Genomic DNA, 60,948 nt, shown 5'->3' on the forward strand with positions numbered 1-60,948 from the left:
AAGTATAAAGAAGTATAATTTAATGCTATTCAAGCTAGGGCTGCACAATTAATCAAATTTCTAATCGTGATTACAATTACGAATGCCACAATTACGTAATCGTTCAGGTAGGGCATAAGGCACGATTACAAAAAAAAGTCCACTTGCATTGTTCTGCATGCTTTAAGTTGTGTATCTTTTTCTTTCTACAGGTTATCTTGAGGACTTTTTCCATTGTTTTTATTTTATAGTTTTAGTATAACATTATAATACCATGCATATTTTCACTTTTTTTCTTTAAAGAAGAAACCAAACCAATGTATAGTTCATATTTGAAGCTTAATGCTATAGAAAAGCAATAAAAAAAATTTCAGGAAGAGTGTTTTCAGCTTGTTTATTTTCATATAAAAATATGGCATGCATGGTATAAAGCTATTCAAAACATCGTTCAATGTAAATCGTGACAATCGTAATTAATAATCGCAATTACAATTTCAAGGGAATAATCAACAATTATGATTTTTGTCACAATCGTGCAGCCCTAATTCAAGCTTTACTGATATCTGATGAATGCTCCACGCTTGGATTATCATGAATTATGTTAAAGGCAATGTGTGTAATTTTCATCTTAATATGCAGAAAGAATGTGTAAGTTGATTTCCTGAAAGAAATAAACATTGCAGCGCTATCAAAACATTGATCTGTTTAAGCGGCCCGACACAGAAATATTGGCTCAACCAACAGTGATGCTAGTCGCACAGAAATCACTCACTTCACCTTTAAGCGAGGAGCCTGCCAGCAAAAGTGTCGTCCCACACATATCTGTGAATTATGAAATATTGTTTACATAGTCGAGATTTAGAAACTCTCACACTGAAATGACTGCTCAGCTACATCCAATATCCTCAAAACTCAGTCATTTGTTTAAATGAAGCCATATAAAGGTAAATTTGAAATATTGATTCCAAACCAAGGTTTTTGTTATTTAGCTGCAATGCCTTCAAACAATATCCATTACACTCAACATACCCAAATTGGAAATAAAATAACTAAACTTCTCATGTTGCTATGGCAGCAACACAATAGACTTGTTGACTGGGTGGAATCTCATGACCCCATGTGCATGCGGATTAATTACTTGAATACAAATAATCAGTGCACACCCACTGTATGTATTTATATATGTATGTGTGTGTGCACTTCAGGATATAAAGTGGGATGTAAGCAGCCAACAAAAGCTGGACACAAAAACTCTGGGGTTGAATCTAAATTGCCATCTAATAAACAACACAGTGCTGTGCTTTGACCGAAATATCCCTGAGTGACCAGCAGCATTTGATCTTTTATAAATAGCAGTTGAATACGCAGTGCTGTGCCTTTTGAGCACATAGCATACTGCTCATGTTGATTAGGCTGTGATTGGTTTGCAGCAGCGTTTTGGCTCCTTTATTCACCATTGCCTCGCAATCATCAAAACTCACCACACAAGCTTTCATCTACACACTCAAAGGCGTCTAGGGGGGAGGACACCGACCAATCAAACGCAAACTCCCAGCCGGCACCAGTTCCTTCTCCACAGAAGGGTGAGTAAAGCACTGTGTTTTACATTAGAGCAGAAATTCAGACTAAATTATTGCCTGTTTTTGCTTGTATTGTTTGCTTGGTTTAAATTTGGAAACAAAATAGCTAATCAGATTCAGAAACTTGCCCAAAATGAAAATGATTTCATTATTTACATTACTTACCCTCATGTTATTCCAAACTAGTGTTGTTATTGTTAACCAAAACTTAAAATATAAAAAAAAAATCATTTAAAAAAAATTTATTAAATTAAATATTAGGTGGAAAAACTTAAACTTAAAACTAAAATACTTACTACTAAAAAATAAATTAAAGCTAAATAGAAATATTTAGCTTAAAAAACTAATAAAAATGACAAAAGCACATAAAATGACTAAAAGTTAAACAAATTAAAATTGAAAATGCAAATATACAAATTAAAGCTCATTCAAAATATTAATGAATCCTATATAAATAAATAGATACTTTCCAAACCCATATGGTGTTATTTTCTGCATGGAAAAGGAGATGTTTATGCAGCCCTTTTACATACAAAGACAGTTAAAAATCAACTTGACAATTTTTTTTTAAATGATCATATATTATATCAAAATTAGCTTTGATATTTTAAAATAAAATAAACTATGAAAATCCTAATTAAACCCTGAAACTGAAAAAAGCTTAAGAGCTGAAAAAGAAATTTTCATGAATTATATCATATCTTGAACAATGTATTTACAAAACAGCCTAATTGATTTAAAGGGCTATATGTACGAATTTTCATGTAGCCTGTTAATCGCTTTTATTTATTGTGTTAACAGCTTGTAATGAAACTTAAAAAAACACTTCCTAGATTGTCTATGAAAGACTGTAGACTGGTTTTTATGTGATGGACTCGGGACGTTTTTGCCGGGAAAATCAAAAGGATGTGACGGTTACGCGTGCTCACGAGAGCCGCTTTTCCGTTCAATGACACATGAAATAAATGCATACAATGTTCAGGAAAATGCCGAAAGAGCCGTTTTGTACTGCAATGTCTGTGTGTCATGCAAAGAAAATGAATTAATCAAACTATACTCTAACATAGTCACATCTATATAGCCTAGTCTCATACTTTATAGCGTAATAAAGTTTTCATAACAGTCTTATTTTAATTACCTCATCTGTCGACATGATGCCGGTGAAATGCAGAGCTTGTGCAAACATTCACGTTGCCACGATCAGATGCTTTCTTAACTGCTGTTTTCTCGCTGCTGTCAGTTTTATTATTTTGTCACTGAGAAGCCTGCAGCTCATATTTACATATTCATCTACGTCACTCGCAGCAGCGTGGACGGCGTCGGGATGTTGTTCAACAGTAGGCCTATATCACAAGGTATTTCCAACTTCTTTTTATTTCTGAGCGAAGAACGAAAAAGAACTTCGTCGTGAGTGAGGCTTTGAATCACCTTCAATCTCTTGTATGTTACATGTGCACGAGTTCGAGCACGAGCAGTAAGCTCCTGGCTGCAGTTCACTTAACGGCCAACCGGTGTTGCTAATAACAAGGGTTTCTGAATTCTACTTATGACCCCTTTTACTGAAAAAGGCTATTTTTATTAGCGCATATTTCAGCTCAAGAACATATTTTGATGGTTTATTTTACTGAATTCAAACGTTATAAAAAGTAGAGCACCCAAATGGATATGCCTGGATATGTCATCTGTTATTCATATATTATATGAAGACAGTTTCTAAAAATGCCCACATGTACACAGAGACACTCATGTGCACAAACCCACTCACATACACTCATGCAGATCTATTTACAGTAATGGCACCATGAGAGCTGTGGAGAAAAAAAATGAAGTCCATGAGGATGAAGGTTATAGATGTCAAGACTGCTCGACACAAACAGACACTTCTGGAAATTGATCGGCGTGGCCATAGACATTTAATGCTGCTGGAAACCAGTGGTTCTCAACTGGTGGTTCGCAGGTCTGTGCTGATGGTGACAGGGGAAAACAATACTGCAAGCAAATAATAAAATGCAATTAATTATATAATTGTACATAGCTAAAATGTGATCTCAAACTCTGTTATTTTAGTACAAAGCTAAACAAATCAGACATGCGACAGGTTGCGTGACACCTTCATCCTCAAAAACCATGAGCAAAACTGTCAGGGTAAAAGAAAATGTAACCTAGATTACATTAAATAAGCTTCACTTGCAGTGAGCTAATTTGTCAAAACGTGCAATTTACTCGACTTCACTATAATTATTTGCAGGAAACATTTTTACAGTCATGGTTTAAGTTCAGATATTTTATTAATGTATGAATGCATAAATCAATGAAAATAAAGTAAATAATAAAAGTTCTCTCTCAGCTTTGAAGGCTCCCGAATGAACTTCATTTTCAGTTTGCTTGTATTTTATTTCTTAAAATGTGTCTGCTTTGACATCAAACTGCAGTTACGCTTCTCTCAGAGCCATTTAATCTCCTTTAACACTCCTTTGCTTTGACTCTGAAAGCAACTGAGACCATGTTGGCTTAGCCAGTCAAGAATAACCATGGAATTGTTTACAGTTGTCGGGGAAAACCGGTGAAAGATCACAGCGCCTGGTTTATTACCATAACAAGCCTCAGAGGAAACATTTCCTAAACTTCTGTGAGTTAGTCTGAACTCTTACGACTCATGTGATCTGATGAAATATGGCCACTCTCAGAACATTCACCCTTTGCATCAGGAGACAATGGTTCTTTTGTTGCCATAGCAACATTTTCTACTTGGTGTTCTTGCATCTTACCAGTATAAAGTTGATACTATGTTTCCAACACAGCCTCATCGAGACTATAAAGAACCACAGGTAGAAGAAATGCATTTGCAAAATGCATTATAATTAGTGCTGTCCAGATTGATTAATCATGATTAATCACATCTAACATTAAAGCTTGTGTGTGTATGTGTGTGTATATATATTAGGGCTGGGAAGTGATTCAAATTTTTAATCTAATTAATTACATGATGTGGAGATTAATTAATCTAATTAATCGCAAATTTATCGTACATCAAATTTGGCTGAGAAATTATCCCCAAAAGATCATTTGAAGTCATTATTGTGTAAAGCATCAAACAGGCATTGGAAATATGAAATTGAAAGTAAATGTAGGGTCAACTGATGTTTTATGAATCATTTTCATAGAGAAGTTAATTTACTGAAGGCTACCAAGAAAGCTAAGTAACTATGACAGATGTATCACTTTTATTTCGTTTTTCCCTTTTTATTCAAAATATTCACAAACTTGTTAACTATCATCAACTACAGTTGCATGAAAAAGTATGGGAACCCCTTGCAGAATCTGTGAAATGTGAATAATTTTAACAAAATAAGAAAGATTATACAAAATGCATGTTATTTTTTATTTAGTACTGTCCTGAGTAAGATATTTTACATAAAAGATGTTTATATATAGTCCACAAGACAAAAAAATAGCTGAATTTATTAAAATAACCCTATTCAGAAGTTTGTGAACCATTGATTCTTAATACTGTGTGTGGTTACTTGAATGATCTATGACTGATTTTTTGTTTTGTTTTGTGATGGTTGTTCATGAGTCCATTGTTTGTCCTGAGCAGTTAACCTGCCCAATGTTTTCAGGAAAATCCTCCAGGTCCTGCAGATTCTTCAGTATTCAAGGATGTTTTGCATATTTGAACCATTTCCAGCAGTGACTGAATGATTGTGAGATCCGTCTTTTCACACTGAGGACAACTGAGGGACTCAAACACAACTATTAAAAAAGGTTCAAACATTCACTGATGCTTCAAGGAAACATGATGCATTAAGATCTGGGATGAAAACTTTTTGAATTTGAAGGTAAATTGTACTTAATCTGTCTTCCGGGAATCATGCAAGTATCTTCTGTAGCTTCTGAAGGGCAGTACTAAATGAAAATGATATTTCAACAAAATAAGAAGAATTTGGACATCTTCATCCTGTTCAAAAGTTTTCACCCCCCAGATCTTAATGCATCGTGTTTCCTTCTGGAGCATCAGTGAATGTTTGAACCTTTTTTAATAGTTGTGTTTGAGTCCCTCAGTTGTCCTCAGTGTGAAAAGATGGATCTCAAAATCCCTGCTGGAAAAGGTTCAAATATGCAAAAAAAAACCTTGGAGGATTTTTCTGAAGAACATTAGGCAGTTTAACTGCTCAGGACAAACAAGGGACTCAAGAACAACCATCACAAAACAAAACAAAAAATCATTCATAGATCATTCAGGTAACCACACACAGTATTAAGAATCAGTGGTTCCCAAACTGTTGAATGGGATTATTTTAATAAATTCAGCTATTTTTTTTTGTCTTGTGGACTATATATAAACATCTTTAATGTAAAATATCTTACTCAGGACAGAACTAAATAAAAAATAACATGCATTTTGTATGATCTCTCTTTTATTTTGTTAAAATTATTCACATTTTTACAGATTGGTTCTGTATATAGGCGCTGAGCACCCACGGAAAAATATGAGATATTCTCCATTCATTTTAACCAATAAAAAACGACTGCAGCTTTCAGATGCGACGTTCTTTTTATTTTTAAAGTTCACTTGAGGCAGTTACTATGGCATTTTTTAACATGTATGTATGTATGTCCAGTGCGCATCAATGTAATACATGAACGCGAGAGCGCATCAATGTAATTTAGAATTTTATGGACATTCTAACTGCATTATATCACGCAGTGAGTTGCTGCCCTGCATTATATACACCATCAGTCAACTGTATGAAATGTCAAATGACCAATGTAGGTCTGGGGGTGGGACAAGTGCGTTAAACGTGTAAAAAATTTTAGCACGTTATTTTTTTGCTTAATTAATTAATCTAATTAATGCGTTAAATTCACAGCCCTAATATATATTTATACTTGTTAGATGTGATTAATCGATTCGACAGCACTAATTATAATATTCATTATTATTTTAGATTATTTCTGCTACAGACATGAACAATACCTTAAATCTTGCAGTTTTTTGAATAAATTGTCTTTATAGTTTGGTAGTTTATAAAAAATAGCTAGAAAATCCCACCGACTTTTACTTAAGGAGGGACTCGAGGCATATCTAGAGACCAGAATATCAGAGACTTGAAGATGGGTCAGTAAGAAACCACCCTAAACCCCCTAGAACCCACCCAAAACACCCTAACAACCACCTAGAATATCCTAGCAACAAGTTTTTGCTTAAAACAAGAAAAAAAATCTGCTAATGGTGCCAGAAAAATAAACTTAATTCAAATGGAAAACAAGATTATTAAGTTTTTTTTACCCCATTGGCAGACATTTTGTGTTGTTTTAAGCAAAAACTCTATTTGTTAATTTTTCGGAAGACAATTAATGTTGCTTCTCAAGAAATGTATCTTTATTTAAGAATGTTGAGATATTAACAAGACAAAAAACACTTAGAAAATCATTTTTGCAGTGCATAAATATTTATAGATTAAACAGTTATTCAAGGAAACAGTGCTTTTAACCTTGATTTGTTTCATTATAGTCTGTCAGCTATAAAAAAAAAAACCTTCAATCTTTCCACCAACCTTTTGTGTAATAGCTGAGGAAATTATAACACTGACTTCAACTGAGAAGCTTTGGTAAAAAGTCAGACTTGCCTGTGTATTTAAGGTAAAAGTGTATGCTGGCAGAATTCAATTCAAAAAGTAAAGACCAAACTACAGAACAAAGTCTGTTTCAGGCAAAACTGGCCTGAATGCTGCAGTCAGCTTGTGATCTTTATCTGTCACTCCAGAAGCTTCTCTGAAAATGTTTTTCGAAAGCAGATGCACAGAACATACTGCTCGCGCAGATTCGACCAAACCGGACGGTAAATGTTCTGCATAGTTGCCATAGAAACCCTTTGGCCAAACCCACAATCCATAACACAATATGGCAGACTTTTTGCAGTTGGCTGTTATTCTGCAGAAAAGCCACTTGAAAGACTGACAAACGATTTCTTTCAGAATGAAGCACAATAATTCAGTCAGGCATGAAAGCTATAATTAGCATAAATATAAGTTATGTCTATGAGCATCCATAAGGCAAAATGATGCTGTTATGTCTTGAGGGTGCCTGTAATTTCAATGCATTGTTGAAATAAGTGCAACTAATTTTCTTTCTATGTAATATTTATCGCAATAAGTATTGATTTTTGACTTGTTGACTCTTGGTTAGAGGTTTCCACATCTGTCTGACCTGATCTGATCTGTGTGAAGCTTGTTGAATTGAATGGAAAAACAAATTATAGCTAACTTTTTAGCTATAATTTGCTAATAATCAGCTAACTTTTTCTGCAGCAGTTTGTTTCTGATATAAATAAGTGATATCGCCATCTAAGGGCATTGAAGGTACTATATCTTGTGCATTTTGCCTTTACTCACCCAAAACTTGTCAACAAGGATACTTTACGTGAATGTGAGTGCATTAGGAGGTAGTTGCTGATCACAGGTATTTGATTTATTAGATGAGGAAATGACTGCAGCTGGTGATGAGGCTCAAACCAGCACATACAGTAGACTTTGACTATTTAATTTTACTTAACATTGTTTTATTTATCCGCTATATTGATAAGACCGTTTTGAAGGATATTGGTTTACTTATGGCCTTTCTGTGCACTTGAGCTCAACTGAGACTTGAGAGTTTGTAGACGTTTAAAAGGTTGTTGTGTCGACCTTGATTTATTGCAACATTGAGGTGTTCAGTTTTATTTTGATTTTAAAAAATAAACTTGATTTCTCATCTTACAAATCAATTGTTTCTTATTTTCACTGGCATGTCTCTCAGGACTAGTGCATCTCTGAGCCTACATTCAGCATGAGTAAAATACTTAAGTACTGTTAAAATCAGATACTTTAAGACTTTTACTCAAGTCATACTGGAATTGGTTACTTTTAACTTGTAGTGGAGTCATTTTCGATGTAAGGTATCAGTACTTTTACTCAAGTATGGTGTAAACGGGGTCTAAAACGTTTTGAGCTTGTCCACTTTCGACCACTTCCAGAGGTAGTCGAAGACGCATTCGACTATATTGCTTTCGTAGTGTAGACGCTCATGTGGTCAAATGTGTTCGAACAGCCGCAAAAGACTGACTACTCTCCACCTACTGACCTAATGCATAGACATTAGGTGGGAATGCGCTAGCCAGATGGGATTTCAACTTTGTCAGCTGAAGACCTAAGTTAGTTTGAAGACGAAAAATGTACCAAACACAATGTTCTCTCACCATTCCTGATTTCTAACACACACTCACACCGTTTGGCCGGTCTTGCGGCTGTCAGAGCAGAAACGAAAGCTGCTGCTCTCCATGTTTTCCCATCATCTCCGGGCCTGTTCATATGTAAATTGCACAAGCTTATTTTGTTCATTAGATCGGAAAAAAAAACAACATACATTTACCCGCCCATAGGCCCTCCTCTCGAATAAATCAGGACAGAACTGGTTGAAAGTGGACAAAAGAAACAGATTCAAACACGGGTGTAAAAGGAAATGTGTCTCCCCCTTCTTGTGATCCGATTGACCAAAATGCATCTTAATACCAGGTGAAAACAGGGCCTACATTTCATCTAACTCTCATTAGAGTATTAGTAGACTGTATTAGACTGTTTGTATACTGTTAGGTTAGGGTTAGGTGTTAGGGTTTAGTAATATAAGTCATGTAGTTGCAAAGTTACCTATTGTCAGTAGAATGTCTGTTGAAGGGACCATCAAAATAAAAGGTCAGCAGATATTAAGCAGACAGTTTACTAATACTCTAATGAGAGTAAGTTGACATGTAGTTGCAAAGATACTTATAGTTAGTCTAATCTGTCTATCTGAACAGAATCTCCAACAGAAGAAAGTAAGTCGTATGGGTTTTAAATGACATGAGTGTGAATAAATTATGACAGAATGTTTATTTTTTGGGTGAACAATGCCTTTAACTAATTTAAATGTTTTCTTTTGTTCCCTTTCAAAGGCTGCTTACAGTTTTGTACACTTCTCTAGCAGCACATTTAAACACATCAAACTCACTTACTCTAGTAGAGAGAGCTCCGAAATCTAATCCAAAAACTCATTATGGCTTTATAACTGTCTTGAGTTTCATAACTGTCAAGGTTTCTGTATCCTAGTACTATTACTGCTAATAGCACATCATTCTTTGATTTTCTTTTCTGCAGCAACTGTAACTGACTAAACAGAACAATATAACCTGAGCACCATCTTATAAGTCACTTTGTTAAAAGAGTGACTGCCAATGAAACATGGCTAAATGCATGTCCAAAACATTAACCATCTAAAGAAACACAGAATCCTTACACAAATAATAATATAATAATAAAAAACTCTGCCAATCAATTTACATGTAGTGGCTACAGCATTATATATATATATCTGGAGATCCTCTTTCAAAAATGGCAGATATGAAATGTCACTTGTTACAAGCCCTGAGGTGAATCAAGATGAATTATAGTGGGAAAGTTCTTTTACTGCAATTTCACAAAAATAACTTGACCTTGCTAACCAGAGATATTTGCGCAAGAAGATAATACATCTTAATTCTTTGTTCAGCTTGCCAGAGACTCGCACTGGAAAAGGAAACACTTTTCATTTAGTGAAGCATAAAAAAAATTCTGTAGTAAATCAGAACTCAGAATTTACAATTGAACTTTACTTCTATATGTATAGTGACTCCAAAAAGTTTAACATGTAAAGGCATGCATTGAATCTTTTGTGTCTAATGCAATGACATTTAAATATTTTAAGTGGAGTTTTGTATGAACTATACACTGCCTGGTCAAAAAAAAAAGTTGGATTTTTGTTTGGATTTAAATAAGCAAATGCTTACGAGTCTATGTTTGGATCATTATTGCAGATTTATTATGTTTCTAGCATGTTATGTTTGGCAACAGTTCTTTTAACCCTAACTGATAGAGTGTGTAGCTTTTCATTTCTTAAACAACCACGTAGGAAGACACATCATGGCCATATTCCAGGATGACAAAACCAAAATTTATCAGGCTCAAATTGTGAAAGAATGGTTGGGAGGGAGCATGAAGAATCATTTTCACACATGAATTGGCACCTCTGAGTCCAGACCTTAAATTGAAAGTCTGGGATGTGCTGGAGGAGACTTTACAGAGTGCTCAATCTTGACCAAAGAATTACACTAATTGCACCACAAATGTTTAGTTTTATAACATGCTCAGAATCCAGTGAAACCTGCTTATTGGAGTCAGTATTGTGGCAGAAATTACACCATAAGGTAAAAGAATAGACAAAAGCAGAAAAGTAATTGAAAAACAAGAAACAGAAGATGGATACAAGACACAATGATGTACAATTAAACCAGAACCGTAACGGTTTAACGGTTTAACGCAACTGTAAATGTACCTAGAGCAGAATCCTCAAAAACTGATCATGCACGAAGTAATTGTGGTCACCAAAGACCAAAGATAACTGTGAAAGAGCCACAAGCTTCAGCAAGGTGACATTGGAGAGACAACAACTGCTGCCCGAGCGCTTCACCAGTCACAGGCAATAAGAAGCTACTGTCATAAAATGCCAAATGACATCAGTTTGCCAGAAAGCCTGTGGGAGAGTCTGAAGCAGCTGGAAGGCGGTTTTTCGGTCTAATGAGACCAAAAGGCTTTTTGCCATCAGACTAAACACCAGCTTTGGCGTCAGCATCATGCTGTGAAGATGCTTTAAAATATCCAAGCTTTTAATGATGCAATCTGGCCATGGGAACTTTACTAATGATCTTCATTACAATATTTAATGTAAAGTGCACCCTTGCAGCTTCATATAAATAATCGTTTAGGCTACTATTACAAAATGACGTCACTTACAAGGTTTCTTTGTGCAAAGTGCAAAAACTCTAATGAACTTTATTAAATATCCTTATTATGGATATTACTGATTATCTGTAGCCCTATTCAAGCTGTAACTTGGCACCACTTTTATTTGACTTTCATGCAGCAGTTTAAGAGGGTGGATATTCCTTTTTTTATGTGAAGAACACACTTTTGTCATTTCGCCATTAAACTGCATCTTCAGATGTTTCGACAGAACACCTGGAGAAACACAAACAACAAATCTGCCATTTGGACACAAGCCCAGGACACATAATGTGTCTCCAATTATGATTTCTCAGGCTCAGACAGAACGAACTGATGTTCTAAAATTTTCTTATTTCATTAGACTAGATCAGTTATCATCTGTGCCAACAGTTACCTCATTTCATGGTGATCTCAAGTATAAGCATTCGATTTTAACATATAAGCAGCATCTAAATCATAAACCTGTTTGCATTGTACAACTTCACACTATAAGAAAAAAAAAATTGTTGAAAACCACATAATGTACTGGTCGAAAATTTACAAACATTTCCTTTAACCCTAAACACAATGCAATGCATAATTCAAAATTCTGGTAAAACACCTATTTATGGACTTTTCTTAGAATGTAGAAATATTGCAAATCCATTAAAAACAGGTCAAAATTTCAGAAACCTTTGATGCAGGTGATTGAGTTGCCTTAGTGCAACTTTTGTTTATCAGATAAAGATGGACATTTTTAATGTAAATGAAAATCAGATGGGTCTTATAAAAGTAATGTCATTTGCATGCTTTTTGCTGAGCTTCCAAGACAATTAAAAGGGACCTGCCCCTTTCACAAGATGTAATATAAGTCTCTGGTGTCCCCAGAATGTGTCTGTGAAGTTTTTACCTCAAAAAAACCCACAGATCATTTATTATAGCTTGTCAAATTTGCCCCTATTTGGGTGTGAGCAAAAACACGCCATTTTTGTGTGTGTCCCTTTAAATGCAAATGAGCTTCTGCTCCCGGCCCCCTTTCCAGAAGAGGGTGGAGCTTTAACAGCTCACGCTTTGGTTGCTCAACAACAACAAAGCTGGAAAATCTCAGGCAGCCAAAATGAGGATTGTCAGTAACGGTGTTCAGCCTTACATTGTTCAAACCGGAGTCGACACTGAAGGAGAGACTCAGGAAGAAGTTACAACTTTTAGAATGAAACCGGACGTTTCTGAATGGTTAGTGGATAAATTTATGTAGTTGCTGTGGAGTTGATTCAACTCATCGACTAGCATGTGGCGTCATTTTAATTTTGTTCAAATCCAGCGTTGAATTGACCCTCGTTTGTGGAGCAATCCGGTGTAAAATGACGGCATGGTAACAACACTAACTCTTCCTCTTCTCTAAAGCAGCCCAACATGGCCTCACCCCCTTTGTTGTGTGTTCCCTGGGGCTGGGTTTATGTAAATTTTGGGATTTGTGATGTCACCAACCCAGGAAGAAGCTTGTTGTAGTCCCTACCAGTCATTTGTTGTAGTCCTTAAAAAGTGATTTCTGTGAAAGAAAATATCTCCCTTTGCATTGAACTTTGAGCGTTGTAACTTTGCCGATGTTGTTTATGCTCAAACAGCAACATTACACACTAACTAAAGTTAAACAAGTGAAATCATAATCAACCACCCATTTAAATTCAGCCACAAATGTGTAAAATCAATTAATAGAAATGCAATAAAACAACCCTACAAATTCAATATTTTATGAAGCTCAAAGGATTTGTATGTCTCTAAAGTCTTAGATGCTTCTATATGTTGATATTGTATGTTTTAGTGCCTATGCAAAGTAAACATACAAAAATCAATGTGCACACTTTGTGCATGAAGCTGCAAATACAAATAATATCATACATTTCCAGAAACATTCTGGACTCAAAACTAGGGGTTAAAGGACAGAAAGCAATCTTTGTACACCATCGACACAACTTTTATTGAGCAAGGTAAGAAAACAGACAAAGCAATAACATGGTCCAATAAAGTTATGGATAGAAAATCAGTCTGGAAAAGAGGAAGAGATACAGAGAGAGAATAAACCACTGGATAGGAGATGCAAAAACAAAATTAATGGCATGACAACAGTGCATCTAATAATAACCACATCCATCTTCAGAATAACAACAAGCCGAAACACCACATCTTTGAGATACACTATTTAGGAACGTTGATTTCCGGGTGTGAAATGGCACATCACAGGTGATGTGTGTTTATGTACACATGCATAGGAACGCTGCGGCTGGTGACGGGCGTAGGGAAGGAACGGGAATCAAGTACAGTGGATAGGCACTTCATTTTCCATGACTTATCCGAACACAAGTGCGAGACACTTTAATCTCACGTACAGGAATATGGTTAAGGAAATGAATGTGATTTAACACCCCCCATGTCGAATCTCTTCTGGAATCCATTCTCTTCTTCTAATTTGAAATCTCTGCCATTCAAAAAGACCTCAGTCACCGACAGGAATGAGACTTTCTGTTTTTTACGTGGCTCTGATGGGAAATCTAATACACCGGCGATTTGGCCGTTTTAAAAGAGTGCTAAAAATAGAAATGGAAATAATTTAATAAATGAATCATTGTACTCTGGAAGTATACAGTGGAGAATCCGCATGAAGCACATATGGAGTGATTCATATCCGGAGTGTAATTACAGGCCGTGTGCTCAATGCATTCAGGCTTTTTTCTTTAATATATAATAAATGTTTTCAGCTTGGCTTCAATAAAGGATGAAAGATGATGATTCAATAGAGCAGAAAACGCCCAAGTATGAATGAATGAAAGAATGAAGGAAAAACAGAACAGAAATGTGATTTAGAAAAGGACAAATACATCAATTAAATCATTACATTTAAAGGGAAAGATTGTTTAGCGTTAAAACTGATCATTTAAACTTATGCAGCATGCTATATCATGAAACTTAAAGTGAACACAAAAATATAAACACATTTTGATTGAGAGAGAAAGGTGTCAAAATGTAAAATATTAAATAAAGTCAAGATGAAATAAAAACTCTTTTCTTAATGTGGTCACATTTACCATTTTTGTTGCCAAAATCCAGTCATTTCAAATGAAATCCATGAGATTGGGAATTTTGCATAGGGACAAAATATTTCCCCATACAGATTTTGCAACGGGTTTAAGTTGGTTAAGTTGGCTGATTGGTTGCTTCATGCATCGCAATAGACAATAGACAGTTTTTTTGGCTGCAAAATTTTGCCAATGTGACTGCACCTTTATTGTGCATTAGGGATGTGCCCAATGCCTAAATTCAAATTTAGGCACGGAAAATGAATACGGACTCCCTAAAGTGTCATGGTTAGGCTTGCTGTGGTAGTCGGCAACAATGCAGTACATCAGATTTCACTTGTCATGTTACAATAGTAAGGAGAGATGACTGACAGGACGATGACGGAGGATTTGGTGTGCAACAAATCCTGAGCGTCATTGACAAATATCTTGTCTTGTAAAGGGGTGGTCGCACTACATTTTCATTCCATTGACTTCTATTCATATGAATGCGTATGCGTCAGACTGCAAACGCAAGTTCATGCGAAAAGTTTCGCATTTCACTGCATTCCGAAATTCAAGTTTGGTGAACTCTGAGCTGCAAATTCGCATCGCGTGAAGACGTGACCAGTAGAAGAACGATATTTTTGCAGTAAAGTTGAGTAGCTTGTATTTTATTTTATTTTTTTACATTTTGAGTGTATATGTTGAATTCTTGTTTATAAAAAAAGACGCTGCAGAGCTTGACGTCATATCACAATCGTTGTAGTGTCTAAAGAAATTTTGCATGTTCATAATATAGTGTGACCGCTATGGAAGCTTGTTTCCGCTTGTTTTCTCGCAATTGAGAGTTTACATCTCAACAATTCTGACTTTTTTCTCTGGCAAATGTGAGCTATAAAGTCAGAATTCTGAGATATAAAGTCGCAATTGCCTGACTTTTTTTCTTGCAATTGTGAGTTTATATCTCGCAATTCTGACATTATAACTCGCAATTGTGAGAAAAAAAGTCAGAATTGTGAGATAAAAAGTCTGAATTACCTTTTTTATTTCTTATTTAGTGGCAGAATCAAGCTTCCATAGACCATGGGTTAAAATGTGTGGTCAGTACCGCTGCTCCCTATACACAGAGTACACGTGATCACGAATTCAAAAGTGAAAGAAAAAAGCGAGCGTGCATTTAAAAGCGATTTCAAAACCCTGCATATTGATAGCGGCTCCCTGATGCCAATCTTATTTTACAATAGCCTATAATTACCCAACTGAGAACGCAAAAGCATTGAAATATATTTTTTCCTCCCTGCACCATGTCCCTTTAGGGGTTCCGTAGAATGCGTAATTTCCTTTCCAAACATAGTATTTAGTTTGGGCACATCCCTCTTGCACATGATTCATCGGTCCATGCTATTCCAAAGAAAAGAAAACAGTATGTTGAATCATTAATCAAAGCCACTGAAATGACTTTCCGTTTTGGTTGACATCACCAACCCCTCTTATTCTTCAACCGCCTAAGAAATTTTTCACCATTCAATCAACTCCCATGGATAGAATCAAGTCCCACCTGACATTTTCCTCACTGAAATCCTGTTTCATTTAGAAAAACGCCAGATTACCGAAGTTGCAAATGGCCTAGCAACTACTCAGAACAGCCATGGCAACCAACAACAACTCCATAGCAACTTTTGCCCAGGCAAACATCGCTCACATTTCAATGGAAAATGTGAAAACCTAGTTGCAATTCCATTTGGGGTTGCATGTGGCATATAAATTACACACTTCACCCTTAAGGATATGCAAATGATTCATCAAAAACACACAGATGTGTTTCCTTGAACTGAAGCCAGAACTGAGAGACAATCTGTCTCACTTCTAATAGCGGTGCAACTGTGTGAATCCACTCAAGAACCGAAGAGTGCAGTAACCTGATTGAAGAGCTCTCAGGAATATTACCGGACACTCTTTAGGTCACACAAAGAGCTTGCCATGTATGACGCATTACAGTGTCTTATACAACAGTAATTTTAAAGTCCAAATTCATCTAACTCTACTTAAATCAACAGTATTTGAGTGCAAAAGAAGGTTCTGGAGGTGAAAATCCTATTCATTTTCTCCATAGAGAATGATATAAGAATGATATAAACCTTTCAAGACTTTTCATTTCAACGTATTACTATTTAACACCTTTTTATTTCCTTGAAATCCCAATGGAGAAAAATATGGGTAAATTGGGCAGTCACTGTTGCATTCTGTCATAAATAATAGAGTACAGTAGGCTATACAAAATAATGCTAGTGATGTCGATCCAACACAGGGGAAGATGTTAAGAAAAGCTTATACCTTACATGTTCACTATCTGACTCAAGAACAATAGAAATGAAAACGTGAGGGCTTGAACACTTTGCCATGCAACTGCTCCCATTGGTAAACATCGACACACACATCTACTATAAACATGCCAAAACTCTGTGCGCATATTAAATAGAAGAATAATCATCTGAACACTTTATGAACATAAACAATGTATGAAAAAACTCAATTTTTCCTGGGGGATATCCCAAATCTTATCGGACAATTTTAAACTTTACTAAACGTTACCCACAACGCACCATAAACTGTTGCAAATCAACAACATACTCCATTAAAGTGCACATGTACGAAAAAGCAATATGTTCCCTAACCTGAGATTGAAGCTAAAATGGCACTAGTGGGCACGGTAAATGTCCTTTAGAAACGTAAACACATGCGTTATGTTTCTGAAGAAACTTCTTTGCAAGCGTTGCGTATTTTAGCATAGCCTTTATATAACACTTTACTCTTAGTATATCCCTTACCATGGTAAAGCAACACTTTGATATCCACAGTATCATGGCACTGAATGAATACCATATTCACATACCATGGTATTAACATGGCACCTCAAAGAATACCATAGTAAAATCAATATATATATTCAAAAACTTGGACTACATGGTATGGACTGCCATGTAAATATGGTACTTCAAAGATTGCCATGGTCCAAAAGCATGGTTTTACCATGGCACATATCCAAAAACTATGGTATTACCATGCTAAGTGATGGTATCAGATCGTAATACTATGATACTTTACACTACGGTTCTGAATGATTACTATATTCATATAAATTACCATTGTAAATGTGAAAACTATGGTATTAATACAGTACATGCCCAAAAGCCCATGCAGTTACTGCAAAAAAAAAAAGAGTCATGGCTCTATCACAGTAGCATGTCCAACTAACATGGTAATACCATGGTAATTTTTGGTATTTCTTTGTTTCCAATAGTATCTTGAACTCTTTCTCCAGACAGTGCATGATTTTGTCAACTTGATAGGGAATAGGGAGTGCATTTCAGGTGCAGCTAGAAGCAAATTTAGAACAGCCTTCTATTTACAGAAATCATCATGTCATGACATTCATGATGATGTCATATGTTCTGTCCAATCACGAGTCACGCCCCTCTCTAAAGTTCTGTGTCACTCAAAGTGTGCAGCTTTTCACTCAGTAAGGCTGAAGGGTGTTTTTAACTGCACAGACTCAATGTTCAAAAAGAAAAACAGCAAAAGTCCAGTAGATTTACAGTGAGAAATGTCACAGTCTCAAACCCTAGAGTGGAATTAAAGAGGCATAAGGCGAAACACTGTTATTAGAGCAATACGGGGGGAAAATATATATGTCATTCTCATCATTTTAAGGCTCAAACCGGCTGATGAAGCATGCATTTGTGTTCTGGCATTAAGTGACTGGCGTTAAATGAGCTGTTGCCGTCGAGATAGCCATGTGGATGGGGAGCTGTTTTTATCTATCGGTGTCTCCAACAGTGAAACCCAGCAGGGTCTGGAATCAAGAAGACGTTGGTCTCAACACAAACACATACCCTGGGAACTCACATGTACACAATCGGAGCATGCCTGTACACTCGTGGAGAAGATATATACAGAAGATCTCACACATACAGTACATACAAACACTCTCACTGCTGGTAAACAAATTAAGAAGGTGCAGCTGTTAGTAGGAGAGTTCTGCAACTCCAATCACTTTGAGTACTTGGAATCAAAGCTGGAATATTTCCTTGTCTGGTTCTGTTAGTTGAAAGACTGCATTGAGGTGTTTGTCTCATGCACAGGTGGTGGACGAACTGGACTTCTATATCCCAGAAAGCAGATCCTTCAAGGGTACCTCCCTCTCTCCCAGAAGGTTGTCTCTCTTCAGACTGGTGCCCTTGTTGACAACCTTCATCTTGATGGCAAGGTTTTTCACCTGCGCAACAGGAAGGGAGTCAAAGTAGAAGTCCTCGTTGAAGACAGGGTTGCGGCTGTTCTTGATAATGGTGCTCCGCTGTTTCTGGAGCTTTCCCGGGTTCAGGTACAGAGCCACGCAACAATTGATGCTCTTCACGTCAAACTGCTTATCGTAGAGGTCCTCGGCTGCCAGCACGCGGACGTGAAGCCTGGCGGCGTCAATGTCGTAGTCTGTGCAGAGGCGTAGAGTTCCTCCCTTGTGGAGGTTGACGGTGTGCTGCGTGAAGCGGTCCATGTTACCTCCGTATTTCCGTCCTCGGAAAGCAGGGGAAGGAGGGCAACGGAAGCGCCTCTGAATATTCGGGCTGGTCTCCACGGAGCTGCACTCATCCGTGGAGAGAGAACTGTGCCGGGCGAAGGAGCGCTTGGCCCGGGATACTTTGGCTTGGGTTTCGTGGGTGAACATCTTGAGGAGAGATGCGGAACGGGATAGTAGAGGGGAGTTGAATGGGGAGGACTCGGCCGAAGAGCAAGTGTCGCTTTCCCCTCCGCTGAAGTACCGGTAGGGGTTGGAGTGGGAGGTGTTACAGTCGCTGGGGTTTAAGTGGTTACCCTGCGACTTGCGTTGGGTGTTGGGTGAGGTGAGTGGACTTGTGGGGTCGCTGTGGAAGAGGGACTCTTTACGTCTCGTGTGAGGGCTTTCCATGAGCGTGGCAAAACCGTAGGAGGTTTGTGCTTTGGGTACGTAAGGCAGGGACATGGCCGTTTGGGACTGTGGGTCGGCGTTCGTGTTGAGGTCACCCACTTCCCCAACCACTAAGTCATCTGCGCTCTCAATCTGGATGATGTGGCGGTTTGCAGCTTTGAGCAAGTTCTTGGTGTCTCCAGCCAACTTGTTAATGAGGCGTGGGCTGCGCGGACTGCCCTGCGGGGTCTTGCAGCATATGGTCTGCTCTGATGTTGAAGAGTGGAGCCCGTTTTTTGGCTTCATCTCTGGCGTATCCTCCTCTGGTGGGCAGCACACCAATTTGGGTGGAATAAAGAAGTCAGGAATCTTGTCAGGGGTGAGGACGTTGCAGTAGGTGGGGGCTTTACTCTGTTTGTCCGCCGAGTCTCCCTGCCGGAGAACGTTTCCCTCCACTGAACCGCGGATCTTTTCCAGCAGCCACATCTCTCGGTGAGGTCTGGGAGAGATGTGCTATTGCACCCTGTGTGCACAGATAGTGAAACGAAGAATCATCAACCCACACTGACACCTGCGATTCATGAATGCAAATACAAACTGAATTCAGTCCACCTCCTCACTGCTTTGGGTACACTGTCACCCAGTGGATTCTTGGGAGATTCTGACACTATCTTAACACATTGTTAACTCTAAAAAGCAATTGTTAAAGACAGCTGACACCTGTCTCCCTCTCCATTATCAATTGTAGACTGTCACCTTGTGGAGATGCCGCTCAACATGCGCTCAGCATCATTCTTTCATTACATATTCAAGCCACAAAGCTTATTATTATTATGCAAAATGTATACAGATGCTTTCAAAAAGCCAATAAACACAATGCGTGCATAAATGAAAATGACTTTAAGGAGCTATTTCTCTCTGTTCTAATCTAAAATTGATTTTTGCTGGTTTAACCTCATGTAATTAAGCAATATTAAATTAAATTTCTGACTTTAGTAAAACTTGTTAAGTTATATATACCAAATAAGCAATAGTGTTACCCAGAAAATGTGGATTTCTTTTTTCTTTTTTTGAGGTCCCTATGCTGCTTTGTCTTGGTGCGAGTGGGTCTGTAAATGTTGAAACCCCCTGCTCTATTAGATAATGTCTGCATACACTTGATGCATAGAGCTTTCCCCTCTGAAAGAGTCCTCTGCACAACAGCTGCACTTCGGAGTTCAATGTGTGGAGACCGCAGCGCATTGTGATATGAAATATGGATTGCGCAGTATTTGCTCTGTGACTGCAGAAGCACAACACTGAGACGGAGCTGCAAAGAGGGTACTTTATCTGTTCAAAAGTAAATCATGTGCATAAAATCAGGCTCTGGCTTATTTTAACAAACATCTGCATTGTCTAAATTGATACACATGAAAGACTTTACATGCAGATGTGAAGTGATAATGATTAGGCTATTCCTTACAAAAACATACCATGGTAATAATAGTTCATAATAAAATACCATAGTTACTACAGTAAAACATTAATAAATTAATATGGGATGTCCTTTAAATTTTGTAGGAACCAAGGTATTTCCAAGAATACCATGGTAACACTATGGCACCTTTTTTTTTTTTTTTTTTTGTAACAATAACTGTAGAAAACTAACTTAAGTTACCATGCACTCTTAAAATAAAAGTTCAAAAAGGGGGTTTTCCACATCAATGCCATTGAAGAACCGTTTTGGGTTTCCCAAAGAACCTCTTCTTTCTTAGTGTGAAGAACATGTTAATTATTTAAAGAACCTTTTTTTCACTATAATGAACCTTTTGCAAGGTTCCATGGATGTAAAAGGTTCTTCATGGACATTATTGGCAATAAAGAACCTTTATTTTTAAGGGTGTGGTAAATTTTTAAGAGATTTTATTTATTTTATTTGACTATAGATAATCTTAAACGCATGTAACACGGTAAAACTGCTGTGTCTGCGATCTCCACATTCCACAACATTTCTAATGAGCAGTCATTTATATTGCATTTCTATGACTCAGATATTTAGTTTTAATTGCATATGTAAGTAAATACAGCAATATATAGTTACTGTATGTATGGATTTAAACTTTTCCAAAGCTGTTCCTGTATTAAAAACCTGTTGAATCTCATTTGAACTTACGTGAAGTGGTTTCCGGAGAGTACAGTAGTAAATGTCCTTGCTTCAATCCATATGCTCTTGTTCGTCTCTCCCTTGTTCGGGTCTCCGGTACTCCAGGACAGAACTGTCTGTTTGCACTGCGCGTCCACTCGCGGCTTTAATAGCGCTCCAACCCCCGTGCACGCGCATATCAGCCAATGGGAGTGCGCGTATGGTAACGCGCAGCACTCTGGAATTACTCGCAGTCCGTATAAATGTATGTGTTCGCAAAGAAATACTAGCGTGTACTGCTTATAACACTGTGTACTGCCTATACAACTTAAAAATAGAATGTTAAAGAATACAAATTGGCGATGTTAGGAATAGAATAGAGCACAATTGAATACTACGAGGGCCTATATATAGCCCATACAATTTAAAATATGCAAAAGGTAAATATTTGTTATGTTTGGAATGGAATAAGCACTGTACGTTACTTTAAAATTGTTTGTGTAAGAGTACATATTGGCAAAGTTAGGAAATGAATGCTAGCACACATTTTACTGCAAAAAAAAACAAGAAGAAAGCATGGACTATTCTAGATTACTACTTACAAAACATGCACTATATACTGCATTCTCCCCATTTTTTAAATAGTACGTGTTAACAAAAAGCATTATGCAGTGATCAGTATTTCAAATAGTAGTGTTTTATACGTTGTCATCACATGACCTCAGTGGTTTCCAGTTATCATGTCCGAAATTAAAGCAATTTAGAAATAATTCACTTTTGTGCACGTGTCAACATTTGTCAGACTGAAAAAAGTCGTGGTTATCATTTGTGCTCATTTATCAATACACTATATAGCGCACAGACAGGTACCTTATTTCAAACGTAGGCATAAAATTTACTTTACTGCACAGTATGCATACAAAAGTGATACTGCAGTATATGCCATTCTGAACATCAAATCAGCAAACACAGGCAGTGCGCCATTTCCCATGCAGGAAAACTGCTTTCCTCCGTCAGGAAAATCATGATGCATGGATAACTACGAGCGGGCTGCGAAGCAGGTTCAAAAGGCCTTATCAATTAAACCCTTTGTTTCTATTATTCACAACCGCTGGAATATTATTGCTGGCCATGCAGTGTGTGAGAGAGAGAGGCGTTTTGAATGAAATAATGCTCTAAGATGATGTATAATTGTGTTTGATTTGCTGTTCTCTGATCTGCCCGTCTGTTTCCCTGGAAACTTGGAGAGAGAGGGCTATGGAAACGCACACCCATATGCAGAAGCAGAAAACTTTTCCAAAAGTCACCTAATTGGAGCAGACGTGCAGCTTCACGCCTTTTCCCTGTGCATGGAGTGCAGATTAAATGTAGAGTTACTGATCTGAAGCCCACAGGTAACTAACATGTTAAGAAAGAAACGAAACATTATGAGATATTTAAAATTATTTTTAGGTCACAACTCAAATCTTTTCTCAAATGTTCAGATTTACAGCTTCCATCCACTGAATCACAAACGTAATTCATGTGCATTTTCAACTTTTACTAATAATTTATGCTGATATTTTTATTTGTAATAAAAAGTATACTAATGTATAATTGTATATAATAATGGCCTATATAATTATAAAAAGCTTTTTTTTGACAAATGGATCCCCACTGAATACATTTTAACCAAAATCTTGCCATTATACACTGTAAAAAATATTTTTCCAAGTTGTAAATAAAACAAAGACTATTGGAGGGTTTTTCAAGAGTATACTATTTCAGTCTTTCTGCATTTCTTTGTAATTATTTATGAAATTTACTAGTAACTTGGCAAAAAAATGACTAGCTCAGTATTTTTGTTTTGTTTTCTAGTACAAATACCTAAACATTCTTAAATCAAGATACATTTACTTGAGATGCAAAAAGCCTATTAAAGGTGCTGTATGTAAGTTTTTGACTGTACTAGAGCATAAAAATACCATAATAGCCTATGTTTGCAGACATTTAGGAAACATGCTGAGTTCACATACTCGTTTCTCTGAAAACCAATGCTACAACCAGTTATTTTACTTTAAAATGTGCGTTCTGTGTCGGAATGTCTGTTTTTGTTTTGGTCTGTGCAAGACCAAAACAAAAGTATTTCGCCACCCCGGGTTGCCAGTTAGCGGAAAACACATGCAGTGAATTGCAGCCATGGAAGCCAGCGAACAAACACGTGTCAGAGATCACAGCTTCTACCCGACCTAAAAAGCCTCAGCATCCATCTAAAAATCTCTATGAACGGGAGCATATTTAAACACAATATCAACTCATAAATCAACTCATCAACTTACAGTGTAAGTCTCCGCACCTTCCAATGTCAATTGAGCTCGCTCCTGTTGCGTGTCCTCAAAATGGCAACCCGTGTGAGCGTGGAGTCTGAGGAGGAGGGGGCGGGGCAAACAATATTTTGAATTTGGACTGCAGTACCCATTTCCACCACTAGCTGTTATTCTTACATATCGCACCTTTAAGTTTTGGTTTCTCAGAAAAAGTTCTGTTTTTCCTTTGAATTAAAGGGGCTATGTCAGAAACCCTTGTTATTAGCGACAACAGTGGCCGTTAGGTGAACTGCAGTCGGCAACTTACTGCTCGTGCTCGCACTTGTGCACACGTAACGCACATGAGACTGAACATGATCGTTCATTTTCGTTCTTCGCTTAGAAGTAAAGAGAAATTGGAAATACCTTTACAGCGATATACATTCAGACACCATCCACCCTGCTGAGAGCGACGTTTAAATGAATATGTAAATATGTGCTGTGCGCTTTCCTCTCAATAACAAAATAAACACATAACAAAAATGACAGCGGTGAGAAAACAGCAGTTAAGAAAGCATCTGATCGTAGTGATGTGGATATGTTTGCACCAGCGTCATGACGTGACAGATGAGGTCATTAAAATTACACTGTTATGATAGTTTGATTATAGGCTAATGTATATTTGAGACTATAGTTTAAATTAATCCTTTTTCTTTGCATGACACTGACATTACAGTACAGAATGGCTCTTTCGGCATAATCCTGAACATAAGCATTTATTTCATGTGTCACAGAACGGAAGATGCTCGCAGGAGTGCGTGTAATCGTCACATCCTTTTGATTTTCCCTGCAAAAACGTCCTTCACATTAAAATCAGTCTACATGTTTTCATAGACAACCTATAGGAAGTCTGGGAAGGTCTTGTTTTTTTTTTAAAGTTTCGCTACAAGCTTTTCACACATTGGCAATAAAAAAAAGTGATTAATACATGATCATTCTTACATATAACCCCTTAAAGATGAATTTTCTGACTCCATTGGCAGATATTTGCTCTTGTTTTAAGAACAAACTCAATTTTGATACATTTTTCATAAAGACTGAATATCTTAAGTCATTTTACTTCTCAGGTAGCCTAAATGTTTCTTGATTTAAGAATCTTTAGAAATTTGTACTGGAAAAAAAGACAAAAATACCAAGTAAGATCAGTCTTTTTTTTTACAGTGAATCCCTCCACAACTGACACAAATAGAGGCCTAAACAATTAACTATTCATCAAGATCACTATAGCACGACCAAGACTGCAGAAAATGACATGTGAGTAATTAATGCATGCATCTAAGTGATCTTGAGTAGAGAAATGTGTGTTTCTCCTCTTTAACACAAATTGTTTTCAACACCGCATCCCCAGGTACGCTGTTTTATTAGCCTCCCTCCATCTCTCTCTCTCTCTCTCTGTCTGTCGCTCATCTGCTGTTCGAGCTTAACATTAAAATGCAATTAACTAATTGCCTGGAGAGGTGAGGAGCATTATGAATATGAAAGTACCACAATGATCACATCCACTCTAATTTCCCAGGATGCATCATGGGCTGAGCTACTGTCACGCAAGTATGCTTTCATTTCTATTCCATCATCTAAAAAGTCTTCATCATGTGCATACAAATGCCCAGATGATCTTGCAAAATCAGATTGGTGGTTTTACCCACAGTGCCTTTCTATGAAACTAGAGAAAAATAGAGGGGTCCAGGTATTAATTATAGACTGTACTTTTATCTGCGGAAAGTATTATGCACATCTGAGATAATGTCATTTTAACTGTCGCATAACAAAAGCTGGTTTCCAACTGCGGCCCATTCAGCAGTGATGATAGTGTTTACAGATCTAAAGTCTATCATCACAGAGAGGGGTGACGGCTTCAGACCAATTCAAGATAACAATCAGAAACATCCAAATATGGACGTATCATTGTTTTTACACTTTGTGAATCAAGAGTTCATAACGTTTTTTCTTGCAGCCACTTTGCAATATGAGCGCTGAAGCAACAGAACTTCATTTACAGAGATAGTTCACCCAAAAATTTAATTTCTGCCATCATTTACTCACCCTCATATTGCTCCAAACCTGTATGATGGTCTTTCCGAACAACATTGAACCCTATTGGCCTTCTTTAAATGGTCTCATCTGTTAGCATTTGTTAATGCATTAGCTAACACAAATTAACAACGAGAAATATTTATAATTACGGGGCTGTTGAGTGTTTGATTCTGGTTGACGAACGTCCTAAGTTGTGCAATTATCTTCCAGAAATGCACAGTTAAAGGTGCAGAAAACGCTGTTGAAAGTGGATCGGGCTGAGCAGCACAACACACTTGTAGCCAATCAGCAGTAGGGGGTGTGTCCACCCATGATGGGGAGGAGAGAGAGTGAGCCAATCAGCAGTAGGGGGCGTGTCCACTCATGATGGGGAGGAGAGTGAGCCAATCAGCAGTAGGGGGCGTGTCGACTCATGATGTGGGAGGAGACAGAGTGAGCAAGAAGGAGATTTGAAGAAAGACTGTAAAAAGTGAGATGGCTGAAAGACATTACAAAAGAGAAAAGCTCAAAGGAATATCACTGGAAAAAGAAGAGTTATGATCAGACAACAGCTTTAATATTAGAAATGCTTTCCAGCACTGAAAAAACCAGAGTGGAAAGGCCTGAAAACGGACACAGAGGTTGAGTTGTTTCTGCTCCATACGTAACACTGGTTTTACTATGTTTCAGAGAACCAAGATATGCTGTTGTTGTAATGTTAGCTATAGTAACAGGACAGTTTTGAGTGTCATTGTTTGTCTGGAGCTGAGGCTCGTTTCAATAAGGAGGTTCAACCAACTCTTGAGTTCAAACTTGAACTCTGAGTTGACTTACCCTGAGATGAGAAACTCTGAGTTTTTGGTTTCAGAACAGCTGAAATGAGTTAGTTCAATCAACTTTGAATAGGTTGACTCTGAGTTAAGCTTGTGAAAACATAATTTAATCAGGTAAAGCTTTAAGCATAAAAGGTTCATGGGAGTAGGCTACATGACTTTACAAACATTTGACATATTAAATAATTATCATTCAGTGTCTGTTTAAATTTGCAGCAGCTTTTTCCACATATCTAATGCTCTTTTCACTTAATTAAATGTTCTCTAATCTAACCTGTTACATTTCTTAATTAGGGTAATGAAATTAACATTTGACTTCTACTCCAACAGAGGCTTGCGAAATGGGGGGAGGACCTGCACCACCGCCACTGACAGATGAAGAGGAAATGGTAGAATATTAAAATCCAACAGGAAAAAGAATAACTCTTGCTTTTGTATTTGTAGGAAATAAAGAATAATTAGTGTTTATTTAACAGCTGTGGTGGTGGTTACGGCATATATACCCTTCCATCTGGCATCCTTCCATTCCATACAGTAATCGGTTTCATTTTCGGAAGGTGTGATGATGGGAATATGCGTGTCATCAATGCATCCAACCACATTGGAAATCCTAAAGGAAATTCTAATTATAAGGATACTTCCAGAGGTCGCAGCAAGATGTTATCAAGTGAACGTAATTTATCAGATTAGCCTCATTTAAGCTGATTTCTACACCATTGACCTGCGATCCTGATGGCTCTCACAGGTTTGTGCCCAAAACACAAATTATCAGAAAGAGCATGAGAGCGAGGCACACTTTTCTTACCCCTCTTATAGCGGCCTTATGTGCTCTGCATCCCTGCGGTTTTATATAGAAAACTACCATTTAAAGCTACAGTCCGTAAGTTTTGCCTCTTTGTCGCCATCTCTGTTTGAAACCTGCAATTGTAGTTATTTGTGGAATTATCATCTTCACATGGGTTGTGTATTGCCACGACTCCTCAGCGTGGATGAATCTAATGTTTGCTGTCAGTCACCACATCGGTGTGGATACTGTACTTCAGAATCACAGATTCTACGTCTTGGAAGTATGACCAAAATAAGAGAAAATGTCACCTGAACAAGTAAGTAACATGTCTGCCACTTTTGTTCTGACCAACTGAGAAAATAAGCATTACAATAACGCTGCCAATGGTGATTAAATCTAACGATCGCTTAGCTCGTAGCACGTCAAACCGTACAAATTATTGTTATTGTTATATTTTGTTCATATGACTATGTGTATTTAGTGTGTGTTAGCGTTACCTGTAGATTTCAATTTCTGTATCCACTCTGCAGTCTGAAGTCTTTTGCTTTTGACTACGGGTGAATCTCCAGTTGTCACTGATGATTGTCATTTGGAACTTTCTGGATTACAATCCACCATCAAAATGATAACTTTAATTATTCCAGCTGCTGTGAGAAAAGGCTATAAATGATCTGCTACCAGCAGCATCCTCATGTCATATAGCCTACTAGCTGAGACTCCTTCTTCATGTAAACAGACGTGACAATGATGTAAAGACGAACGGCTGCATGCTCGAATTTCCCACGGAAACCCACCGGTACCACTCTTATTATAAAACATTATTACAGGCTTACTGTTGTGAATCGGGCTAGGGTAAGGAGAGAGTTTTGAACACTGGCTGGTTATGTACTTGCTCAAAAATTGATTTTGGATCATTTTTAACCAAAAAAAGTTACAGACTGCAGCTTTATGGCAAAAAAAAAAACCCTCTCCCGACGTACTGTAAACGTAACTCCCTATGAATCAATGCAGCCTCCTCATCTACAGGATCCTGTAAAAAGACATGCCATTTTTGTCACTTTGACAGTCCTGCATGATGAAAATATGCGCAATGAATGAATGTACTACTGCAAAAAAAAAAAAAGCTTTTCTTACATATTTTTTTGTCTTGTTGTTTCCAGTCAAAATATCTAAAGATTCTTGAATCAAGATGCATTGATCTACAGATAATTTTACTTGTTTTATGTAAAATGCACAATTTAGGAAACAAGACTAAATATTTTATATAATTTTTCTTAAACAGAAAATGCATCTTGATTTAAGGATTTTTAGATATTTGTACTTGAAATAAGACAAAAATACTGCATTTTTGCAGCGTGAATGAATGAATAAAGTATTTAAACATTGCTTACACTTTAAAAAGGGGCAGGAGACTGAAAGAAACTGGATTTACCAAAGAAAACCTGCTCCTGACCAGGTTGAGTCACCATGAAAACTGACTCTCTTTCAGAAACGGGCTTGACTTACCCTGCTTTCTCGGGTTTGAGATACCTCCCATTCTGAAACAGAAAACCCAGACATAATCTCTCATTTCAGGGTTAACATACTCAGTTTTCACTTAACCTCCTTTCTGAAACGGGCCCCTGGTGTGCTGCTGGCGACTAACAACCAACTCTTGCTTGTACACTCTTGCATGCTGTAGGGTTGATTTCAAATATCAACAGTGTTTCTCAGAAATCGTAGTTCCAGTCAGGTCTTGAACACTTTACACTTCCATATCACTTTGCCATATAATTTCAGTTATTTCAAAGGTCCTTACAGCCTACAACAGCAAAAGAACCAAAACCCACAAAGACATTGACAAGGTAAATAAATATAACAAACAATAAGATAAAGATGATAAGATGAGATAAGATGAACTATTTCCATGTGTACTGACACTCCCAGTTGATAAAACGTTTGAAAACAATCAGCTTTATCATAATTACAGCCGAGCATACCAGATGAAATATTATAAGCTTATATGAGGAGTTTTTGAGTATTGAGTTGTTTAAGACAGAAACCACTGATTAAAATAAAGGTTATAGATCCTCATCTTTAGGCATCACAGGAACTTGCTCTCCTATTTGGGAACCTTTATTTTAACAAGTGCAAGTGCCACCAAACTTGAGAAAATGTCACGGTATGATATTTTAACAAGCAGTGTAAACAACAGGTCTAATGATCTCTGCCGAGTTATTCTCACACTTACTGAACTCAGTTGAACTCTGGGAAGAGGAAGAGGGATGAAGCCGCTGCTTCCACATACACCTACAGCGGCCTACAATCACAGAAACTAAATGGTTACTGCCAGGAAGCACAGAATGCTATTTTAACATCCATTCACGCCATCGTGCAAAGACTCACAATCAAACTCATTCGGTGACATTCTACTAAAAGCAGGGCTCAGACAAAAATAGGCCATTTTTCCAGCTACTTCGTGAGGTTGAAAAGGAGTCAGTGCGCACAAAGCGTGGATGACAATAACATCTGAAACCCTGTGAACCTCTGTGAAAGAATAATAAAATGATCATCTCAGGAAACCAGACACGGCACAGTAAAAACCTGCTTCCCCGTCCGCCGCTGTTGTTGTCTCTTCCCAGCTCGTTCCCATGGTGATGCGGGCTACACGATTTACTGACATTTGGCCACAAGTTATTTTGTTCCGCTCTCCTCTCTTGAATCGCCCACTTGTCTCCTCAGCGAGAAAGTCCAGGCTAGCAGTGGGCGTCCACACGTGGATCTGTTAAACACAAGGAGAAGCGTGGAGAAGAGCGTAATATACCCGAACGTCAACCTGTCACAAACACCCACCGGCCAAGGACACCTGCATCACCTTTGGCCATCACAAAGGTCACTCGGGTATTACGAGCGTTTTACCCGAGATGAGAGAGAATCCGCGGGGTCAGCCAGAGAGTTAGCTGAGCTTAAAAGAGTAATTTACACAGAACAAAAGTCTTTATTTTCCTGGCAGAAACAAGACAATTTCAAGGAAATGTTCCATTTCCTTTCCTTTTCAAGGAGTTTCCAAAGCTTTCTAATCAAAACAATACTTGAACCTCAGATCAAGTTGTGCTTGACATAGCTTTGACCTGGCAGACAAAGTAAAACCCATCAGATACAGATATAACTGCCCAAAAAATCAGATTCTAAAAAGGAATGGAACTTCAAATAATCTTTCCACCTTATTTTGCAATGTGAAAGTAAGACATATTATGGAAGCCCATTTCCGCCACATAAGAAAAAAATCAGGCTTTTGTAAATTATGACATAAAAAGTCATATTTATGAGATGAAATGTCAAAAACGTTGAAATGGAGAAAAAAAAAAAAAGAAGAAAAAAGGCAAAAGTACAAATTGAGACAAAAAGACAATTATGAGTGACATTTTATGTCAATTTCAACTTTCTAAGTCATATTTATGAGATGAGAAGTAAATAATGACATACTAAGTCAAGATGAAAAGTCAAAATAATTTAAATCATACTTATGACAACCCTAAATTATGACATACTAAATCAAAATGACATAAAAGTCGAAATAATGCCATACTAAGTCAAATTATGCCATAAAAAGTCATATGACAGAAAGACTTTTTAATCTCTTAGCATGTTATAGTTTCGACTTTTATGTCATAATTAGGATTTACAAAACATTGTTTCTTATGTGGTGGAAATTGGCTTCCATACTATTTTCTGTGAATGTGCGAGACTTTTGATTCATTAACCGATATAGGTAGATAACTAGAAAAATAACAATAGTGCAGTAAACGATAAAACTATTTGCACTACAAACTATTGCGTTTATAATCATGACAATACATTAAAATTATATAATAAGAAATATCAGTTTGCAATATCAAGCAGCATAACAAGCTGTTTTGTATAGCTAAAATAAAGCAGATGACATCAGATGTCTTGCACATTCAAGTTTACAAATGTTGCTTTTACATTAAAAATAAGGATTGGAAAATACTTGTTTTGCCGTCTATTGTATGATGTGACAAACAAGGTGGTAAAAGAAGAGTCCTAATTAGTGGTGCTTACTAAGCCTAACAGCTTATGTCTCATGCCATACACTTTGTGCTAAAACATAATACCTCAAATTGTACAGCTTGTTGACGTGTACAATAACTTTTCTAAGGTTTAGACTTACCATTTCCACCTGGCGGAAAATAAAAAAAGGAAAAAAATTCCCATAAACTTTGAAGAGGGGAGCTGAGCCATATCTAGAGACCAGAATTTCATATAGACTTTAACTTGGGTCAGTAAGCAACCACTCAGAACCCCCTAGCAACCATATAGCAAGGTGCTAACATGAAGTATAGTTGAGTGTTGTCAGTGCAGCAGTAATACAATAATTCATGTGCCTGGGACCCAGTGAAGCGTGTGTAAATTGTGAAGAGAAGAAGACCAAGCACCGAACCCTGAGGAACACCTAATAGTGCGATTTAGATTTTACTCGCTTCAAAGAAACCATGAATGATGTACCTGTCAAAATCTACAGAAAAGTCCAAGTTCATGATATGCTGGACACTCATTTGCTTCTATCCTTCATTACGGTCCAATTCATCAATTAAAAAATAAATAAAAATGATAATAAATACATTAATATACACACATATATTCAAATATACACTACCGTTCAAAAATTTGGGGACAAGAAGATATATTTTAAAGATATTAATACTTTTATTCAGCAAGGATGCATTAAATTGATCAAAATTGAGAGTAATTTATGTTACAAAATATTTCTCTTTCAAGTATATTCTGTTCCTTTAATCTTTCTCTTCATCAAAGAATCCTGAAAAAAATGTATTTATCATGGTTGCCACAAAAATGTGAAGCAGCACAGCTGTTCAACATGGATAATAATCAGAAATGTTTCTTGAGCAGCAAATCAGCATATTAGAATGATTTCTGAAGGATCATGTGACACTGAAAACTGGAGTAATTCAGCTTTGCATTACAGAAATAAATTACATTTCAAAATATATTCTAATAGAAAAACAGTTATTTTAAATTGTAATAATATTTAATAATATTCTTGTTTTTACTGTATTTTTTTTATCAATAAATGCAGCCTTTGTGAACATAAGAGACTTTTAAAATTTTTTTTAAAAATCTTCCCAATCCCAAACTTTGAATGGCAGTGTATATACACACATAGATCATTAATTAAAGACACAAAACATTGGCACAGTTTAAGTTTACATTTGTCTACAAAACTAATTTAAAATGTTTTTAAGATCCTGCAAAACATAAATGCAGTCAAGTGTGTCCAAACTTTTGACTGCTAGGTTAAACCGAATGTGGTTTCTTTTTGTTTTTAACAAGCATCCGCAGTCAACATGGTTGTCAACACTATTAAAATGTTGAAATGGTACCAGTTCCAAACACCACACAGAAAAAAAAACGAGCATTTAACTGAATCAGATATTTTGTTCAGGAAAAGTTACTGCTGAAATACAGTAGCATGAAGAAAGTTTAGATCTGTAGTTCACTTAAGAAGAGAAAAAGAAATTGGACAGCTGTAGCTGCCGGTGTGCTAAATTGCCCCTTTGGGATTTATGAAATCTTATTGTACTGTTTTTTGTCTTCCAAAATAATTAGATCTTCAGCACTGTCCAAATCTGTAGCAATACTCATAAATCAAAATAATTTAATTTAATACAAAGAAAATACTCAATAACATTTTAAGCAAACATTTGTATACTGCATTTGTAGTTTATTTATGACATCTGGTACAAAATGTGTTGGATGCCATTGTCACAACATCACATAAAACAAAAATTAAGTTAACTAACAAAAGGAAGGTTTAAAAGTACAAATATGAAGTTATTTACAAAATATATAATTGGAAGCATTATCACCAGACCCAGTTTTGTTCCGAATTTGCTAGGTTAAGGCATCTACGTGAATTCACACTAAATTTTAATCCTTCTAACTTTTATTTTAGAAAAGAGATATAAATATATAGATATACTCATATTAAATGTTATATTGCATGTGATGCTTTATGATTAGAACTGTTAAACTGTTAGAACTACTGCATGTAATGTGATACATATGTGATTTTGCCAGCTGTGACTGACAGAAAAGATCCTTCTGATTACAAAATTGAAAAACTACAGGACAGGTAATCAATCCACCCACAACCACACCAAGGCAGGCTGATTATGTAAGAGAACGCACAATTACCCTGCTTTTATGCTTTTAGCCTTAAAGGTGAAGTGTGTAATTTCTGAAGCACTAGTGTCACCAAATGGAATTGCAAAAATAATGAGCCAACCAATGGAGGAATCACTGTCAGTCGAACAAATAGTCTTGTCCCAGCAAATATTGCTGTTTGAGGTTGGTTGGGATGCTTAAAGTAAAGTAATGTAATGATAGCACAGCAGAATCACAGTGTTTAAACTTTTTGGGGAAATGTTGTACATAGCTAGTGATCAGCTAATAAGTGTACCTGTTTAACAGATTAACAGAATTTTGTCATTTCCTAAAAACCATTGAAAAAAGCATATTGTTAGACATTTTAGTGGGGGAAAAAATGCACAGTTAAGTCTTTTCAACCTTTTTTTTCCCCACTGACAGCAACAGGTAAGCAGAAAACTGTTGTTCACAGTAAAGCCAATTGTGCCCTCTGGTGGCTGATCTCACATTTTCATTTAATGAAGGGGTAATTATTTTACACAAGTTTTAAATGTTCATGAAAGGTATAAAAAATACCAAAATTATAATTAAGTAACTCACTTTTCCAGGATAAATAAATTGGTAACACTTCATTTTACAGTGCCCATATAATGAATTACAAAAATAAAAACAATAACTATGTGCAATTACACACAGCACTACAAAAAAATGACATTAAACGGATTTGGTTTATTAGTATTATGCAGTAGAAGTATGTAAAAACATACACTCTTAAAAATAAAGGTTCCAAAAGGGGTTTTCACAGCGATGCCATAGAACAGGGGTGTCCAAACATGGTCCTGGAGGGCCACTGTCCTGCAGAGTTTAGCTCCAACCCCAATTAAACACACATGAACCAGCTAATCAAGGTCTAATTAGGCATACTAGAAACTTCCAGGCAGGTGTGTTGAGGCAAGCTGGAGCTAAAGTCTGCAGGACAGTGGCTCTCCAGGACCGAGTCTGGAGACCCCTGCCATAGAAGAACCATTTTTGGTTCCCCAAAGAACCTTTCAGTGAACAGTCCTTAAAAGAACCATTATTTTCTTAGTGTAAATAGCATTTTAATAATCAGAAGGACCTTTTTCCACTATAAAGAACCTTTTGTGGAATGAAAAAGTTCCATGGATGTTAAAGGTTCTTTTTGGAACCATTGATGCTAATAAAGAACCTTTATTTTTAGGAGTGTTGAACCCTGTAATACAAAGTGTGACCAACATATTTGCAAATATCTATGTCATTTACATCACACTATCATATGTCATTTTAAGTGGTCAAATAAAGCCAGATTAGAAATAACCAATCAAACTTTTGTTTTTAAAACTATGTATCGAAACGACAATCTCAAACATAAAAATGGCATTTCTAAGGCACTTATTATTGTGTAAACATAGCGTTAACTACTACTAGACAGCATTTAAATTTAACACAATGTGGCATTTAAAAAGACTTGATATGAAAATTCTTTCAAGTTGTGATAACTCACCTTCTAAAGTTGCTCAGCATCACTGCAATATTCAGAAAACATTATGACTTTGTATAAAGCCGCAGAATTGCGGTGTTTCCTACTGTAATATACATGTTTGTCAGTCATTTGACTGTATCCTCTTCATGTGGCTTGCAGATGTTTAACAGCAGCGTTTGGTGGAGGGAGGAGGCTGTCGTGTCAGTTTAAAGGATTCCTGGCTGTCGGCGTCCGTGTTCTCCAGCGGAGGGATCTGTCGACCTACACACAGATGTGAGAATATGAACAATTATGCCACATATAGCTAGTGTGCACATGTCATTGCATTAGATAAAATACAGTGGCCGCTAGCAGAAAATGAAACTCAATCTTTCAAAACACAAACTGATGTCAAATGTGACACAGAGGTGATAAAGATGACTAAGAAATATTCGCAACAAGTTAAAATTAGCGTTGTGTCATCATTGATGACAACTAGAATGAAAAACTCCACTAAAGGAATTATTTTAACTCAACACATACATTTATTAATGTGCAAAGCTCTGAAATTTGGAGTTTTTAATGTTTTTGAAAGTCTCTTCTGCCTACCAATGCTGCATTTATTTTTAATATATTTTAAAATGTAATTTTTTTTGTGTGATGCAAAGCTGAATTTTCAGCATCAATACTCCAGTCTTCAGTGTCACATGATCCTTCAGAAATCATTCTAATATGCTGATTAGCTGCTCAAGAAACATTTCTGATTAATATCAATGTTGAAAACAGTTGCTTTTGAACAGTTTATTTGAAATAGAAATCTTTGATAATATTATAAATGTCTTTACTCTCACTTTTGATCAATTTAATGCATCCTCGCTGAATAAAATATTAATGTATTTAAAACAAAACGTATTGCCCTCAAACTTTAGCTTGAGGGCAGTAGTGTAGTTATTGAGCATTAGTGTGTTTTTATGTAAACTGCCATTCTCATCATATAAAAGCAATAAATCACTCAAAGCAATGAATTTAAGTAGGAGACACACAAATGCTCGTCACATATACATTATGTAATCACGTTGGAAAGGTCACGCATGACGTAGGTGGAAGTACGGATCCAGTGTTCACAAAATGAACGTGCAAAGACTAAGTCAAACGGCCTTTAAAAAAACCCGATGTCGGACGATTTTGAAGTTAGAGAAAATGAGACGGAGTTTTTCGCCCTAATGTGGTACTTCCGCCTACGTCACGTGTGACCTTTCCAACGTGATTACGTAATGCATGGCACATCGCAGAGCAGTGCAATACGAGCATTTATGGTTAAAAAGTACATACATTTTCATTTCTTTTAGAAAATGACCGATCGTTTCGCTAGACAAGACCCTTATTCCTCATCTGGGATCGTGTAGAGCCCTTTGAAGCTGCACTGAAACTGACATTTGGACCTTCAACCTGTCTGGAATGTTTTCCTCAAAAAACATAATTTCTTCTCGACTTAAGACAAACATCTTGGATGACATGGGAGTGGGTAAATTATCAGGAAACTTTCATTCTGAAGTGAACTAATCCTTAAAGTGTCTTTTCTATTACTATAGTAAATCACTAACTTGAGATGAAACTGACTTGAGAAAATGAGAGTGAATGAGTGAGAAGATGATATACAGTGTCAAAAATACAAAAAACAAAAACACTAGCAATCTCTATAGCTGCAGACAGTGTTCGGGTTTGCTATAGCGTGGACAATTGACTAGTTTTAGTAATACTTACTGATTTTCTGGAACAGCTCCTCTATGTTAACGGCATTTCTGGCACTGGTCTCCATAAATATGGCAGCAATGGACTCTGCAAAATCTTTCGCCTCTTTAGTTGGAACTTCCCTAGAAGAAAACAAACATTGAATATGAGTAAATAATCAGCTTTAGGGGCGCGTCCAACCAAGGGCAAGACCGAAATAAACAGCAGAGGGGTTTGTCTTAAATGGACTGCCAGCAAATGTTGAGATATTATACAGACGCAAAGACTGACTGTCGGGAAAATTATAAGGGAATAGTGATTAAGCATGATTGAAATTAAGTGGAAATGGCTTAATTAACAGCTCAGCAAAACTATAATTGAAGGTGCAGATTGTTGCCACTGAGATGTGGTGTATGCATTTCTCAGGACTGAAAAATAAACTCTAATCACAACTAAAGTGAAACAGCATTCGCAAACCATCTTGCTTCCACAATGTAAAGTTAAATAGGATATTTAATGAGGAAAACTTAGGACCCTACTTGATTTTATCCATTAGGATTTGACTGGATTGCAAGTTATTACATTTTGATGAAAGATTATAATTTTATTTCTTTGAAATAACATGCACTTATGAATCATGCACATTAAGAGTGTCAATAGGGTCAGTTTTGATTTCATGTCAACTACAAGTTAAATGATTACATGATAATATACATCTATAACTTAAGACATGAAAATCTAAGCATGAGCAGCTGGAGAGTTTTGAAAAGAAACTTCAGAGAATATAATACATTCTCAGAGACAGGAAGAGGTGTTTTATTAACCTGATGTCACCCAGATCATTCTTATTTCCTGCTATGGCTACGACTATATCCTCTGGCCCGTGTTCCTTCAGCTCCTTTACCCACTTCTTTAACGTCTGGAAAGAGTCCTGCAGAAACCAGACACATCACAAAACATGCAACTCAAAAACATTAGCTGCTTTTTCATAGATCAGAGACTTAAAATACTGTCATCATTTACTCAACCAACCCATAAGACTCTTTGAAACACAAATTAAGATATTTCTAATGAAACGTTTCTGGTTTGTGAAAGGTTCAATGAAAGGTTTATGTTCCTCCATTGAAAGTAAAGGTAACCAATGTGATGTGAACTATGTATGCGTGTCGATCGTTGTTTAAATGTTAATAAAAGCCTAAATTAAATATGTTGTTTGGCATATAAAGCGATCACATCTCTTCAAAAGACTTGGATTAAACCGTTTGATTAATTTGGATTGTTTTACCTACTGTACACCTTTCTAAGCCTTTTGAATCTTTTAAAGTTTTAGTTATGTGGACTTTCAATGGAGTGACAGAAACCTTTTCATTTGTGTTTCGAAGTTATATAGGTTTGGAATGACACGTGGGAGAGTAAATAATGACAAAATTTTAATTTTTGGGTGAACTAATTCTTTAATTGAGATCTCAAAAATTTCATTGAAATATCAACTTCGCCTCAGATGTTTCTCCTGAAATTCCTCAGGAGATAAAATGACATAATGTGTCAACAGTTGTCATCTAGTAAGAGTATAGAGCTATAAAATGTTGATAGCAGCCCAGGTAATTTGATCTTGGAAGAATTAAGAGAAATGTTCATATTGAGATCTCTGACTTTTGTCGTGAAGAAACATGGGCAACGGTATGAGACAGTAGCTATGTTTCCACCCACCTATTTTATGCAAATTTGGGGTATATATCGTATAAATAAAATGATAGAAATGCCAAGATATGCAAAAATTCTAAAAATGCACATAAAAAATGTATGCGCTCAATTGATTGTGGATCATTTTTTATCCGATAAGAAGACATGCGCATATACTATGATGGAAACACATTAACCGAATAAATCCCTCGATGCGCAACCAAAATCTCACATGATTTTGCCTCCACAGTAGATGTGATTGGATAGCTGGACTAACCAGTGGACCGATTTCATTGCACACACAGCATCTCAAAAGTTCAAATAACTGAACCAAAGTCGGTCACCAGAATGATTTCCCTCCCAGAAGCGTTTCACATGATTACGTCCCCAAACACAAGCATCCGAACGCAAGATGACATCACAGTGTTTATTGTTTTTCATCTGCACGCTCTGAGGCTCAAGTCATTTATGATGGAAGAAAAAAGAACAACAATAGTGGCTTCACCGATTGCAGCAACTTCCATTTTTATTACATATATTTTATGCCAATCTCCTAAAAAGTGACTATTTTGTTCTCTTGAACACATGGGATGGAAACAAAGCTTTATTTGCAAATTTTTTATGCGATACAATTTTGCACACAAGTTAAATTCACAGCTTTGGATGGAAACATAGCTACTGATGGAACACGTTACTGGGGTCTTTTTCTCATGAGCAAAATCAGGAAATGTTAGTAACAGTCTCCATTTAATCTCAATGCTGTTTAGGAGAAACAACTGAGATATAAACAAGATCTCATTTGTGATTTCCCTTTCCAAAATTCTTGTTTTCTCCAACAATTATAAACAAACAAACAACCAAAGTGACATATTATTTCAGTATATTGCACCTTAAACAGTTAAATGTGCTTTTTAAATAGAAACAACTTAGAAATGAATTGCACAAACACACTATAATACAACTTACGAGTTTTGTGATGTCATAAACAATGACAGCCGCTGCAGAGCCTCTGTAATACATGGGAGCCAATGAATGAAACTGGAGAAAAATAAGATACACTCTGTCAATGTTGGGGGCTTTTAAAGATAGTAACATTTTATTTTGATGACTAGGCTATATTAACATAAATGTTATGTGTTAAATAAGGCAAACACCAGTATTGCTATTGCTCAGGCAAAGTTTGCACCGGAAAAAAAAATTCTTAAAAAAAAAGTATGTAGTTGCTGTAAACAGCATTAATGTTTTAATAAAGCATATTAGGATCACTTTGGTGGTTTCGGTTCAGACAGATGCAGGAGATTTGCTGTAAAGAAGTAGACGGCAATTATGTCTGAGCGAGTTCAAAGGGAGACGCATATTTTCCGAGCGATCTGAACAGACTCACAAGCTAATAGTGAACATACAGACGCGAACACAAAGTCACGCCAGCACTTCTCCAACTCTCACACACACATTTCCACCGCACCCAATGAGTCAGTGAACTCTAAACTGTGTGTGTGTGTGTTGGAAATGAAATGTGATTTCTCATACTAACTGATGACAAATGTGACACAGAGGTATGACCTAGAATTGTCTTGCGTCCTTTAATGTTGTGTTAAAGGGATAGTTCAGCCAAAAATAAACTTCTGTCATCATTTACTCACCCACAAGATGTTACAATTGTAAATGACAGAATTTTCCTTTTTGAGAGAACTATTGCTTTAAGTTGGGAATTAAAGGGCACAGATACACTGACAGGAATCCAATGTGGGTGGAGAACAGAGATGAATACTATGGATCATGGGATGGAGTGGGTGTTATCATCTCAGATCTGATGGCACTTCATTTATTTTTTTCATCGGTTCAATGTTGTGGTTGAATGAACCTTCAAGACACAAAATTATGCAGTATTTTAGGGCTGGACGGTATATCGAGTTTGTACGATATTTCAATATATTTTTTATAAACAATATGGAATGAGACAAAACATATCGATATATAGTAGTTTGATACGAGCACGTCTGAAGGAGGGCGCAGATTGAGCTGCTGCGTGGAAAGTGCATATTTCAATTTGTCCTAAACATGAGACATGCTTAATATTAAGGGCTTCAAAATAAGACATAGTTAACACATATAGTTTAAAGCGGCTTAGCCCATCAGATGCTCTGACATATACTTGCGCTGTGTAATGCGTTTGAGATGTGGTGCATAACTTGCATTTCACAGGTATATTCTCCATCTGTAAATGTTAGAAAGTCATGCAAATATTTCCATTTTGCTGTCAGGAGTGGATCAGCCTAATGAAAGCGAGTCTCCACTAAACCTCACAGACTTCAGTGAACAATGCGTGCCAAACAGACTGAGCCAATAATTCAAACTATACATTTTGCTAAAATACATGCTGTTGGACAATAAATGTGCCATATGTAGAATTTTAAACCTACAAGTGTATCTTTACGATAGCAGCAACTGTAAATTGACTATTGTAATGGGGTAATCAAATAGCCTAATATAATTGGTCTGTGCTTTTGATTTATTTTCATTTTTAGTTTAGTAAATTTAATTTGTGCTTTAAAAAGCATTCTTTCTGTTTTTTAGATTGTAATGTTACAATGTTAGAATGGAATGTGATTTTAACCCTTTTTTTGCACATAATATATAGCATTAGCTTATATGGATACATTCACTATATTTGTTCTCATAGCCTTCCATATGAACATTGTTTGTTGGGCAACATTGGACAGGATATGAAATGACATTTTTTAAAATAAATACAGATTTTTTTTATTTTTTTTATTTTTTTATCCAAATAGAAAAAAATAGAGATATATATACCATATATTGTCATTCAGAGATACAGAGATATGATTTTTTTGGCCATATCACCCAGCCCTACAGTATTATGACATTAAGGAAGAAAAAGAGTGTCTTTGGTGAAATAAAAATGAACAAACACACAAATGAGTAAAGCACATACATGTATAATATTGGCCAAAGAGGCCACAAAAACAAGGTTAGACACAAAGTTTTCATAAAACATTCACAAACCTAAACTCCAATTTCTAAATGAATAAAACAAAATAAACATTCTCACCCGTTCCTGCCCTGCGGTGTCCCAGATCAGAAACTTGTGAAGTTCATTTCCACAGGGGACGGTCTTAGTTAAAAATGATGCACTGAAAAACAAATTCATATATATATATATATATATATATATATATATATATATATATATATATATATACATACATACACACACACACACACACACACACACACACACAAACCCGATTCCAAAAAAGTTGGGACACTGTACAAATTATGAATAAAAAAGGAATACAATAATTTAAACTTATATTTTATTCAGAATAGAATATAGATAACATATCAAATGCTGAAAGTGAGACATTTTGAAATGTCATGCCAAATATTGGCTCATTTTGGATTTCATGAGAGCTACACATTCCAAAAAAGTTGGGACAGGTAGCAACAAGAGGCCGGAAAAGTTAAATGTACGTATAAGGAACAGCTGGAGGACCAATTTGCAACTTATTAGGTCAATTGGCAACATGACTGGGTATAAAAAGAGCCTCTCAGAGTAGCAGTGTCTCTCAGAAGTCAAGATGGGCAGAGGATCACCAATTCCCCCAATGCTGCGGCGAAAAATAGTGGAGCAATATCAGAAAGGAGTTTCTCAGAGAAAAATTGCAAAGAGTTTGAAGTTATCATCATCTACAGTGCATAATATCATCCAAAGATTCAGAGAATCTGGAACAATCTCTGTGCGTAAGGGTCAAGGCCGGAAAACCATACTGGATGCCCGTGATCTTCGGGCCCTTAGACGGCACTGCATCACATACAGGAATGCTACTGTAATGGAAATCACAACATGGGCTCAGGAATACTTCCAGAAAACACTGTCGGTGAACACAATCCACCGTGCCGTTCGCCGTTGCCGGCTAAAACTCTATAGGTCAAAAAAGAAGCCATATCTAAACATGATCCAGAAGCGCAGGCGTTTTCTCTGGGCCAAGGCTCCTTCAAAATGGACTGTGGCAAAGTGGAAAACTGTTCTGTGGTCAGATGAATCAAAATTTGAAGTTCTTTTTGGAAAACTGGGACGCCATGTCATCCGGACTAAAGAGGACAAGGACCCAAGATGTTATCAGCGCTCAGTTCAGAAGCCTGCATCTCTGATGGTATGGGGTTGCATGAGTGCGTGTGGCATGGGCAGCTTACACATCTGGAAAGGACAGTTGAGCAACTAGAAGCCTGTATTAGACAAGAATGGGACAACATTCCTATTCCTAAACTTGAGCAACTTGTCTCCTCAGTCCCCAGACGTTTGCAGACTGTTATAAAAAGAAGAGGGGATGCCACACAGTGGTAAACATGGCCTTGTCCCAACTTTTTTTGAGATGTGTTGATGCCATGAAATTTAAAATCAACTTATTTTTCCCTTAAAATGATACATTTTCTCAGTTTAAACATTTGATATGTCATCCATGTTGTATTCTGAATAAAATATTGAAATTTGAAACTTCCACATCATTGCATTCCTTTTTTATTCACAGTTTGTACAGTGTCCCAACTTTTTTGGAATCGGGTTTGTGTGTAATATATATATAAATAAATGCAATAATATATGTTATAATAAAATATTAAATGCAAAAATAAAAATTAATAATAACCAATGAACAATTAAAAAAATAAGCAAAAATTACAAAATACCCTAAACTCAACAAGAATGTAAAACAGACGTCATTCAAAGAGGAAATGACATCACGGTAACCATGACTAATATATAAGAAAAGAAAAAAAAAAGAAAGAAAAAAAAAACATTTTGCAAGAGTTTCTGTGTAAAGTGCTAACAGTGCAAAACAGAAAAGCTAAAAATATCCTCTCATCTAAAGGTAATGACTAACCCAACAGAGAGAAATCAGCATGTGCTGAAGTAAACAAATCTAACCAAACTGACTCTGAATCAGCTGTTCAAAACAAAACAGGACTCTGTGTTGGATCCTGAGCGTTTGACTCATAAAGGAATATTTCGACACACATTCTTCCAGCAGAGCAGAAAGAGGGAGGTCATGTCCTGCACATAAGCTGACAGAGGTGATTTCTTCACCTCAGCTATGTGTAAATCCCTATGTCATGATATTTAGTAAACAGATGCCCCTACCCTATCGTTGGACTGATGTTGTGGTCAAAGTGATCTTGAACAAATCGACACACAATACTTGATTTCCCGACACCAGTGTCCTGTGATTATGAGAAAAAGAAAAACAAACACATATAATGTAATAAAATATCAAATACATTAAATATTGATGTCTAAATGTGTGTCTCACTGATAAAGTGTAATGTTGGCTTCAAAAGTAATGTGTGGCTTCAAAATAGCATACTACAACACTATGCAGACTAATTATATATATATATAATGTGTGTGTGTGTGTGTGTGTGTGTGCATGTATGTGTGTGGTACACAACTACTGCCTGAAATATTTAGTGGCTGTTGGAAAATGGAATACTAACTGCTTACTGTATACTAGTACAGAGTACTGCATACTATTTTTCTTTTGAAGTATGTAAAACAGTATGCAACAAAGTTTCAAACTTTAGTATGCTACATTGTTGTCACATGACCTCATTACATCACATTATCATCTCAGAACACATTTTAAATCCAGTTTCGGTTAAAAATGTCTTAACTTTAGGTTAATTTTAATTAAGTCATAAAGATGTTAAACATCACAGTTACAACTAGGCCATCCGGGTTTTCCATGTAAACAAAATCTGCATACTATGCACAGTATACATACTGCAGACACAGTAAGAGTAGTATGGTATTCTGCGCAATATGCAGTACGCTAGAATTCCATTTCGAACACGGCCAGTATCCAGCAGGCGGTGACGTCATGGCCGCAAACATTCCTAAAGAATGAATTTATGCGCAAACACGTCCAGCTTTAGCTCCAACTCTCTCGTTAAATAGGCTACAAATAAGTTATTTGTGTTAGCAAATCACAACGACTGAGAGAGAACCTTCGTGACACGGTAAAACATCTCTACGCGTTAATTATGAGAAAAGGAACCAGGAATAATCACAGTTCCAGTCAGTCTATTTGTGTGTCGATGGGTCCTGAAGCGTATGAAGCCGCAGACAGAGGATTCTCAACACTCACCCCTAGCAGACAAACTTTCAATTCCCTGATGGCCATTGTAAAGCACGTTATGGCAGCTGAAGCATTATCCTAGCAGTCTCCGGTCTTGTTTTGTCGACTCTCATCTATCACGGTCACAGCAGACTGTTCATCTGTAAAACACAAACTCCGACCATCTCCTTCCCAAATCTAACGGAAACCGACTCGAGAAATTCGGCTAAGCTGTCACTCACATCACGTGATGACATAAACCCCGCCTTAAAGAGAGAGGCACTTAAAAAGATTCATATAACAACAACAATTCAAATTCTAATAATAATAAAATCGAGAGTGATCTGAATAATTGTCCATTATTACTAACTGGCATATAGTTTTATCGTTCTAAAGTAGTCATTTAATTACCGAAGTTTTCTGCCCGGTAACTTGCACTGATTAGTCAAACAGAACCCACAGTTGGAACCTGGTTAGACAGAGAAAACCTTCATCTTTAAGTTTCTTGTGTTAAATTAGACCACATACCTCTTTTTTGTCCAAATCTAAGCATTATCATGGCCTTCATCGCAGGAGCAACAGGTCGATCCTTGAAATTCAGTATTCCATTGAAAAGCCTTCAAACTTGAGTTACTGTCCAACCTATAATTTTATTTAGACTGCAGCATTCTGTTCGCAATGATCATGAGCTACAAAAGCTTTGTCTATAATATGAAAAACTATCATTTCCAAAAGTAGATGAGCAGGTATGTATCTCTTTGAGATAAATTCTAGCAGAGACATTAAGGGGGGGGAAAAGAGCTTTTTTACATCTGATATAGTTGACAATCAGTCTGTCAATAGAATTATACAGTATTGAAATGCATCTCACTTACTTGACATCATGACACAAAAGAGGGGAAAACAAACAAAAAGCAAAAAGAGGGTAGAAATGTGTTATATCTGAAAGAGAATAATAATACACAATCATCCAGTAGCATTCATCAAGCACTTTAGACGAAAAAAATAAGAAGAAGAATCACAAAATAAAGTGAAATTGACAGAATAACGGTATTGAAAAGAAAAGAATTGGTAACAACCTAGTGCAAGTTTCCAATAAACATCTATCAGTGTGTCAGAACATCTGTAACAACTGTGCCAAAACTTCAGGACCGGTTGGGTTGATCTCACAAAAAAAAATGAATGTTCATATTTCACCCAAAATCAAAAGAACAATAAGACCTTTTGCAGAAAGAAAAAAGCATTATTTTTGACAAATAATGCCAAAATAAGCTTCATTTTATTTACTTCAAAATATTTCTTTTGATTTTGCGGTTAAACATTTCTTTTTGAGATTCACCGCATCACCTACACTTACTAAAGCGTCCCATAATACCCCTCGAAAATTCATCATTAATAAAAAATATTCTTGTGCTTCATGAAATATGTCTTTAAAAACATAGCGTGACATTACGTGAAAGTATGGAAACTAACAAAAATGTTACCAATTCCACAACAAACATCTGCACATTTTAGTGCAGTTACAGTTTAGATGTATATATGTGTCAACTATTAAATAGGGAAATTTAGAATAAACGTTCAAAACCGATTCTTTTGAATATCTTAATAGGTAAAAATACAATCTGGTTGTATTACAATGTCTTCAAAGTAATTCTTCTGTGCAGCAGCACACACAGTCAGTCACCTATGGCACAGTGGTTTCAGAACACACACAACTTCATTTACACTGATTTCGGTTCTAGACCTTGACCTACAACAGGAGAACTGGCAGCCAACTATGATTTTTTTCCGCATTGGTAATAGACATCCAGGATACTTCTCGGCATACTTTCCCATTTGCAATTTAATTATAAGCTAAACTGCATAAATAAAAAGTGAATCATTTGTTAATAATAACCAATAAGGTAAACCTGCATGCTAAGCCAGGCGTCAAAAATGATGATTGCAGTTTTTGCACTGAATGTCACATGAAGATACGGATGTTTGTCGCTTTCACACAGGTTGCAATCACATTTGCTGCATCATAACATCCTATTATGCTCAATATTTCATGGCTTAGTTTCTTGAAATGCTTAGGTGAATAATATGAAAAGATGTCCAGAGGTTACATTACAACCCAAAATGAAACGGAAAAATATTTTTGCATGAAGAAAATGCAAACTTATGGAGCCCTGCACATGACATGCAAGGGGAAAAAAGTTAAAAAAAAAAAAAAAAAAAAAAAAGTGCGTAAATCGTTTTAGTAAATCGAGGGAACAAAATAGTCAATTGTGCGCACGATTTAGTGTATCGAGGGAACAAAATAGTAAATCGTGCGTACAATTTAGTGAATCAAAGGGAACAAAATAGTAAATCGTCTGCACGATTTAGCAAAACAAGGGAACGAAATAGTAAATCGTGCGCACAATTTAGTAAATTAAGGGAACGAAATAGTAAATTGTTTGCACAATTTAGCAAATCGAGGGAATGAATTAGTAAATCGTGCGCACGATTTAGTAAATCAAGGGAACGAAATAGTAAATCGAGAGAACAATTTAGTGAATCGAGGGAATGAATTAGTAAATTGTGCGCCGTACAAACTAGTTTTAGGACCATTATGATTTTTTTTTGCATTATGGCATTATTTTCATAACTATTAAGAACTATTTGCCCCTAAATTACTATAATTGAATCATTTTAAATTTAAATCAGCATTAAGGCAGTACAACAAATAATGCTGATGTATACTTTCTAATTTAATAATAATACATTAATTATTTTTTCACATTTCAGTAATGAGAATGATGTTTTATTTGCATTAAGGTAATGAGAATTCTGGGAAAATGTGCTTAATAGTCATGCTAATAATTTTATAATGCAAAAAATATTAATAGTCCTAAAAATATGCTTCATTTTCTTCATGCAAAATATAATTTTTTATTTTTTTCTTAGGATCGTGGGGTGCAATGTGACCTGGACAGATGATATTCACTTGTTTGCAAACATAGGATTTTTAAACAAAAACCCCTAATACTCTTAACTGTTTGGAAGAGAATTACCCTGTCCTTTCAGGCCCGGGTCAAAGGGCAGATCTGATAAATCTGAGCACTCACAAAGATCTGATTGTGCTGTTGCAACTTCACATACAAACTTAAACGTGTCAAAAGAATCCAATTTCAGTCCATTGTGAAAATGACCAATCAGAAATGTTTCCCACACTCGCCTCTCTTTAGACCTACTAGCCTCCGATCACATCTAGCCTCTGTTCTCTGCTGTCCAGTTTTCTCCCAGTGTAATGAACATCTCACTTCACCTTGCTGACCCTTGACCCAAGATGTCACAGTTATGTGATAAGCAAACACAAGCACAGGTGAAGAGTTTAATGGATGTAGTGAGGGTCAGATGGTTTACAGGTTGGCCTCTCTCTTGTCTTTGCTGGGCGATGGCTTCATAGCATCTTTTCCAGGCTTTCCATTGGTTGAGGCAGCAGCTGTAGAGGCAGTGGATTCCATGGCGACTGCTGCGGCACGTTTGATTGGCTCATCCCCTCTGGATCGTTCCTCTGGGCTGGGCTGGCAGGGCGGGGCCTGTTCGGCAGAAGGTGGGGCTGTGAGCTCCTGCTGCTGTAGCTTGTGACTCTGAAGGAGGCGGAGCTGAACACGCAGTTCCAATATGGCCTCCTGTTCCTCATGAATGGCCTGATTCAGATGAGTGTTTTTATTCTGGAGAGAAAAATCAAAAACATACAGCTCTCATAATGAGACTTGATCAGTAGTTTAGGCCCCTGGAGCCATATGGATTATTTTTATTATGGATGGTTGCATTTTTTTTTTTGGCTTCAAAATGTGGCCCCCTTCACAACTATTATAAAGCTTGGAGGAGCAAGGATATTTTTAAATATATCTCCGATTGTGTTTGTCTGAAAGAAGATAGTCATATACACCTAGGATGGCTTGAGGGTGAGTAAATCATGCAATAATTTTCATTTTTTGGTGAACTAACCCTTTAAGTAATACATATAATTATAGTTATGACTACACCCATTTATGATTGCCAAGCAACTCCGCACGTTAAAGTCAGCATGAAACGGAAATTGTAATTGCCCTTTCTTCTCAAACAAGAAAAAAATGTTGATTTTCGCCATGGGGAATTGATCATCCTGAAGTCAATGGGTTTCTTGAATAGGTTTTTGGTTAAATGTCTGAAATAAGGTCTGTGGTGAACACAAGCTCAAGATATTTTCATTTTATTCTGAGATATAAAATACATCAGTAATACCCTTGTGATTCTTTTAAATGAAGAGGTTGTCGGTAACTTAAATTAAACGTCATCATGGTAAACAGGTAAACTCATCTACTCACTAGTCGCTTTCACAGCCTCACTGTTTATAATCGCACTCTTGCAAACTATTCTTCTAACTCGAACTTTCAGGGAAAATGTTTTTAAACAAGGACTGAAAGACTTGTCGGAAGCTTAGTGATGATGACGTTGAAGTCATGTGACCGTAGCGTATTTAGTTTATAGCCTACGTTTAGCTTTTTTCTTCTGCTGATTGTATATATGCTTCAAAATTCATAAAAGTTGTGTTCATTTGTGAAGATTATCATGATGAACAAAACATTTATTCACTACAAGCTTTTCAGACACAAGTCACAGACATTATTTTCAGCAATAATCCAAAAGCCAATGGAAAAATCCTATTGGGTTTTTGTTGAGGGAACCAGGGTGATGCTAACTTCTGGGTTGGCCTACAAAAATACATCATCCCTGCACCACTCTATAGGAAAGCTTAAAGTTAGCAACGGTAACTAAAGAGGGCAGAGCTCATTAAATGTTCAATTAAATGTGAATCTTCTCACCTCTAGTTCTTCATTCTGTTTCTGCAGGTCTTCTAGAATCATCTGCAGTTCCTCTTCATCTTCACTCTCGCTCTCGCTATCTGATGAATACTCCTCTGTTTCACTGCGACCCTGCTGACGGCTGTATGTGTGTGTCATTTCAAGCAGAAAATGGAAGATAAAGAGTAATGATGACCAAATGACAAAAATGTTGCTTCTTACAGAAATCATATGAATACAATCACGCATAATCATAGTTCACAACAAATTTGATAATTTTCCCTGTGCGTGAACTCTCACCTTTGTATATCTGCGATCTCCGCGCGCAGTCGTTCAATTTCTTCTTTCTCTGTGGCGATTTGCCGCCGCAGCACCTGCTCCAGTGATATCAGTTCCTCCTGCTCGGTTAGGATCTCGTTCTCCTGCAGGGGGTGGCAGAGAAACAAATCCAACATCACACGGAAAGAATCTTCGGCTGAATCATACTACACTTTGCTGGTGCATGCTTTTGAGTACGCAGCTGAACAGTAGGGTAAAATTTGGACATGCTACATGACAGACAAAATACCCTTTTGTCACATGCTGCTGTCATCTGTACATTTTCTGTTACTTATTGTAGGTTCATATGTTACAAACGGCTGTATAATACACAAAGTACAATGCAACCATTTGCTTATCATTAACCAGCTGATTTGTTTATCTGTCAGAGAGCCGTTTGAGTGTCGAACCAGCATCTAAAACAAAGTGAAAGTAGCAGTAGCGTCCAAACAGGTGGACTCACCTGAGCCAGGAGAAGATTAATGACTTCCTCCTCGTTCTCAGACATCTCCTCCTTTGATACGTCCTCTTTAGACAGGCTAGCGATTTCCTGTGCGATTTTAGTCTCGCACTCCTGCAGATTCAGAAGGACAGAGAAGAAAACACATCAGAACGTTTCTAATAATGTGCCTCAAATTAAAGTTTATAGTTGCAAATATTTATGTTTTTACTAGCCAGAAGTGGACTACTATAAAGTTTGTTGTGAGATGTGATCTGTTCATTCATGTACACTGCAGTTCAAAAGTTTGGGGTCGGTAAGATTATGTTTTTGAAAGTCTTTTATGCTCACCAAGACTTCATTTATGTGATCAAAAATACAGGAAAAAAAGTAACATTATGAAATATATTATTACAATTTAAAATAACTGTTTTCTATTTGAATATATTTTAAAATGAAATTTATTCCTGTGATTTAATGCTGAATTTTCAGCATCATTTCTCCAGTCTTCAGTGTCACATGATCCTTCAGAAATCATTCTAATATGCTGATTTGCTGCTCAAGAAACACTTCTGATTATTATCAATGTTGAAAACATTATCAAATGTTTTTTTCAGGATTCTTTGATGAAAAGAAAGTTCAAAACAACAGCATTTATTTGAAATAGAAATCTTTTGTAATATTATATATGTCTTTAGTGACACTTTTGATCAATTTAATGCATCCTTGCCGAATGAAAGTATTAATTTCTTAAAAAAAAGTTTTTCCGTAAGTTGAATATGGAAGGCGGAAGCTAGATATTTTACTTTATAGTGTGTTAAATATGGATATTTTTCTTACATGAAAGCATCGCTTCTCTTCAGAAGGGCTTTTTTAACCCCCCAGAGCTGTGTGGAGTATGTTTATGACGGATGGATGCACTTTTTCAAGCTTCAAACAGGTGGTTTCCGTTCACTGCCATTATAAAGCTTAGATGCATCAGGATATTTATTAATATAACTCCGATTGTATTCATCCGAAAGAAGAAAGAAGAAATACACCTAGATTGCTTGAGTAAATCATGTGGTAATTTTCATTTTAAAGTGACTAATCTTTTAAAAGACCACTAAATATTTTCTTGGCCATTTTTTGGGGGGCCCAGGAGTGTGTATCTATAAGTCTACATATACACAATCATTGATTGTTTACATTACAGTACTCCACCCATTTCTCCCAAAAAATAAATCCTTTTTAAGTCTGAAAATAAAAGTCAGTTCTTCGATATTGTACATTTCCTTGATTTCTACCCAATCTCTCTCTTGCTATCTGTATTTGGGTTCATAACTTTTCTAACTCTCGTTTTATCTAAAACATCAACAATATTCTTTCTTCAAGGCGATACAAATCTAGTTTTACATTTAAAAACACCCCATCAGTTGTATTTGATGCTTTTCTTACTCATACAAACTCATTCTGAGATTCTATATGTTCTGATGTGCAGTAAAGCAGGGGTCTGAGTGCAACAGCTCTTGCCTGTCTCTTGGCCTCGCGGAGTTTACGTTTCAGCGCGGTGACGATCCGCTGCACCTCCCAGAGTCTCTCCTCCTTCGACAGATCCTTCACACCGGCCTGCAGATCTCTGTGCAGACGGTTCAAGAGGAACTCCTGCAGAAAGACACGTGGACAGATGCTGAAGACCCACAAGAACAAACATAAAATCAATACTGATGCACTGAAATGAATTTTTTACTAAAACACCAAAACTAAAATTAAAGTTTTCATTAAGCTGAAATCCAAAACCAAAAATAGTTTATTTAATAATCAATTAATCAAATGTATTTAATAAATCAATGCTGAAATAAAAACATTTGTATACATTTAAATTGCACATAAGACTAGAATTAAGATTCAACTCCAATGTGTAGTTGAAATATAAACATGTAAACAGTGGCTGTAATAAAAACAGATTTATTCAAACACACATTAAATAAGACATCACTAACAAGTTAAGTAAAAATATAATACGTGCCATCGGAGAGGCGCCAATTAAACGTCACTGTTTCTGCCTTCTAAAACCATATAAAATTTGCTGTTTTGGCAGGATATTTTTGGTTTCTGAAATTTAGGTGCATCACTACAAATCACAAATAAGATCTCTTTAAAATCTCAGTTGTCCTGAAGCGAATAAGGATGTTTTATTTCTCATGTGGTGTTTCCTGTTTCTCTTTCCGCCTGAGAAAAACACATCAGTAATCTCAACAGTGTCTTAAATTGTGTTCGGCAATCTGCAATCAAAAGTTAGATATCTTAATATGAACTCAAACATTTCTCCCAAAACCAAATGATCCAAGCTATGTACATTTTATAGCTCTAAACTGTATGAAAACTATCGACTCATTTGTGTCATTGCTTATTTCTCCAGGAGAAACATCTGAGACAAAGTTGATAACTCTAACAAACATAAAAAACATTAAGTTTCCAGAGATATGAAAGAGCAACCTCTGAGCGAAAAAATAGTTTTGATGCTATAGATTCACACATCAGAGCTGTTTACGCCGTTCCAACTGTTTTTGTTTCCAGTCTCTCCACACTCACACAGTTTGGATTCATCTCCTGTTTTGAATATCACATGCATTTCCTTGTTCTAAAGACACATTTGCCTTTGACACATTAAAACTATTCATTTTATGTAAAGCATAAAACAAAACGTCTTCCATGATACAGGTTCACTTCCAGATAGAAGATACAATGTGAATTTATTTTTAATGAAATTAGGTACATTGCTTTTAGTACTAAATGTCTTTATGCATAAATTAAAAGCACTACAACAAACACTACCATGTTTTTATGCCTTCCTTCCTCTTTTTTGGGGTGAACTGTGACCCGTTGACAGGTTTTACACGCTTGAAGGAATTTTGAAACTACATTGTACAGAGCAAAATCCTGTGTTTCAGTCCTGTGACTCACCTGTCTGCGGATCTCCTCTTTAATGCTCTCCTGGGTCTCAGGTAGGGTTGGCATGGTGGCCATATTGGACCAGCGCAGTGGATGGACGACCGGCTTCAGAACCACATCACCGAACATCTCACGGACGTGTGTGAAAAACACGTACAGCACACGGTTACTGATCTAGAAACCAGAGAGGGAGCAAAAGATTGATTTTGTGTCGTATTACAGGAATATGCAGTCATGGTGAACCTTAAAAAAATACGGAACCACTGTTTATTGGAGTTTAATTTATGGTGTTATTGCCCAATAATGTTCCACCCCCCTCTTCATTTGCAGTCGTCTCTCAAATAAACTGACCCCAAACAAAGACCTCATTAGCAGTATGAGGGCACCTCCATCCTGCATGTGTCCTGTGAGACTGTAAAGTAGGACAACCTTCAGTCTGAGAGCAGAAACACATCCAAAACTCTCTACTGTAACAGTGAGTATATATTATGATTTTACTATACTAAACTTCCCATCAGAGAATCTTTACTGTGCAGTGTACATACAGCACATCCACTTTTTGCCACACCTGCATACGTCTTAAAAACGTATAAAATATTGCATATGGAAAAAGAACCTGTATTATTCATGTTACTCATCTCAGAAGAAAGATTACTGAGTAATATACAAAACTTGAAATGTTGTTTAAAATAATATTTAAAATAATAGTAAGTCTTGCAAATTTTTGAAAAATTCATATAAAACTAATAAAAATGCTTACATTTTATTAAAAACCTCAATCAAATCTAATTAGGATAACTGTTCTTCCATAGGCCTATGTGTAATATTTTGTAGATATTTAATACATTATATATAATTTACTAAAATATATTTAACTCTTAACCTGTCCGAGTTACAAACCCTTCCCTCGCGGGTCAAAATGATGCAAAGTGATGCTTAAAAAAAAAAAAAAAGTATATATGTATGTATGTATATATACATGTATGTGTATATATATATATATATATATATATATAAAATGATGATAATAATAATAATAATAATAATAATTACTTGCTAATTTTTGCAGAACTCATTAAAAACTCAAATAAAATGCTTAAAATAAGGAATTAAAAAAAACAAACAAAAAAAAACATTTAATCTGATTGTAAAACAAACTATGATAACAAATGTTCTTCTATAGACCTAAAAATATTTATATATTGTAATTTATACGTTAATATATTATTTTAATATATGTATAAGCAATATCACATGAGTAGCCGTGCGATATGGCTGTATATCAGCATGGCTGTGATTCGGCCGTAGGTAATCACAGCGTGCTGATATACAGCCATATCGCACGGCTACTCGTGTGATTTTGCATTTATACAACAGTTGGACGGCACGAGTGTGTAAATAAATAAGAAACAACAAAGGATTGTCTTTAAAAACCCTCTTTTGTGAGGTTTAAAGAGTTGACAGTTTAACAGTTGAGCCCAAGCCTCCTTTACCAATTCTAAAACATCACTTTAGAACTAGTAACGAAAGAAGGTTCATTGACTTGCTTCATTGAAATTCACTGTAATATGTAGAGTATTATGAGAGAGAGATCACCTAAGTGAGTGTATTACCTGCATCTAACTGATATTTTTCAGGTCAATCTTATATTCATAATCACAAAATCAGTTTGAATGTCCGCTGAGGAAAGCGATCTTTGTCTTTGTCCTTTTAACATCAGGCTGTCATCACTCAATTTAATTTTTGATACACTGTCAGATAAACATGCCACTACAACTATAGAATGATCTGTATCACATCTAAAACAGTAGATCAGAACATCACCTGTAGATTATAAACTCACCTGTACGGTGGGATTAAGTACAATAGAGATGTTTTGGATGTTCATCTTGGTGTCGATTTCGCGGGCAATGACGTGGTCCATGTGAGTGATGAGCCAGGCCAGGAGGAGTCTGCTCCCCGCAGGCACCTCCCCCAGGAGCCTCTGAAACTCCTGCAGCTTCTCTGCCTCGCTGGGCCGCCCGCAGGCCTCCTCGAAGCGTGGGGTCAGTTCTTTACCCAGCAGGTTATCGGGCAGCTCTCGCAGGTACTGCTTCAACAGGCTGGCCACTGTGTGTGGATCATACTCCTCCAGACATGGACACTCCTCGCGGTCGTACGCTGCTTTCAGCTCGTCAACCTTAGACTTCATACCTACAGAAACAACGCGAGAGTGAAGACAACAGTCAAAAGCAGCAAGGCACATTTGATTTTGACTTTTTATGTCTTTGAAAAGAGCAGGCAAAAGAAAAGCTGCTGAGGCACATGTATTCACTGACCGTTCAGATATTCCTAACAGTGCAAGTGCTTTTCAAACACATCTATGCATGTGACTTATATCACATTTGCTTCGTTTCAGCAGTCTAGCGTTGCATTAAACATCATAAATGTAAAGTGGACTAATATTCTTATCACAAGTGGACCAAAAAGAGATTCAAGCCCACTTTTGAGGTAGTGATGATAGAAGTTAAAATTATTGTCTGTAATAACTGAATTAAAGTTGAAAACAACCCAGAATATTCCTTTAAATAAATGTATATATATATATATATATATATATATATATATAATAAATCTTATAAATAAATATTATTATAAATATTATATAAATAATAAATATTAATGCATTAAGGTGGTTTAGGTCGTACCTATCATACTGTCACCATTTTGTCTATTTAAACTGGGAAAAATCGAAGATAACAACCGTAAATTAAGGAGTGCCGCAAGGATCTGTGTTAGGCCCCATGTTGTTTTCAATATATATATGTTGCCACTTGGTAATATTATAAGAAAACATGGAATTAGTTTCCACTGTCAAGCCGATATATATTTCAACACGACTTTAACAGGACGTAGTCATACCAGAGACACGATAGATGCCTTCACATTTCATGCCGTAGCTCTCGATGTAGTCCACACACTCTCTGAAGATGGCCGGGAGCTGTATCCCATCATACAGCGCCGTTCTCCGCACCGCTTCTACTAAAGGCGCTCCGAAGATCGGCCGGAACGTCGTTGTCGTCTCCGTGATGACGGGTTCAGGCTCAGTGCTTGGCTTTTTCTTCTTTTTCTTCTCTTTCCACTGTTTCACGACGTCCGCTGCTGTGAGGTCTTTGGACTTCTTGTCCTTGGCCTTCTCCTCTTTAGGTCCCTTCTCCTTCACTTTGAAATCCTTTTCTTTCTTCTTGGAGAAACTGGGCTTCTTGAAGACGTGGATGCCCTTGGAGCGCTTCATCTTAGACGGGCTCTCGGCCTCATCGGCAGAGCTGTCCTCCTGGAAAGCAGCGTATCCCTCGGCTACAGGGAGAGGAGATAAAAAAAGAAGAGATAAAGAGACTAAATGAAGAGAAGAGAAGAGAAGTCACATCTTTCTACCTGATGCTAAACAGAATACGTCCTATTAACTGCTGTGCAAAATTTACTGTCCCACCGTCTGTGCCTCCCAAGGTTAGGTGAGACTGAAATGAGCAGAACGAAACAAGACCGAGAGAAAGGCACAGAAAACTGCTCTAAAGAGGTCAGCTTACAATTTAGCAATATCCCCCTGTGCCATTTCTTTTTTTAGTGATCCATTTCCTCGTCCTGACACCGACTTCACCCTGAGCAGAACAGTATTCGGCAGCTAACTAACACAGTTCTGACCCCATCAGACAGTATTTGTGACGCCCCTCCTCAGCCACTATAACACACCTACAGGGTGTGTCCTTAAAGCTCCATCACTTCCTGCTTGTGTGCAATAGGTTGCTGTAGGGGGCTAAATATAGCGGCAGGAAAATAAAGAATTCACTCTGAAGCTGCACAGAAACTGGAACATTTGCACATTGAGGGCAGAAGTCCATACTACAAACTACAGTTGGGTAATTTAACTACAAAAAAAATAATATCTTAATATTTTTCAGCCTTTTGATGATGTTTGATAGAGTACCATTCAAAAGGGGTTGGTAAGATTTTTTGTTTTTAAAAGAAGCCTCTTTTGCTCACCAAGGCTGCAATTATTTGATCAAAAATACAGTAAAAACAGAAATATTGTGAAATATTATTACAATTTAGCATAACTGTTTTCTATTTGAATATATTTTAAAATGTAATTTATTCCTGTGATCAAAACTGAATTTTCAGCATCATTACTCCAGTCTTCAGTGTCACGTGATCCTTCAGAAATCATTCTAATATGCTGATTTGCTGCTCAAGAAACATTTCTGATTATTAGCAATATTGAAAACAGCTTAAATTCCTTTATTTCAGAATTTTGTCTTTATTAAATAAAAAAGGCAGCCTTTATTTAAAATAGAAAACATTATAAATCTTTTTTTCTGTCATTTTTGATCAATTTAATGCATTCTTGCTGAATAAAAGTATTAATTTCTTAAAAAAAAAAAAAAAAAAAAAGTTTTAAAAAAGGAGTGTGCTAATTATTAACATTTGTGCTAATTAACATTAACAGTAACATTTGTGATTGTGATGGCGCAAATGAACGGAATCATAATATTGATTTGATTGACTGAAACGACAGTTTAAAATGATTCACAGAAACAAACCAGAAAAAAACAGCATGGTTGCTAGTGAAATTTAAAATCACAGATGAAAGACAAGAAATGATTGTGACACAATCTAATGACTTGAAAAGCAAAGATCTACAGAGGCTCTAAAAGGCATTCAGACACTTAAAATGTCTGAATATGACTGCACTAAGTATTAAAATCAAGTGCAGCTCAAATGCTGCAAGATTCAAACCAAACAAAGATCTTTTTGTTAAATGTTTTGCATGAAAAGTGTGCCTGGGCTTTCTCTATTCCCTTTCTTTTATGCAATAACATGTGGCAGTCAGTGTAAAGCATTGTTGAATGTAAATACGATATGTGTGTGTGTGTTTATCTTACTGCGTTTCTCCTTCTTCTTAAACTTGTTTTTCTTCTTGTTGTGCTCCTTCTCGTCATCGGACACCGCATCGGGCGGCTCATGGTGGTGTCCGTCGTGAGGGGGTGAAGGGTCGCCTGTACGGTACAGACCTGGGAACTTAGTGGGGCTGATCTCTTCGGAGCTCGGGGTACGAGCCACGCCCCCAGGATGCTCCGCCCTCCTCTGCTCTGCAGGGCTGCTACTGGGTGGCAGGAAGCACTCCGTCATCTCTGCACTGCCCTGCTATTGGCTCCTCGCAGCACAAAGCCCTGGGATTGGCTGTTCGCTCTGGTGACGCATCACCTCTCCATGTCACCTGAAAAAATAGACAAGTTATTTCAGATTCTCTTACTTTAAATACAATTTCAAGATGGCATTTTCTAATGACACTCTTTCTGATGAATCTGAAATGTAAGAACTGCGCAAAAAAATCTACACTCTGTTTGTTGAAACACATTTTGAGCACAGTCTGTTTTGTAAACAGCAGTTTTCTTACATCAGATGAACAGATGTCCTAATCATGCATTTGAAGGTTATCTCTAAAAACCCATTCTGTAAACTGTGTGACTTTATATGTGACTAAATGTTAAAATCTGCTAGCATAAGCTTTTAACACGGATACCACTGCCCTCTAGCGGCCATAATGCTCTTTGCATCTTTATTGCTGTAAAATGACTTATGAATTCTCACTAAAATTAAAAGGGGTTTATGGGTCGAGAAGTACGAACTTCAAACCACAAAAGCCACCTTCTTCATATCAAACAATATCAATAAACTCCTTGATCACTTATTGAATTACTGAACAAATTATTATTATTATTAAATACCCAGCAACACAAAAACAGAAATTAGACGAAGCTTTAAATAAACTCTCTCAGTCTCATATTGCAAACACTAAAATATAGTACCAACTAGTAGCACTTTGAGCTAGAATCTTTCAAGAAAAGTCATCTATAAATGATTATCTTATTTGATTAAGTACAATAATTAACTGTATAACCATATTTTGTAGGCCCACATCCAAACCAGCCCATTTTTATCCATAAATACCAACATAAGCTCAAACACAGGGAGACATATTTAATAAAGAAAACATAATCTACAAGTTTAGATCTCACTGAAACAAAAAAATGGGAGCTTTGCCAGTTGAAAAGTACAGTCATATCAGCGGAGCAATTTATTAAATATGAATATAAAAAAATTACACAGACTAAGTTTTTTTTTTCTTTAGGAAAACATGCATTTATGAATTAATGTCAATAAGACCAGAAACGTGCATTTAGATAGTAAATAGCGTCACTTTTGAGTTTATGTCGACTTTAAAAGTGTTCAGATCACTCACAAAAGTCTCTAAATCATGATAAAATACATTTATATTATATTCATATGTTGGTACTAGTTGACAAATAGACATTTTTTTTTTTTTTAAATCTGTATAAGGGAAAGTTTTTGTTGTTCATTTAAACAATCCTGTAGTTTAACAAATGAGAAAAAAATATTAAGATAATTAAAAAGTGCATGCAAAATGATCATATATACAATAAGTATACAAAATAACCATAATTGTACAATAAATAAATCTTTTAGATCGGCTTTATTATTCCACACTGCTGAACTGTCATATACATATATATATATATATATATATATATATATATATATATATATATATATGAGAGTGTATGTATTTTATCTGCGGGCCCTGCCCATGCCACATCCAAAAAAGCACCGTAAGAAATCATATTACATTCAAAACGGCTACACGGATTTAACTCACACAACCATAGTGATTTAAAGGAATTCCGACAGATTTTGAATTAAAGATTTTCTCCAGTAAAGAGCAGAATAAATCTCTCATGACAGCAGCTGTTTCGTTGAATGGAACACAAGTCAGACTATCTGACAGACTATCTCAAAAACAATTAATGAACCGCACTTAAAAGATGCTTTTCCACAGAGAAAACGTATAATAACAACAATGATAATAACTAAATATTCAACAGTACATAAAGAGAGATTCATAGCTTAGCATGTTTGCTAACGAACCTCGGATTTTATGTACAAAGTCAACATTTTAAATTATCAAAAGATAAAGACACTGTATAATAGAGAAAATAAGCCATAATACTGATAAAATATTAAAGAATAAGCATAAATATGTTACGGAAAATAATCCGTGTACAAACCTGCTATGATCAATGTAACAGCTGCACTTCCTTAGCTTGTTTACGTCCCATCTGACACGCGCGCATGCGCAGTTGCAGCCTTCTTGAATTATGGGAGCTCTAGTTTGAGTTCTCTCAAACTTTTTTGTTTTAATCTAATATTTAGATCAATTTGAAGACATTATTTATCAGGATATTCATTTATATTACACAATAAAAAAGAAGATGTAAGGATTTTGTTCTACATTTCCTTCTATACATTATTCTCAGTATTTTCTATGAGGCCAGCAGATGAAGCTGTTGAGCAACAGACCAACAGTGCAGGTTACAGCTCAATGAATGTTAGGTGAGTTCATTCATGTTTATGATGGGGGAAAAACTGTTCCCTAGTAACAAAAAAACAGACCTTCCTAGTTGTTCTTCCTCTGGTTAAGTCATTTAAGGGATTGCCATGAAATAACATTCATGATTCAGGCATTATCATTTTGTTTATGGTTGTGAGAATCATTATCTGAGATGACAGATAAGAGTTTGGACATATTTTATGGCATCCATCATAAAACCTTAGCAGAACATGCTTAACTGATAAATGCAGCTGTATGAGTCAGTGCTTACAGTTAGTGAAAACAGGTACCAGAGTTATTTAATAGAATTGAGATACTAATAGGGCTT

General features: G+C 36.4%; 3 protein-coding genes across 4 annotated transcripts; all 3 read right to left on the bottom strand.

Moving 5' to 3' along the window:
- Positions 1 to 13,324: 13,324 nt before the first annotated feature.
- Positions 13,325 to 21,687, bottom strand: LOC127522828 (C2 calcium-dependent domain-containing protein 4C). Its single transcript, XM_051913148.1, has 2 exons — positions 21,522 to 21,687; positions 13,325 to 19,892 (listed from the first exon to the last, which is right to left on the bottom strand). Exon 2 carries the CDS (start codon positions 19,853 to 19,855, stop codon positions 18,590 to 18,592), a length of 1,266 nt encoding a protein of 421 aa, XP_051769108.1. The 5' UTR covers positions 19,856 to 19,892; positions 21,522 to 21,687; the 3' UTR covers positions 13,325 to 18,589.
- Positions 21,688 to 33,191: 11,504 nt separating this feature from the next.
- On the bottom strand, positions 33,192 to 44,916 carry rab31 (RAB31, member RAS oncogene family). The gene is made up of 7 exons (XM_051913274.1): positions 44,696 to 44,916; positions 43,693 to 43,772; positions 41,605 to 41,686; positions 39,498 to 39,569; positions 37,673 to 37,779; positions 36,882 to 36,991; positions 33,192 to 35,399 (listed from the first exon to the last, which is right to left on the bottom strand). Exons 1-7 carry the CDS (start codon positions 44,729 to 44,731, stop codon positions 35,302 to 35,304), a joined length of 585 nt encoding a protein of 194 aa, XP_051769234.1. The 5' UTR covers positions 44,732 to 44,916; the 3' UTR covers positions 33,192 to 35,301.
- A 379-nt stretch (positions 44,917 to 45,295) lies between these two features.
- On the bottom strand, positions 45,296 to 60,375 carry ralbp1 (ralA binding protein 1). Of its 2 annotated transcripts, XM_051913095.1 has the most exons (10): positions 60,298 to 60,375; positions 58,093 to 58,427; positions 56,075 to 56,509; positions 55,017 to 55,366; positions 53,186 to 53,347; positions 51,752 to 51,883; positions 50,264 to 50,374; positions 49,783 to 49,904; positions 49,504 to 49,624; positions 45,296 to 48,366 (listed from the first exon to the last, which is right to left on the bottom strand). In XM_051913095.1, the coding sequence occupies exons 2-10, from the start codon at positions 58,337 to 58,339 to the stop codon at positions 48,052 to 48,054; spliced, it is 1,995 nt and encodes a 664-aa protein (XP_051769055.1). In that variant the 5' UTR covers positions 58,340 to 58,427; positions 60,298 to 60,375; the 3' UTR covers positions 45,296 to 48,051. The 2 variants fall into 2 exon arrangements, with proteins under 2 accessions (XP_051769055.1, XP_051769063.1); XM_051913103.1 differs by lacking the exons at positions 58,093 to 58,427; positions 60,298 to 60,375 and adding an exon at positions 56,740 to 56,853.
- Between the last annotated feature and the right edge of the window lie 573 nt (positions 60,376 to 60,948).

The sequence above is a fragment of the Ctenopharyngodon idella genome, chromosome 2 (assembly GCF_019924925.1).
Source record: "Ctenopharyngodon idella isolate HZGC_01 chromosome 2, HZGC01, whole genome shotgun sequence".
Classification (NCBI taxonomy): Eukaryota; Metazoa; Chordata; class Actinopteri; order Cypriniformes; family Xenocyprididae; genus Ctenopharyngodon; species Ctenopharyngodon idella.

Excerpts from the sequence above, each read along its gene's own strand:
- LOC127522828 (XM_051913148.1), bottom strand. The coding sequence starts at position 19,855 with ATGTGGCTGCTGGAAAAGATCCGCGGTTCAGTGGAGGGAAACGTTCTC.
- rab31 (XM_051913274.1), bottom strand. The coding sequence starts at position 44,731 with ATGGCCATCAGGGAATTGAAAGTTTGTCTGCTAGGG. Across the intron at positions 39,570-41,604 it reads ACACCGCAGGGCAGGAACGG|TTTCATTCATTGGCTCCCAT; the intron begins GTGAGAATGTTT and ends ATTTTTCTCCAG. Across the intron at positions 35,400-36,881 it reads GGAGCTGTTCCAGAAAATCA|GTCGACAGATCCCTCCGCTG; the intron begins GTAAGTATTACT and ends ATCTGTGTGTAG.
- ralbp1 (XM_051913095.1), bottom strand. The coding sequence starts at position 58,339 with ATGACGGAGTGCTTCCTGCCACCCAGTAGCAGCCCTGCAGAGCAGAGG. Across the intron at positions 49,905-50,263 it reads TTAATCTTCTCCTGGCTCAG|GAGAACGAGATCCTAACCGA; the intron begins GTGAGTCCACCT and ends CACCCCCTGCAG. Across the intron at positions 49,625-49,782 it reads GAGATCGCAGATATACAAAG|CCGTCAGCAGGGTCGCAGTG; the intron begins GTGAGAGTTCAC and ends ACACACATACAG.